The 71223-nt window shown below is 51.2% G+C and overlaps 5 protein-coding genes across 5 annotated transcripts; all 5 read right to left on the bottom strand.

Annotated features, from left to right (window-relative positions):
* Positions 1-30390: 30390 nt before the first annotated feature.
* On the bottom strand, positions 30391-31272 carry LOC105181041 (uncharacterized). Its single transcript, XM_025306013.1, has 3 exons — positions 31078-31272; positions 30645-31036; positions 30391-30439 (listed from the first exon to the last, which is right to left on the bottom strand). Exons 1-3 carry the CDS (start codon positions 31270-31272, stop codon positions 30391-30393), a joined length of 636 nt encoding a protein of 211 aa, XP_025161798.1.
* A 3695-nt stretch (positions 31273-34967) lies between these two features.
* On the bottom strand, positions 34968-35954 carry LOC112590193 (golgin subfamily A member 6-like protein 1). The gene has a single exon (XM_025306012.1). The coding sequence runs from the start codon at positions 35952-35954 to the stop codon at positions 34968-34970; it is 987 nt and encodes a 328-aa protein (XP_025161797.1).
* Positions 35955-53339: 17385 nt separating this feature from the next.
* On the bottom strand, positions 53340-54486 carry LOC112590192 (histone-lysine N-methyltransferase SETMAR-like). The gene is made up of 2 exons (XM_025306011.1): positions 53487-54486; positions 53340-53367 (listed from the first exon to the last, which is right to left on the bottom strand). Exons 1-2 carry the CDS (start codon positions 54395-54397, stop codon positions 53340-53342), a joined length of 939 nt encoding a protein of 312 aa, XP_025161796.1. The 5' UTR covers positions 54398-54486.
* A 6387-nt stretch (positions 54487-60873) lies between these two features.
* Positions 60874-62091, bottom strand: LOC112590191 (uncharacterized). The gene has a single exon (XM_025306010.1). The coding sequence runs from the start codon at positions 62089-62091 to the stop codon at positions 60874-60876; it is 1218 nt and encodes a 405-aa protein (XP_025161795.1).
* A 606-nt stretch (positions 62092-62697) lies between these two features.
* LOC112590190 (ABC transporter F family member 4-like) lies at positions 62698-64701 on the bottom strand. The gene has a single exon (XM_025306009.1). The coding sequence runs from the start codon at positions 64699-64701 to the stop codon at positions 62698-62700; it is 2004 nt and encodes a 667-aa protein (XP_025161794.1).
* Positions 64702-71223: the final 6522 nt, after the last annotated feature.

Here is a 71223-nt window from a genome sequence, read left to right as displayed (position 1 = left end):
CGGCGTCGCCGAGGAGCAACGGAGCATCGAGAATTCGCCGCGACCGGGCCGACACTTGTCCCGAGGTCTCTGGCGATATCTGAGGCGGCACGGTGTGACCCGACGCTCGGCCGTGGAGAAGCTGTTGCTCGAGTGTGCGCATCGATACGTCGTGCTTACGCCGAATGATTCGTTCATGATGCGCCTCGCATCGCCGAGCGGTTTGCACAATCGACGTCTAGGGTCGATGTGGCAGAACGACGACAACGCGGGCGTGTTCGGTCGAGGCGGTCATCTGACCGACAATTGGAACCTGTATCTGGTGGACGATCGAATCGACGAGACCGCGTCATCGTCCAACAATGTTCAGCGGGAGGACGCGGAGGACTCGAGATCGCGTTGCGCCTATGCGATATACTTCGTGGTGGATGAAACTCTGCGAATCGGATTGCTCAGAGACGCGTTTCATCTGGCCTTCGATCGATGGATGGGGCGAGCAAGGATCGCGATTCCGCGAAACGGGCCCTTCGCGCAGAGCGATATCGCAGCGTTTGAGATTATGCGACGATCCGGTCCGAGAACGGCGCACGGAGCCATCGACGAAGTTCGCGCGGTATGGTGCAGCGAACAGAAGAATATGGCGTTGAACGAGACGCCGTGGTTACCGGATCTCGATATCGGCATGATCGACGAATTGCCGGAAGAGATATTAGCGGTACTGTCGTCGTCGTTTCGCTTGAACAGTCGCGTCAATTGGTACATGCGTTTCTATGACGTGCTGGACGAATCATTGCGGGCGGTGCTCGAACTGGCGATGCTCAATCGCGAAAATGGCGCGTTACGAGCGCTGTTGGGCGCGCCGTTTTCGTCCTGCGATTGGACGAGAGCGCTTTGGGACGAGAAGTTTGCGTCGCGCTGGTTCTCGGTCGATCGCGCGGACAGACCCGCGAACGCGAACGAGCCGCGTTCGCGGGTTGTACGCCGTTGCGATAAACGAATTGGGCCATTATTTCGGCTTTGCGAATCACGTGAGAAAATATCCGGGCATTGTAGAGGCGGCCAGCGACTACGACGACACTTTACCGTCGTTCACCGTTGTGCGCGCCGAATTTCGCAATTTTTTGCAAAACGCGATCGATCTGGCCGAGGTGACGCGAATAGTGCCCAATCTGACCGTGCGCATGTTACGATCGCTCGACACTGACGACGGCGAGTCCGTATCGTGCGGCGCCATCGGCAAACTGGTTCGCGAATTGAAGCACTGGCGCTTGTCACTGGATTAGTGCACGCTCTACACCGTTGTTGCGACGTTTTACCCAACCGATCGGGCGAGCTGAAAAAACAAAATTCTAGTGGATCGAGCAGAGAGCGCGAAAATTGTGTGCTTGTGTAATCGAATAAAAAAATAAACAACACGTTCCTTCAGTTTATCAATTTATTGATACACCCTGGCGAGCCAGTCAGTCGTCGAAACGATGCGGTATGGGTACATTGAACGATTCGCCGTACACCAGGGGCAACAGAGCGTCGGTGGCGTTTAGCGCAGTGTACTGCTGCGAGTCACCGCTCAGACAACTGTTGAATTCAAGCAACTGTTTGATCGCTCGATCGTCAATGTTCGGTGAGTCGATGCACCGCGATCGTCCGGTCCCACGAAGCAATACTCGGTCGAAGGGACGGGTGATGTTGTTCGCCGCCGCGACTCGACCGCGGCGGCGGATCGTGCCGGGTCGTCCGCGTCGTAGCGGCGCGCGAAACCGATCAATCGCGCCTCTGAGCACGACTGATCGTCGCGCGCCGTTCAATCGGCGGCATTGTCGTCATCCAAACGTCGTCATGATACGAGATTCGATGCGACGACGTACGCGAAACGCGACGACGATAACCTCGCGACGACGACGAGCAAAACGGACGGATGAGCGAATGAGTTGTGATGGCTGAGGATAATCTGTCAAATAAGAACAAAAATAAAAAAAAGAATGTGCGATTGTGCCGTTTTTCTCTTTCTCTCACCATTCTGTGCCTACCTGCGATAAGAGCTACTTGTTGCGTCTTGTTTTTCTCACGCACGCTGCGCATACCTGCGATGAGAGCTACTTGCTGCGTCTTGTTTTTCCCACAACGGTATCAAGACACACATCCGTACGATAATAATCATCCGTACATGTCAGAGGTGAAGATGGGAAGAATAAAGGATCGTGTTAATGATGAAGCATGATACGAGATTCGGTGCGACGACGAACACGTAGGCGAAACGCGATGAGACAATAACCTCGCGATGACGACGACGAGCAAAACGGGCAGTTAATGAATGATGTGTGGCTGAGGATAATGGTCAGTAGAGCAAAAAAAGAGAGGTTTCTGTCAAATTGGAACAAAAAATAAAAACTGTACGATTACATGCTTCCCTTTGCACATTTTTGCGCCTACCTGCAACAAGAGCTAATTGAGCACGCTTCTCTTTGCACATTTTTGCGCCTACCTGCGACAAGAAATATTTGCGCACGCTTTCTTTGCGCATTTTGCACCTACCTGCGACAAGAGATAGTTGCGCACGCTTTCTTTGCGCATTTTGCACCTACCTGCGACAAGAGATAGTTGCGCACGCTTTCTTTGCACATTTTTGCACCTACCTGCGACAAGAGATAGTTGCGCACGCTTTCTTTGCGCATTTTTGCACCTACCGGCGACAAGAGCTAGTTGCGCACGCTTTTTTTCTTTACGCATTTTTGCGCCTACCTGCGACAAGAGCTAATTGCGCACGCTTCTTTCTTTGCGCCTACCTGCGATAATAGCTAGTTGCACACGCTTCTCTTTGCACATGAACTAGTTGACATTTTATTATTATGTAAGTTCAGTGTCGGACAAGTCAAAAGATAATGGATCGTGGTGGATGTGAAAATATGAGTTTTTGATGATGATACGGTTTCGTACGACGATACGACGCGTACGCGAAAGCGCGACAGACGAATATTCGCGACGGCGACGAGCAAAAACGGACGGATGATTGTACGAATTGGATGATTGAAGGAGTGTAGAGGAAATTGTCGTTCAGTCGGTCGTGTATCAATGTCAACTAGTCACAATAAATTGCAATCCGCAAATTAGAGTCTTTACTTTTTTTCCTTATGGCCAATCTTAACATTTATACGATAACGTTACGATGCAATGATACGGCTTATCACGTATCACGACGACGTTTTTTTTGGTAAATAGAGTATATTAATTTATCTACGCTACGAACGATATGCACCAAGTCTTACAAATAGGTATCTGCGATCCAGAATATTTTTTTTGAGATCGGTTTTTACGTTTCGCGTTGATCGCCCGATACGAAAGTCCGATTCGCGACGCGCCGATGTGAAACTCGTTCATCGTCGGGCGAACGTTCACTGTCGTAGAACCATCGCAGCACGACAAACCACCGTCACCAGCGTGGCAAGTTAGCATTCACTACCGGACCGGGGCACGGACGAGCTGCGTTGCCCGGCGTGAGGGTCCCCACGATGCTTATGCCCGCTGATTGAACCCGGTATTGTTCTAATGCTCGGTGGCCGAGCAGCGCTTCAACGTGTCGCCGCGAAAATGACCTCATTCAATGTGTCGTTTCGCGTTGATCGCCCGAGACGCGATACCGTAGTGTCCTACGATAGAACGACCGAGCGCTCTTGACGGTGCGCGTTGTTTGCCCGAAACGCGACATCGCCGTGTTCTACGATAGAACGACCGAGCGCCCCTGACGGTACGCAAAGACTTCCCCGTTGTGTCCTACGATAGAACGACCGAGCGCTCCTGACGATGCGCGTTGTTCGCCCGAAACGCGACACCGCCGTGTTTTACGAGAGAACAACCGAGCGCCTCTGACGGTTTGACGTGAAACTCGTTCATCGTCGGGCGAACGTCCACTGTCGTAGAACCATCGCAGCACGACAAACCATCGTCACCAGCGTGGCGAGTTAACATTCACTACCGGACCGGGGCACGGACGAGCCAAGTTGCCCGGCGTGAGGGTCCCCACGATGCTTATGCCCGTTGATTGAACCCGTTATTGTTCTAATGCTCGGTGGCCGAGCAGCGCTTCAACGTGTCGGCGCGAAAATGACCTCATTCCGTGTGTCGTTTCGCGTTGATCGCCCGATACGAAAGCCTCAACTAGCAATGTTAAATTTTACGATGAATTTTTCTAACGTAAAACCGTCTTACCATAACGCGAATACTGCTCGATGACAACTCTGGATCGCAAGTGATTTGCTCGTCTCGCGACCGCCCTTATATACCCGTCCATCGCGCACTACTTGAGAAACCGGAGCATCGGTAATTGTTCCGCTTCGTTGAACACTGTCGCAATCGGATATCGCATTACTTTCGCTTCACCAAACCGACAATATCGCTCGCTCGCAGTCGAGCGTCTCCTTATCGCTCGCACGGAGGGTCAAGCGTCTCCTTATCGCTCGCTCAGAGTCGAGCGTCTCCTTGTCGCTCGTTCGAAGTCGAGCGTCTCCTTATCACTCGCTCGAAGTCGAGCGTATCCTTATCGCTCGCTCGAAGTCGAGCGTATCCTTATCGCTCACTCGAAGTCGAGCGTCTCCCTAGTGCTCGCTCAGAGTCGTGCGTCTCGGAAGGTTATGTGACGTAAGCATGAGTCGACACGACCCGAATAAACGAGCGACCGACGCAAAGTCAAGTGATACGGTATGGTTGAGCTACGCGAGAAGCGCTCAAGGCCGTAGATTTAGCAGATAGCTTGGTCGTATTTCTAAAGAGTACAGCAGTTACTATGACCAATGTGACACTGAACGAATATCCGTCCGCTCGATCGCCTTTGGGCGACATGATTGCGACAGCTCATGAATCGCGCAAACGATTCTACGAATCTAAGTGCGATGTTCATCGCGCGACAATGTTACTGCGATTGCACGGATTTTCCAATGGTGACCACTCGTTCAGATTGATAAACGAATCGGCCGGCGCGTTTCGCAATGTGGATGTCGTGCGGTTATTCGTTGACGTTTCCGACACGGATTATCGCGATGATTCGCGAGCAATAATCGAGTTGACGAACACATGGCTGAGCGACGCTCGAAACGGCTGTCGCCAGTACAGAGAATCGTTCGAATCGCTCGGCGAGCTAGAAACCGACTTGCTGATCTGCGAGTCGCGTACGATGAAATGGTCGTGACGACGAGCGAACGATACGGCGAATGGTTGGATTTTGAGCGATCGCTCGTATCGCGCCGACGACTCGATTTGACTCGTCAGAGCGACAGCCTGACAGAATCGGCCAACGAATTGGGCGCACTGTTGACTCGTTCGGACGATTCCGTATGCTTGGCGGTGCAGTACAAAACGGTCGAATTGGAACGTGCTCTGACGCTAGAAGAGGACAAGCGTTCGACGGAATATCGCGTCGCCCGAGACGAACTGATCGCTCGAAATAAAGGTTTGACGATCGAAATGGACAGAGTGCGCAAAATGAACGATGTGTCGCAAAAATTGACCGATATTATGACTAAAGTGCGCGATTTGATGGAACATGTGACCCTTAGGCTGGTCGCATCGTTGAAGCTATTGCGAGCTTCCGTCGAATCGTTGCAGCGCAAAGTCGTCAACTCGGTAAACGATAGAATCTTGCGCGATGAGGTGTCGGCGCAATGCGGCTCGAGTTACTCGGATCGGTGCAAGACGATAACCCGTTTGAAGCTCTCCGCGTATCCCACGGTGATTGATGGCTCGGCTCTGGCTCAGCTGCACAATCATTTCTGTCGAGAGTACTGTCTGCATATGATATCGCGAGCATTGACGATAGCAATACGCGCGATCCATATCGAAACGGCGTTATATTGAACGGCACAATAGCATTTTTGTACTTTTATGGTGATGCGAGCGGAATGATCGAATCGATCGACGAATGGTTCAGCGTGTTACGTCGCGCCGATAATGTCGCTCTTTCCGCGGATAAACTGTACGAGGCGCAATAGCCGACAATCGCGCACCGTGCGAATTTGACCAGTCGCGATCTTTCGCGAACCGTGTCAGCGGTGTGGAGCATCTTACGATTGGATGTGAGACTCGTGCCAGAGTCTGCCATGCGTGCGCTTCTGACAATGTTTGCGCATCGAAGAGACCAATCGAACAATGCAAATGGCGCGAATTGATCTCAATTTTTTTTAGCATCGTCGTGCAATCGCAACATGTATACGAAACATGGGTGATTTGATGGAAAAGTCAACTAGGTTCATTTTTTTTATTCGGTCTTTTTCTCATACAAATTTCAAATCATTCACGTTCGTGTCGACGGGTAGCATAAATTTTGGTCCGCTTCGATCAATGTAACGAATCGCTCGATTCGCCTCGTCACGTCGCGATCCGACCGGTGTTGTAATACCCTTGTCTCTGGACGGTTCTTTCGCAACGCACTCGTCGCAACATCGCGACGACGTCCATTCGACATCGTGGTACAACAAACTGCATGCGAGAAACGAAGAGACGAGCGCGATTATCACGGAGAACGCCATCGCCAACCAGACAAATGGCGCGGCGTTGGCGCCAAGAGCCACCGTGGCCGAAGCATTCACGATCTCGTCCAGAGTAAAAATACCAGCCATTGCTCTGTGTGTACAAATAAATCAACTGAGCTGCGTGTAATCCAACAGTACCAATCGATTTTCCGAATTTACGAAATAGCGCGACTCGCAACGTCGCTCGTAATCGCTTATCGACGACGATGACGAAGCGGCACCGTAATCGCGACATGATCGTTCCAGCAAGTACGTCGACGCTAATGTGTTTTCGCAACGTCGCAGCAATACATCGTAGTCGCACAAGGACAGTACCGATAGCTCGTCTCGCTTTATCTCGCGCGACAGACGAGACAGATCGACGAATGCCAATTCGGGCAAATGATGCACCGATCGCGCAAACAGAGATTCCGCGTTCTTGTCGTCGCCGCCGCCGAACAAGTAACCGTCGCGCCAGAGCAATCGAACGCTACCGGACACGCGATAACATATTATACGATCGCGCATTTTGTATCTGTCGTCGTAGCGAACGATGCGCAACCATTTGGCTCGTCCGTGCAGTTCGCGCGCCTTCGTCAGTACGCACGGTGGCGGCCGCTGCGGCGACAATGTCTCGCCGAATAGATCCTGATGCAAGCTGAGATTCTCGTAGCGAATATTGCGCACAGTCAATTCGCACGCCAGTATCAGCGCGAACGGACGTAAACACTCGATCGAGTTTGAACCTCAGGCCAAACTGGTCGACGCGATCGCTTGTCGACGAGTGGTATTGGTCAGCATCAACAGCACAATCAGTCGATTGTTTCGATCTACGCGCAAAAGACACTGTCGCGTCTCGCGTCTCGCGTCGGTGCTCATGACTATCGAGTCGATGACTCCGTTGCTCCATTCGGCGGTGGTTTCGGTGATGTTGGAACATTGTCGAGACGGCCGCCGATGAATCACCGTAGCCGAACTGTTGTCCTCGAGCGATACCGAGTATCTCAGCACGCTATTTCGCTCGTTGGCGCCCATGGTGCTCGAACGTACGACGAACTAATCGAACACAATCTCGTACGATTCGCCGTCGCTGCTCGCTCGCATTCGTTGCTGCTCGTCGTGCGCACTGACGAGTCGTCGCAACGCCGATTTGGACTCCTCGGTCATACGCACCATCGCGGCCTCGTCTCTCCTCAGATCGATCGTAGTGACCTCGGCCAGCCATTTGCCGCCGGGTCCGCTGACAAACAGCACGTCGTCGTCATCTTGGCGCCGTCGAGTCGCTATATCGACCAGCGAGCCGATCGATCTGTACCAATAACGCGCACACAGCATCTCGAACATCGCGACCCATGTGGCCGTCTCCGACACGGTCGAACGCACCGGACGATCCATTCTCGAGTGGGTTTCGATCTCTATCCGCGAAGCCGTACGAACTGTATGATTCTCAACGCCATTCTGAACCGTGAGTTGCGAGTATCGATTTTTTTATACTCGGTGTCTCGCCGGGAGGGCCAAACAAAGAGGTCCGTGTTTGTTTTAGCGTGCCGCGACGCGATTCGATTCAAGAAAATTTTATCAAATGTCTGATCGTTTGCGCTGAAAGAAATGCTGGCGTCTGTTTCCATCGATAACTTTTTTTCATTATCGAGCCAGAGAGATTGACGAGGCGCTTGTTACTCGCACACCCATCGATCAGTCTGCACGCAACAACATGGCGTGATTGCGAATGCTCAATCGATGCTTTTCCACGCGCAGTCGCGCAATCTCGGCATTAGGAACAGTGTATCGTTTCTCGTCGTTCATCGAATACCGCCACATTTCGGCATTCAATTCCTCGTCGGACAAATGAAGCCAACGATGCATAAACAGAGCGTCGACGAGCACGGTGTCGCTCGCATTGGACGACACCTCGCGTTTATGGCGCACTTTGGCGATAACCCGGCAACCGACCGGTACCTGTATTCTTATTTCATTGATGTCGTCGAGCCGACACGCCGGACGAGCAGAGGTTGCATCTCGTTGCATAAATATATGAACATCGGTGTATTGTTCGCAGCCGTCGTGCACCTTATGCATCAAGACAATATTCAAAAACGATTCGCCGGCGATCTTTCCGACCCCGTGCGAGTGTTGGAGAATCTCGAAACCGCTCGTTCTGGCGTCGTTGAGATCGTTCGACTCGTTGATAGGTGCTCGATACAGCGATAACGAGACCTCGGACGCGTCATCGCGCGCATTGTCGACCCAGACGAATCGTGTTCCGTCCAGCAACACCATCGACGTTACGTCGGCCTCGTACCAAAAGTGATCCACGTAGAAACGACCGCCCAGTCGTTGAATCGCTGCTTCGATCGATTCAAAGTCCTGCTCGGTCCGACCGTCAAAATACGCGTCGCTGTGGCGCGTTTCGCACGGCACGTTGTACACTTTGGACGACGGCTTGTACAGTCAGGATTTCAATTCGTACGCCACGCCGTTGGACGAAACCACTCTGGCCAGATGTTTCGGCAGATGTCGCAGAAACCACGGCGGCCCGATCGGCGGGGTCCACGCATCGCACGACGATTCGTTCAACGCGTATGAGCCGTAACGCGTGGAGGGGCTCGAATCGCGTATTGAGCACCGCTCGACGCTGCGCGGATACGTATCGATCGTGTGAAAGATACACTCGGATGGTATTCGACTGACCTCGCGTCGATGGATCAATCAACCGCGCGTATAGTGGCTGAGGAACTGTGATGATGGGACGTTGATCACCGCGCGATTTTTAGCCTCGTACGCCATTCGCACGATGTCTCGCCACTTTAGATCGATCAACGTCGGGTCGACGGAGCGACACACCGAGCGCAATTTCGCGTAGCGCTCGTTGCTCGCGACGCGATCGTTCATCACTCGCACATACAATAGAATCAGAGCGGCCAGATACGCGAGCCCCTCGTCCGTGGCGTCGATGAACAACGAGAGACACACCGCGAAGGTGCGAGCCAATTGCTCGGGATTTACCGCCGCGTCCGTCGCTATTTCGCGACGATGCAAGCGATTATTGTCCGTTTCGAAGTCTTTGTACAGTCGCCACATTCGCGACAGCACGGCGGCCTCTCGATCGCGAGCGGCGGCTAGTCACCGATCGCGAGTCGCCCTCGCCACGGGTTCTATCGCCTCCTCGATACGATCGAGCCCGTGGCGGTTATCGTTCTCGAGACGGTCGCGTCGTACTCGCCCGAGGTTGAGCGACTGTCCGATCCCTCGAACTCGACCGAGGTAGCGTTCAATTCGTCGATCACGAGTGTTCTATCGACGTTTCCGCCGTGTAAAATTTGCTCCTCGTCGGAAGAATTTCATCGGTCGCTTCGTCGAACACTGTTGTAATGCACCCTGTCTCGTAATTCGCGGCAGATCGCCACCAATATCGGACGAAATTGCCCGCCGTTTATGCGCGAGAATTGCGTATCGGCATTCGGATCGATGTTCACGAAGCGCGCTCGACTCGGCAACAAGTCTGCGTGTGTAAAAACAGTGCGACCGTAGTGCGGTTTGACCGATTGTTGTTTCCGCTCACTATCAGTCTGCGGCAACGCGATCGGCGGCACATGACTCGCTGGCGTTGGAGCGATCACCGCGCGTTGCTGCTGTTTCTTCGCGTTCGACAAATACAGTACGTACGCGCATCCGATCAAGCACAGAGCCAACACGAACAGCAGCGTTGTCGCACGCTCCTGCCCGTCCTCGCTCTGAGTTACGGACGTGCGCGTAAATGATCGTCGGTGAAACGTCGCGGTTGTTACGACAGCGCGCTTCAATCGCAAAAAAAACTCGATCTTAGAGTAGAGGAGCAAGAAAAAAAAACTAAACGTCATCGGATCCGATCGAAAAAACTACCGGCTTCGAGCGTAGGCAGGAGCAGATCTCGAACGCCGTATCGTTGCAATTCGCGCGCGATTTCGAGCGCCTCCTCGCGAGACACGCGATCGACCAGTCCGAGCAGCGTCTCGGCGGGGCAATCGTCGCTGAATCGCAGCCGATCATCGTCGACAACGTGCTGGCGAGGTCGCGACTGCCAAGCGCGTTTTACGCGATCGCCCGCGGCCAACTGTCTCATCGATATGGTCGTATCTGCACGCAAAAGTGCCAATTCGTGCGACGACTCGTTCGTCGCGCTCCTCGATGGATCGGCAACGAAGGAACGAAAGTGCACGAATCGCTCGTCGCTCATCGCTGACGAACACCACGATTTCAGCACGGTGAAATCAGTGAATCATGGTGCGCACTGTTTCGGCGCGTGGCGCATCATCGAAAGCAAAAGTTCGCAATAGCAACGAACCGCCCGGACGCAGCGTCGAACAAGTCACGAACCATCCGGCCTCGAGCAACGAATCGTCACGCGTTTCGTCCGCGCCCGCGGCCGCTCATTGTCGAGCAGCCCCAGATTGACACGACGACGCATTCGTTTGATCGCGGCGATGAGCGTCGGGCAATCGCGCGAATCGCACGGTCGTTTCTTCGAACAAGTGCACGCGTCGGCCAACCGGCGAAGGTCGCAACGGTGCATACGCGGTGCGCATTCGCCAACCGCTCGATCCACTCGAATGGTCGTTTCGGGAGTGCTACTGTCCATCAAACATATTCCGCGAGCCGACCAACGTTTGCGCAAAAATATGTAATCTAATAAACCGACACTGGTAGCGGCGCCTCCATCGCCGCACATGGTCAGAAACACGACACACTGGTCGCGCGGTAGAATGTTCAACGCAATGTACATCTCGGCGATTTTCACGCACCCCGATTCGCCACCGTGGTCACAGAGTGCACCAGCGCGAATCCGTCCTCGGCCTCGATCATTGCGCGCAGACGGCGCGCTCGCCGCTTGGTCGTCGTCGCGGCGACGCGTCCTCGAGCGACGCCGCTCAAGGCGGCGAGCTCTCGATGCGCGACGATCGCGCGAGCTATCGCCGAAATGCGCTCGGTCAACGACGAACCGACGCGGATATGCTCGCGAGTGCGGTGGGCACCGGTGCGATGCAATTCAGAAAAGCACAACTGTTGCCGTCCGATCGTCGCAGAATTCGCCATTGTCTCACATTGTGCCGCAATCTTGCGAGCGCGCGTTGTTATCAACACGGCGAATCTATTGGCGCGAACATGCGATATCGCGCAATCGATCGCCACGTTCGATCGCACGGAGAGCATCATTGATGGCGATCGATTCGTCGCGTACATCGAGCGCGATTATGCGCATCGCGACGCCTCGGCGAAACCGCCGCGCGACGAGACGTCGGCGTCGGCGGTGCGACGAGACGGCGCCAAATCGCGCTGCGGTTCGAAGAATTCGCACGTCTGAGCCGTTCGCGGCCGACACCGCGCCAGCGCAATCGTCGTCTATGCGAGAATCCGCAGCGACGGAAATCGGCGTGTCGGATCGTATATTGCTGATGATTTCGGAGCGCAGATGCACCGACAGACGGGCGGTGTATCGCGACATGACGGAATGGACCAAGGCTGAGATGTCGCGCGAACAACAACTGGATCATCGCGGCAAACGACGCGCTGCTGCAACCGACGCCACGACGAGCAAGCGGCCGCGCACCGTCGATTCAAGCGCGCCATCGTCCTCGTCCTCGTCGTCGTTCACAACTTCTTCATCGTCGCCGGAGCTTGAGCGATTCGCTACACTCGGCGATGCGTTCTGCGACGAACAGCGAATCGCGTGAACGAACGGCCGACAGTTACCGTTGCTCTCAATGGTCGGTAGACGAACCACAGTGGCCTTAACGCTGGGTTGTTCGCGAGTCGCCGATAACGGCGAAGCGACGGTCGATAAAAGTAGCAACGAGCAAGACTACGTGTTCTCGCCGAACGATTTGGCGAAAGTTCGTGAGTTGCAAACCAGACGGCGCACGAGCCTACTTAACGTCGACACTGTGGATCGTCAAGTGAAGGAATACCGGAAGGTGATGCGTCTGTCGTGCGTATTCCTGCGTTTGATACTGACGCGCGCGACCGTACCGGCGCATCGACGCATCATCGACCGACTGATCCGAATGATACACAGATGCAATGTGCCTTTGAGCGATCGTCACAATAAAATGCTAAACATCTACGTGGAGCATGTGAGTCTGTATCGAAAGATATGTCCGAGCTTTATGGACTTTTTGTTGAACTCGAACGTTATGAGCGGTGTCGCGAATCGTCGCAGAGGCGAACCACGCGTCACTCTGACGTTGTTGCATCTGATCAACGCCACACCGTCCATCACGCTGTCGCAGTTTTACTTTTACGTGTTTGACAAAAACTATTGCTTCGGCGAGGTGTGCGAATTCTTTCTGGTCGCTTGTAACAACATTGCCGATTCGCAGTTTACGCGGAGTACTCGATTTCTGCTGTATCGTTACCAGCGTCTCGGTGACGGCCGCTCCGCGTCGATTCTCGATAAAATGTGCATTTCGGAGATGGTGCTGTTTCCGTTGCTGCTGCGCCGCGAGCCGTTGAAAACGCCGCTCGAACGAATATCCGTGCGGCATGGTCGTCTGCTGCAAAACGGCGCGTGTGTGGCGGCCGACGTGCTTTACGACAGTCTGTATTCGCGCACGGAAGTGCTCGATATCGTGTTTGAGTATTTGTACGTGCGCGCGTTGACGACTCGCGACTCAGTCGACCATGAGGGCGACAATAACGACAGTTTGTCGAGCGCGCCTGAGGCTCACGATCTCTACGTCGAACTGCTGCGTGCGCGAGACGTGCTCGAGCTGGCAAACCTTTTGCACTGGCGTTACGACGGAACGCGATACCTCGATCCGGGCAACGACACGCTCACGTGTCCACGCAATTCGGATACGTTCGCCAAGTATCTCGCCGCTAGGTACATTTCGCTGGAGAAGGATCGAGCGCATCGCGACGCCTCGGCGAAACCGCCGCGCGACGAGACGTCGGCGTCGGCGGTGCGACGAGACGGCGCCAAATCGCGCTGCGGTTCGAAGAATTCGCACGTCGAGGTCCCGGCTTTTCACATCGGATTGATCGAAGCGATGGAGCTCGTTGGTAAAACGTATCGCGGCAGCGCGCTGGGCGGCGCGGCCAATTCATTGGTCGGTAACGGCGGCGAAAACGCGTCCCAAGAGAGCAGCCAGACGACGATCGTGTGCGGTTAGACGCTCGACAAATTTATGCGTTACATAGACAAGCGCACGTCGCATCACATTGTGCTGAATCTCTATCTGAACAGATTCGAGCTGAGCACGCCCGCAATGTCGCGCACCCTCACGATCAATTACGAGGACTGCAATCCGCCGCAGCGTTATCGTTTCAACAAAACGACCGATCGCCAGTTGAATCGATTCGCGCATCACGCGATAGAACACGCGGGCAAATATTTCGCCATGGTGTGTTCGCGCGACACGATAAATCATTATCTGTACTCGAACGTGGTGCCGGAACGCACAACCGGGCGCACCGACGACGCGCTCGCCGCGACGGCGACGACCGTCGAGCAACAAGGTGACAACCGCGAGAACGAGTTCACTACTACGGTCGATGAGCAGCAAGACGACGCGGACGATTGCATATCCGCAACGTCGTCCGTGTTGCTGCAATTCGATCGGCCGTTCGTCTGCGAGACGGCCGATCTGCTGAATCTGTTGCCGCGATCGCTGAGCGAGCATGACGCCCGATACATTTTGCTGGAGTCATCGCCGTTCGCGTGCGCATTCGCGATCATCGCGATGAATCTGGCCCACTCTTTCGGTCGTCACTTGCTGTCGAGTCGCGACGGAGTGCGACAATTGATGCGCGTCCTCGTGGAATCACCGCCGCAACATGGCAACTCCAGCGTGCACATGACATACATGTTGTACGCGCCTCTCGGTTGCAGATCGTTGTTACTGACGACGCGTTCGGCCGATTCGTCGATCGAGTTCAACGAATCGGCTGAGCGCGTGGTCGAACGACTGGCCAGAGATACATTCGTCGAGAGTCAGTCGCTATTGCGCAAACGAATGCGAGAAGCGATCGCGCGAATGGGACGGCGGTCGCGTCGAGAACGATGTCTCCGCCTCGTCGTCGTTCGCCGACACGTCGAGCGGTAAACGCGATAATGCGAAAGCGAACGACGAGGCGTCACGACCTCTCACCGATCAGGAGGTGCTGATGCGCGAGCTCGAAAAATACTAGCGCAAGCTCACACTTAGCTTCGACGACGATGACGAAAACGCGAACGTGATCGCGGACGTGCCGCGATCGGGCTGCGACGACATCGCGGTGAAACGCTCGATTCGCGATCTAGTACCCTCCTCGGTGATGTTTCACACCATATCTTCGTCGTTCAACGTAGCAATCGGCGCGAAACGCGCGACGCGACGAAATCGCGGATGCGACAGCGACGATCGAGACTCGCGCGAGCGATCGTCGCGGTCGGCGACTACGACCGTCAGTCTGGACGCGATGCGCAATTTTTGCGTGTCCTGGCGTCTACACGAATTCGCGCTAGCTCACGCCAACGATGAGGCGCTCGTGCGTTGGGTATCGTTCGCATCCTCGTCCGTCGCAACCAAGGACGACGGTGCGACTCTGGTAAACATTGCGGCGGCGTATTTGTTTCTGGTGACGCGCGAGCGAGAACGGCGCATTGCGTTCATTCGCATGTCGCATCATCGTGAATCGAGCGATCGCGATGATCGATTCGTTTACGCGCACGGTCTGACCGATCTGCCGGCGTCGTTGCGGGCCGCGCGCTCATTGAGCGATAGCATGAACGCGTTCGGTCAATTGTCCGATCCGCGATGCTCGCTGTTTGACGAATGTCACGACTCGCTGTCTCGTCTGTATCCCGAGTGCCACATCCACTCGTACGACACAAACTCCCTGTCGAAGGGACTGACCGCGTATGCAACGTCGAGGCCTGAAGCCAACGATGTTTCGAACGATCTAGCGTACAGCATCTGCACTGCCGTGGTCACATTGTTCATATTCGCGCGTGGCGACACCGGCGTCATCATGTTTCTGTTGCGTTACATTACGGCCATTCGATTCCCCGGACAGTTTCTCAAAACCGTGCTGCTGCTGCAAGGCACGAGCGACAGCGGTAAGAGCGAATTCGTGTCGGAGGTGTTGCGACCGGTGTTTTCGAGCGTGCTCAGCGGCACACTTAGCAACGCCACGCTGAGACATGGCATCAAGAACGAGGTGAATACCGATCTGATAAGCATGATGAGATCGCACATCTGCCAAGTCGACGAGCCGGAGCGCATGAACGCGAAACTCTTCAAAAATCTCATCTCCAGCACCATGATGAAGAGTCGATATTTTCATCAGCAACAGACGCAATACCTGCGAAATTTAGCCAAGATAATGCTCACGGTGAACGACGCGATATCATTGCGCAGCAACGCCGGAGTGATTACCCGATTGAAATTTTGTCTGCGCATGCTGCACCGCTTCAAACTGCTGCACGGCCGACATATCAACACTTCGGTGGATTTCGTCAAGACTCACGCCACTCCGAGCGTCTCCTATCAATTCGCCACGCGATGCTTCGCGCGAGGGGTCAACTATCAGGTGTTTCACACCGGTCTGTTTCTCACGATGGAACACTACGGCACGGACATGTGCACCTACAACGACGCCACGTACGCGTTGTACGACGCGATCACGCCAGGCCGAGGTGGAGCGACTGATAGAACGCGCCGAATTGAACTTGAACGCGGCGACGAAAGCATATCTGAACACCGGGGCGCAAGGATTGGCGCTCTTTCGATGAATGCTGGCCTTTCATTTGAGCGATCGAGTGATGAAAATGTACAATCGCGCAAATTCGCGCGTCGAAGACGACGACGAATCGTCGTCGTCGCAATCGTCCGAATGCGAGCCGGATACGGACGATGAGCGTGAGGACGCGACAGCGGAATCGTCGCCCCCGACGACTGTGCCGCAACTCGACAGTCACATACCGAGTGTAATTTCCGCATTTGCAGACTCGATCGCAGCAGCGGACGATAATTCCGCGCACGGCGACAAGATCGCTCTGCGGCGCGAATGCGCAAACGGTCGGTGCGAATCTTCTGCGACACTACCGGCGACAAACTCGACGATCCGATAATCATAGACGAACTGCCAGAGACGATGATACGCGATGCTCGAAACTTGCAAGTCATGATCGGCCCGTTCGAATTGTTGCTGCAACGTTATCGTATTCGCGAGGACTCTACCGTGACTATGCGCGACACCGATCTATATCGATTTCTGCGCGAATTTGTCGAGGAAACCGGTTATCTCATGTCTCGAGCAAACTTTCGCGAAATAGTGGTCAAGATCAAGGAGCGCATCAAGACGGATTATCCGAATGCTTTCGACGACAAACGGCGCGTGTTTCATCTGACATTCGCTCAGCGCTAACGACGGCGAATTCACACCGTCGCATCATCATCGAGCCACGACTTAACAACGGCGAAGAATCGGCGATATTTTTTCGCGCGTCGATCGAGAAACCGCAGCGCGACTGGATAGTGGCATTCGCAAATAGGGGGGAAACGTTCGGGAAAGTAGGAGTGAGTACGATCCGTCCGTTCGGGTATAAAAACACCGTGCTCGGAACGATGGAACAATCCGGCGATAACGCGATAACGATGGATTTTTCGACGACGATCGATTCGTTGGTGGCCGCGAGCGAGCATCAGCAATCGCGAAACATGCCGTCGTTGTTTCCGAACGAGTCGATTTATCATCAGCCGAATGATCAAGTCATCGACGACGAGTTGACCGCTCAACTCATTCGCGAGGGCTACGACGTAAAAAACGCGGTGGAGACACTAAACATGTTGCGCGATCGTAGCATGCGCGATGCGTCGGCACAATGGTCGATTTTTCCGCGTCGTTGTCAACGGTGGGCGGCGGCAGCGGTGCAACATCCGCGAATACACCAGCTACTATCGCGCAGCATTATCGATCTACCGACGGGTCCAACAACGGCGCCCAGGCTCCAGCATCGTCTTTGTCGCCGACGACCACGAGGAAACAACGAACGACCGTATCGCAGGCAGACGGTCGAGGAGGGGTCAAACTCGCTGTTCCGGAGGACACGATCAAAAACGATTCCAGCGGTCAGAATAATGAGACGCTGCTCGTTTACGACCGACAGCGAACGGTATCATCGAGGGCTCATCCAGCAAACACGCCGAAACGACTGTCTCGCGATTCGTTTCACGATTTCGTCAGGTTCACAAACGCATACAATGTGCTGCCGATCGACGCGCAAACTCATTCGGCCGATCTGCTCAGACAATCGTTGACGCCCGACGAGGCGAATCTGTGCTCCGGTCGTACACTCGTGCGACGCAATATGCACGATCAATTTCACGATTCAATATGCACATCATACGCCAGGGTGCCGACGTCAATCCGGATCGCGCGAAACGAACGACTACTCGCGGTGTTGAGCTCATTTGGCACGTATTGTAATATCGCTGACATCACGGACAAATTGATGATTCGGTTCATCGATTATTGGTACGAATACGTCAACGAGTTTGAGTGCTCGCTCCGGCAAATGAACACGTCCGATTTCGCCAATATCGCGCAAAATCACAGAGTGGACGAATCGCTCGGTCGTATGTGTAGCATGTGCGCCGCTCAGTTTTTGCGATTCAATTGCATCGGTAAATTGTATCCGAAATTGTTCCCTGCGTCCACGCAGCACGAAGAGGAGCACGAAACGCGCGATAATGACGCGATAATGTAAAGAGGCGAAGGATTCATCAACCGCGCAATGACCGAGGAGTTAAACGACCCGCCCCGAGGAGAAACAAAGGTCCTACTGTAACGCCGAATCAATCGACAATGGCGACCACCGTCGATCTTTACGACGCGAATGTAAAACGGCGCCAACCTCCGCACACTGGCGTTGGGGTCGGTCGCAAGAGAATAACCAACGCTGTCGGTGTCTCTCGCGCATCGTCGTCACCGCAGCGTACGTCGGCCGCCGAACCGTCGCGCCCGGCCAAAAAATCGCCACCGACGAGAAGCAATCGCGATCCTTGTTTATCGTCGCGCGAACGCTCGAGCGAACGTTTTGTGACCGATGACGATGATGCGGATTACTATTCGGACGAACCGGCCGATTATTCGGAGGACAACGATGACTACGAGGAAGACGATGCGTATCGCGACGACAACGAGCAACATCGAGATCAACAAAAAAAAATAATATTTGACGATGACGCGTGCGATGTGCGATTGATCGCAATTGTAACGAATGTACTTTATTTTATGCTAGTGAGCGTCGACCGTACTACCGAGATCAAACACACTATCGAGACAGATCCGAGAGCCGGAACGATCGGTTATGCGTTACCGCGCTTAGGCGACACGACTCGTTACGCGCGATGCAGTATGTTTCAATTGGATTTGGACTCGCCCAATCTTGTGTATTACAATCGAACATTTGAGGCGGTATTGCGCAACGATGGTCGTTTTATCAGATTGCAAATAACTGATCAAACGCACAAGCAAGAATGCGTCGAATCGAACGTTTGGTCTAGTTGCGAGCATACCGCGCGAGCGTTGTCTTTTCTCGAAAACATTGTAAAATTGGCGTATTCGCACACACTCGATGCTGCTTGTGACGGATGATGAACGTATAGCAATAATAAACATGTGTATCGTTATCAGAATATCCCAGTTTTTTTTCGCATCTCCCAGTCGGCACATTACGTAACATGTTTACGCTCGCTCGAATGTTTACTACTTTTTCTTAGTGGGTTAAAAATGTCATCGCCCGTCACTCGAATGACTGATAATGATCGTAGTAGCCCGAGTTTTTTCAACTTGTAATCAGCTCGCGCAAATTACGTAATGTGTTTACGCTTGCTGGAGTGTTTACTATTTTTCTCAATGGGTAAAAAAGTTATCGCTCGTCACTCGAACGAATGATCAAGAGAACGTACCACTCGAGCTTATCGCGTTTCGTCAATCGAAAGTTATCTAACGCTCAAAAAAATTGTTTTTCTCGTACGCGCTATTTACTATTTGTTAAAGTATTTGATATCGAAGTTTATCTTTGCGCAATTACTCTATTTTTCGCGATAACGCACTAGAAGTGTCCGAAATGTTTATCGGTACTGATAGATCAAGACCACTCTGGACCTCCTCATGATAACGAAATGGTATACAGGGTGCACGATTTATCTGAAGACATTGAAATATCTCGAGAACTATGCATTGGATAAAAAAAAGTGGTTAATGAAAGTTGTAAGTCTCGAAGGGGGACATCCAATGATACCAAACTCGACCTCCTACCCCACCCTCTGGGGGTGGAGGTTGGGGGCAACTTTGAAATCTTAAATGGAAACCCCCATTTTTTATTGCAGATGCGAATTCTACGCCACAAAATATGTAAATTTTGTCCGGAACTTTTTTTTTATTCTTTTATTATTATGATGAATTTTATTATTATGATAGATGGCGCTGTAATCGCAAAAAATTATAGTTTCCGCAATTCTCCAGAAATGATCATTGGATTGAGAAATAAAAAATACCTGTTCAATATTTTTAAAGAACATAATAAAAGTTATCCCCCCCCCATCCTCTCGGGGTAGGGTGGGTGGTAACGTTCAAATCTCAAATGGGAACTCGAATCGAAGAGGGAACTGCTCGACGCGCCACTGTGGGTGTATGGCGAACTACGGCTTATTATAAAAGGCAGTGCAATGCGGTCAGAGCTCACTATAAAATAAATAACTACAAAAAAACTATAAAACTATAAAAAATAAAATAACTTTCATTATGTTCTTTAAAAATATTGAACAAGTATTTTTTATTTCTCAGTCCAATGATCATTTCTGGAGAATTGCGGAAAATATAATTTTTTGCGATTACAGCACCATCTATCACGAATAAAAAAAACAGTTTCGGACAAAATTTACGTATTTTGTGGCGTAGAATCCGTATCTGCAATAAAAAATGGGGGTTTCCATTTAAGATTTCAAAGTTGCTCCCAGGGGGTGGGGTGGGAGGTCGAGTTTGGTATCAGTAGATGTCCCCCTTCGAGACTAACAACTTTCATTAACCACTTTTTTTTATCCAATGCATAGTTTCGAGATTTTTCAATGTCTTCAGATAAATCGTGCACCCTGTATATCGCGATAGCGAGCGAGAGCATCATTCACTCTCGCACCAACCTCGCACTCTGCACCATCACCCACGTACTCATTGACAAATGGCGCATTTTGTTTGCACGGTAAAACATACCTAACATTATACACAATAGCACAATATTTTACCAAATAACCATTTGTATATTTTACCAAATAACCATTTTGTATATTTTTCAGATGTACGAAATGTCAAGCTGCGAAATAACGTCTTCCACGGACGTTTCGCCACCAGTGACAATAAACGAACAACGTTGGAACTATTGGATATCTCAATATGAAATTGGTCAATTATTTGGCCATGTAGACAATTACATTGAAACGGCAGAGCGGGGCGAGGAGTCTGAGCCGGACGAAACAGCAGAGCGGAACGAGGAGTCTGAGCCGGACGAAACGGCAGAGCGGGATGAAATCGTCGATGTGGTGACTGTGAACGACGAGGATAACGAGATCATCGTCGATGTGGTGACTGTGAACGACGAGGATAACGAGATCATCGTCGATATGGTGACTGAACGATAATGTCAAGGATGTATTAACGGTCGACGATGATGACGATGATGACGATGTTATGGTTGTGCAATATATCAATAAGAATGTACGTAAGCGGACTGTAAGTGTAACTCTAGTTGCGAACAAAAATATAGAAATTAACACGCGAAACCACAAAAAGCCGAAATTGCAATTGTATGAAGGAACTGACGGATTTATTGTTCAAATAAAATACAATTGAATGTTATGTTGCAAAATTTATTTATCGAACCCACATTACAATTGATACGCTGTACAAATGGTCTATCGCGAAATTAGACCGTGCGAGACATCAGCATCGCCGCGGGCGATGGCATCGCTCGATCGAACAGAGACCCGTACGCTCGTTGGTATCCTACCCCAGCGACGCCCAGATCCGACTCTGTTCGCTCCACGCCGCACATACGGGGCTCGTCGAGCAATCCGCGAGCCTGCGACACGGTCATCCACGCTTCTATGCATGGGTCGCCGTCGTCGCGAATAACGCTCTGTAACGTGCGAGCGTCAAACGCGTCGGCGTTGCCGACGCGCTCATCGGGCACACACGTGCGCAATCGTTCGTCGTATCGCGCGGTATCGCCGCACTCGCAAGTGTTCTCCTCGAAATTCGGCGCGATGCTCTCGTCCGCGTGTGGAATCAGAGACGCGCAAGTGTTGCGCAACAGAAACAATCGATTGAACGGCGCGACGACGTAATCGTTGTCGCGCTCGTCGCGCATACCTGGTGGACACACGAATCGAAAGCCTGCGTTGTTCGGTAACAGTTCGTCGATCGAGTCAAACGCCAGAGTCGAGTCGACATGATCGATTCAGATTTTGCCAGTGGCACGATCCAACAGTCGACCGTTGCACACCACGATACGATTACCACCTTCGCCGGCAAAGGCTCGCGTTTGCGGTATACAACGCCAGCCGATCGAGCAGTACACGGCGATACTGGTGTTCTCGTTGCACATCGCGGCGTCCGTCGGCAAACAGTATCCACCTGTGCGCGCAACGCGTCCGTTGAGGATCGCGCCCAATCGATCGTAATATCGATACTCGACACCGTCGGTCGCCCCGCAGTAAGAACGACAGTCGACGTAATCGTCATCCGCGGAGATGAACACACCGTGCGTCAGACACTCGTTTCGTCGCAACACGAGATCTCGCTCGTTGTCGATTTCGCGCGCCGCCTTGTCGTTGATTTCTCGACGACGCGACAATCGCGGCGGACGATTGCCAACGAATCGCACTCGCGGCAACGAATCGATTCCAACGTCCATGGCGCGACGCAATCTCAAAGCGCGATCGCGTCGACCGTTTCGAGACGCATCGTCCGCGGCGGCTGACTCGCTGTCGTCGTCGTACCAAGCGACGAGATCGCGCGAGATTGCGTCGATTCGAGGACGATGAAACGCATCGAGGTACAGACCACGAATCGCGCAAAACATCAAAACTATGCACGCGACCGCTAGAACCAATCGAGCGATCGATACACCGCGCGACGAATCCGCGCCGCCAAACGGCGAGGCGTCGTAACGGCGGTCTCGTCGCTGTTCGTTCTACTTCGAGTCTTCGGCCGGCTCGTACATACGGGCCACCATGTAGTTCTGCAAGTTCAGGCTCTTTTTGGGGGGAGGTAGACCCCGACCACTATGAGGGCCCCCCACCTGGCCACTACATATCCCTTTCCCTTTGCCAACCGAGTGGCGGGAGGGGAGTGGTTGTCCTTCCTCCATGTTATAGCAACGGAGTCCAGATCGTCCCCAAACCATCGAGGATGGTTTCTGGGGACATGGTTGGGCTCCGATGCTATGCCTAATCCTGCACCGCGTTCCACCATTGTATGTGCAAAAAGAGGCATTGCTTGGCGTGTGCGGTGCAGGTTGGCTTGGAGGAGCCTGGTAGACATTATAGTTGTATCAACAATTTTTCTGCCGGCTCCTCTAGCTCGTCACTCCCTTCATTATCTTGTGGACGACTTCTTTTTTCTCCTCGCCTCTCCACGTCCATCTCCTCCACTCCCTGTGCGTTAACCGGGAGGGGGTCGATGGACGGAGGGGTAGAGGGAAGGGTGTCTTCCTCTTCTCCTTTCTTCTCCTTAATTGAGAGTGGCAGAGGTGCAGTGCTGGTAGGCCTCTTCCTCCTGCACCTCTATCCTTTTCTTTCTCCTCTGCATGGGGGGGCGACATGCTGGTCCCCCATTCTATGTTCAGCAGGTTTTCCGCCAGTTGAACATATTTGGCATCTGGCCAAGGATTCGCAGTCCCTGGCCAGATGCCCCTCTTTCACACATCTGTAGCAGTTCCTACTTCTATCAATTTCGCTATAGCATTTAGATTGGACATGGCCCCTCTCCATGCATCTATAACATTGGAGAGGCTTCGCATCCAAGAGCTCAACATTGATCTAGGTCCATCCCATTGGTAGTGTTCCTCTACTTGCTGCCTTCTGCGCAGCTGCCAGGGGACACTGAACCCAAAGTGACCTGTATCCAGTCGGAGATATCCTTATCTTCCCCGTTTTGATGTTTCTGGGTTCACATTCTCCGATTCTGGCCAGGGTCTCCGTTACCTCTTCCTCTGTCGTTGAGGGTTCAAGTCCTCTCAATCTGGGCGGTGGCCAGCAGCTGGGGCGCCCAAATAGGCTCCCCGTACAGGGCGATCGAGAGAACCGCACCGACATACAGGCGGCGATCTTGCCATTCTGGACATTTTTTTGTTTTTTTTTAACGAGAAGGAAATCCATCATGGATACCCTGACCCTCGGGGAAGGGTCAGGGTTATGCCGGACTCCTACCGGCTAAAACCTCCCCGGGTGGCGCTGCGAAGGGACTTGGATCGGGGTCCCGGAGCCTACGTAACTGCTGATCGGGGCCCCGAGTCCAGATGTCGACCATCGTCGATCCCCGAGGGGTGGGGTGGGAGGGAGGAAGCGAGTCAAGGCTCAAGCGAGCTAAGGCTCCTCTTTGACCGTGGCTCCAAGGGGAGGGGGGAAGTCAGCCAGAGGCTCGCTTCGACCGCCGTTCCCCTTTCCTCACCCCTCACGCCCCACCTCTTAGGCTGGGAAGGGGGAAGCCGGCAACGCCTGCGCTTCGACCACCGTTCCCAGCCAGGCGGGGCGCCGCCAGTACATGCTGTGCGGTCGATTTATCCATCTTCTCAGCCGGCCGCCCTACGTTTGGAGGGTTTGTTGGGGCATCGAGAATCCCCGCCCGATGCCCCATCCTCCCACCCGACGGTTACGGGGGGAAAAAGTCCCCTGGCCGCCGGGCGCTCTCTGCCCCTGTGAGAAGAGGGGGGAGGAAGGGGGTACTATCCCTCCTTCCTTCACACTGGGTTAATTAATGGGGAGGAGAGGTGCTGACTGACCATGGCAACGCCACAGTCGCATCCTCTCCCCCCTTATTCTCACCCTACTCCCGTTTGTGGGGGAGTAGGTGACTGACAAAGGAGGGGAGTTGGTCACTTCCCACCGCCCTTCCCATCCTTGTTCTTCCTGCCATCGTTGTCTATGTGATCGTCAGTGTCGTTGCCGTGGCTGCTGTTTTCCTTCCCCTGGCCGGTTGCTTCTTACCTTTGCAGCTGGCGTACGTCCGGGCGCCCTCGATCGAGCGTCCCGGCGTCTCGCCTGGGCCCTTCCTGGGGGGATCTCCCCCCTTGGAGGGGGAGCAGGCTGAAGGAGTGGGGGGATGGTGGTCGCACCATCCTCCGTAGTTCCTCCTCGGAGGAGGAGTCGATATCCCCCTCCCTGCTCCTGCTCCTCCCCGCTTTCCATAGGCAGTGGCGTTCCCTTCGCCTCCGCCTTCTTCCCCGCCCTTCCGCCTCCCTGCGGATCTCCTTCGCGGCCTCCTGCGAGAGTACCGCCTCGCAGAAGGAGGCAAACACCCCCCATTTCTCCTCACTCCCCACGATTGCCCGACTATCGTGGGGAGTGAGAGGTCGCGACCAAGTTCCCGTATCACGACTCCGCGCTCAGCGGTCCAGGCGGGGCAGTCCTGGAGCGTGTGCTGCGCGGAGTCGTGATCGTGGTCGCAGTGGTGACACTGCGTCGTGTGCTCCTTTCCTATTCGGCACAGGTACTCACCGAAGCATCCGTGCCCGGTGAGCACCTGTGCCATCCTAGAAGTCAGGGTCCCATGTGCCCTGCCCACCCAATCCGGCAGGCAGGGCTGGACGGCCTCGACGGTCCTCCTCCCATATCTGGCGTTTGCCAGTATCCTCTGCCATCTCTGGAGGACCTGTCGAGTCTGGTGCTTAATTTCGCGCACTACTCTGGCGAGCGCGATGTCTGCCCCCCTGCTCGATGAGTCCCGCTTCCTGATGTACATTCCTCTGTACATCAGGGCCAGGAGCTCAATGGGGGCATGCTCGCCAGAGCTGTCGCCGCCACGTGGGATACAGTCCGGTAGCATCGGGCCACCCCGGAAGTAATCCTCGATGACGGCCGTGAGGTAGGGTGGGAAGCCAAAGTAGCCACGCATGGCCTCCACCACCCTACTCCAGGGCAGGGTGTTGAATGCGTTGGCGATGTCAAGAGACACCGCCACCGCCACCCTGCCCTCCTGCACGATGGCCTCCGAGAGGGATCGCAGATGCTGAATCGCATCCACGGTTGAACGTCCCTCTCGGAAGCCGTATTGGCCGTCATTGAGGTCAGGACCTTCCCGGGATATATGCTCACGAGGCGGGCAGTTATAACGCGCTCAAAGAGCTTGCCCGCCTCGTCCAGGAGGCATATGGGCCGGTATGCGGAGGGGGTATCCTCCGGTTTGCCCTCTTTGCGGAGGAGGATCACATTGGCCCTCCCCAGACTGGGCGGAACCTGCCTTCTCTCTGGGCTCGCGTGAAAACTCTCGCGAGCCTATCATTCAGGTACCCCGAGGCTAGGGTAAGGACGCGGCCGGAGATTCAATCGGGTCCTGGTGCCTTACGGCTCTTGATCCGTTTGATGGCCCCGGCCACCTCCTCCTCAGTGACCCCCGGTACCATCCCTTGTTGTTCTGGGGTGGGAATAATATACGGGCCTATGGAGTCCTCCCCCTGACCGGGAAGAGGGTCCGCATGACCCGCTCTAGAAACCGGGGGTCAAGCGTCTCCGTCAATGGGGGCGTCCATGGCTTCAACTTGTTCATTACCCTCCTGTATGGACGCCCCCACGGGTCCGCATCTAGCGAGAGGAGGAGGGTGTCCCACCCTCTTCCTCAGGCCGCCCCAATCGCATCCCTCAGGGATGCTGCCGCGAGGCAGAATTCCTTGCGGGCGGCCAGAATAGCCTCGGGGTCCGAATCAGGGTCGTTTGTAACCCTCCTAAAGGCCCGCCTGAGGTGGACCGACACCATAGCCTGAGATCGGCTATGGTGTCGGTCTACCACCAGGCGGACCTTTTTGGTCAGGACCTGACTCTGGGCATGGCTTCGTCACACGCTTGTGCGATCATCCCCATTATTTCCATGACATCAGAGTCAAGGTCCTGCCCTTCCATTTGCCGTGGCCAGGTGGCCTCCAGGAAGAGTTCCAGGGCCTCCCTGTCCAGCTGATTTAGGGCTCATCTTGCTGGTCGCGGATCCTTCTGGGGACATTGGGGCCGCAGGCCTTCGGGAGTGACGGACAGTTTCATCTCAATGATGAAGTGGTCTGAGAGAGCTTCAAGCTCGTCCGCCACCCTCCAGCTCCGCACCAGCTTCAGGGCCGCGGGGGAAGCTCACGTAAGGTCTATGATCGATTCCCCCCGCGACCCCACGAACGTTGATTTTCGTCCCTCATTCAGCAGGTGCATCAAGGCCCATCGCCCAGTCCTCCACTTCCTACCTCCGCCTGTCACCCCGCCGGGATCCCCACAACTCCGACTTCGCATTGAAATCCCCGGCGACGATGACAGGTTCAGGGAGGTACCGCTTAACAGACCTCCTCACTTCTCGAAGCCTGGACTTGAAACTCGGCAAGTCCAGGCTCTTTGTTGGGGGGAGGTACACCCCGACTACAATTAGGGCCCCCCACCTGGCTACGACGAATCCTTCCCCGCTACCCAAATGGGTAGCAGGAGGAGAGTTTCCGTTCGCCTTCCATATTATCGCGACGGAGCCCCGGTTGTCCCCAAACCATCTAGGATGGTTTCTTAGGACTTTGTAAGGCTCCGCCGCGATTCTTAGTCCTGCACCGCGCTCGGTGATGGTGTGATCGAAAAGCGGCAACGCTTGCCGAGCGCGGTGCAGATTCGCTTGGAGTAGCCCTGTATCCATTATAGTTGGATCAGCAACTTCTCCGCAGGCTCCTCCTCATTCTCGCTCCCACTTCCTTCCGTGGGCCCGTGACGTTTTTCCCCCCTCCTTTCCATGTCCATCTCCTGTTCCTCCCCCTGTGCCACAGTTACAGGGAGAGCTGGTTCTTCCGGTTCCAGTAGCGGGGGGGTGTAGGTTCCTCTGCTACTTCTGCATCTTTTTTCCTTTAGGGGGAAAGGGGAGCGCGAGTGGCATCGGTGCGGATGCCCCTCATCCCTCCTCTTTCTTCTCCTTTTGTTGGGGGGGGCGACACGCTGGTTCCTCTATACGGTGGCCCGCCGATAGGCCCGCATCCGCGTAAACTATGCATCTAGTTGATGCTACGCAGTTGCGGGCCAAATGACCCGTTTCACCGCACCTGTAGCAGCTTTGTCACCTATCTTTTTCACTGCTACAGTTTTGCTGCACGTGTCCTCTTTCGAGGCACCTGAAACACTGTAAAGGCCTCGTGTCTAGTAATTCCGCCCTTACCTGCGTCCATCCCATGGACAGCATTCCCTTTTCGGCGACCTTTTTTGCCGCCATTAGGGGACATCTGATCCATAACGATCTGGATCCCGACGGCATGGTCCTTATGAGCCCCGTTTGGACCTCCGCCACACCGCATTTGCAAACTTGGGCCACCCGCTCCGCAACCTCCTCTTCCGAGGTGGAGATCTCCAGCCCTCGGAGTCGAATCTCCCCCATTTTTTGTGGACGTGTGACCTTTGCTTTGTCCACCAGCATTCCTTTCAGTTTATTGGCGAGAGTGTCTGCCTATTTATTTCTGTCCTCCCCCGGGATCTCCAAGATCAGGGTTCCTGTGACGCCCTGTCTCGTTCTGATCTTGGAGATCCCTAGACCATCAATGTCTATTCTCCTCTTCGCTTCTGTGGGGATCTCTTTATACTTCCCCTTTTCCGCTGAAATCGCTATTGCTGCAGTATTGGGGATTTTCCTACTCCTTTTCTTTTCCTTCTTGCATTCCTTTACCATTATCTTTGGAGGCTGTTGTCTCTTTTCCTCCTCCTTTCTTTCCTTCCTTCTTTCCTTTCTCCCTACCACCTTTGCCCATGTCTCCTTGGGTTCAAGGGTGGATCTTGGAGGCCTTTGTGACAAGGGTTGGTCTTCTTCTCTCTGGGGCCTTAGGCTGGTGTTGCGGCCCTTGCGTTACTGATATTGGCTGGTAGCCAGATACCTTTTTGCCTCCTTTCTTGTTTCCTTTTTTCTCTTTTCCTTCGGGTCCTTTCTTTTGGACCTTTTTAGTTCCTTCTTCCTCTTTACGATCCTGGTCTTTTCCCATTTCTTCTTTTTTCCGAGTTTCCCATACCTCCATGGCGTTAAAGACAATGGAGGTGATCTTCTCCTCCATTGTCTTTTCTTCTTTTTTCACTGATGGATCGTTCTTCTCAATTCGCACTTTCGTGCTTAGAGGTACGTCCTCCCTTATCTTTGGTCCTGTTCCTTTCCCAACAGTCCCTCCATTCTCTTCTATTCTGGTGACGGGGTGTACTTTACCAGGTTTTATCATTCCTGGTTGGATCTCAATTACCCCCGTCATCACTGTCTCTTCCCCATCCGTGTCAGCGGATGGAAGTAGGATTTTCCTCTCCTTGGCTCTTTTCCTCCTTTCCTCCTCCCTTACGCAGTCCATAGGCGAGAGGGTCGCTGCCATTGGTGACAGCGTCCTCTTTACACCACGGAGCGCGTTTCCCTCGCGTGACTGGGGCGAGGGGGACACCGCCATAGGTGGCGGTGCCTCTTCTATACTCAATCGCGTGTCCTTGCCGTGCTCCATGGGCGAGGGGGATACCATCGTTGACGGTGGTGCCCTCTTTATACCTTGGAGCATGTTTTTCATTTCTTCAATCTCTTTTCCCATTTGCTCCTGTGAGGCTCGGAGTTGTTTATTTTCTTACCTTAGCTCTTCTAGGAGGTCCATGTTTTCCCCGCTTTCTCCCGCGGCCATTCTGTTCGTCAAAGTAGTTGTTTCGGCCGCTATGGCTGCCGACGCATCCCGTAGGACTTTAATCCCCTTTAAGTTTTTGGGGCGGACTGAGATCCTAATACTTTCATGGCCGCTTCAAGAATCGAGGCAGCCACGTCCCTATAAGGGGCATCCTCAAGGTGCTCCATTAGCCTATGTACCTCCACTCTATACTTCCTATTCAATGAGCAATCACTAAATCCCTTTGAAGGGTTCTGTAGTCCCTTTATTAGGCTTTCCTCTTTTTTTCTGGCAAAGAAGACTCTCTTTCTTTGCCAAATAGGCTTTCTTTTTCCTATATTCGCCCGTAGTCTCGGGCCACCCTCTCGGTCGGGTTGCTTTTTCCTCGAACCGTTTTCCTCATCCGTTTCCTCGTTTGATTTCCTGGGGATGTCCTAATTTCGACTTCTTCCGAGGATAAGCAATCGGATGAGGATTCGTCCACATTTATGGGCGTCCTGGACCTGGATCGGGGTTTCGCAGTTTGCTTGGTAGTAGCACTACGAAGCCCTTCCCTTCTCGTCAGCCGGCTAGTGCTCGGTTGTTCCTCCAGGGCTCTGTCCCCCTCCTTCCCACTGGAGCTGTGGGTATAATCCAGATTACTTGTGTCCATTTTTCCAGCCAGGGTCGTCGTATCATGTTCCAGATCCGATATAGAAGTATTCGAGTCAGCCATTGTGGTTTGAAACCCACCACTCTGAAAGGTTCTGGTACCCGGGCATGCCCGCATTCCCGGAAGGGGAAGTCTCCGAGTTCCCCCAGAGGAGCACCATATGGCACGGGCCGACGGAATATTACATCGTCGGCACTGGCCTCCCGCCCCCTACACGCGCCCTGACCACCATTTCTGGTGGCCAGACCGCTTTCGGGGTTCCCACGCCTCCGACAATGTGGGCACCGTGCGGAGCGCCGCCACGTGCGGGGCCCCATGGAAGGAGGTAGTTCACCGGTGTCGCACCCCACCGGGAACGCCTCCCCCATGGCAGTCAGCGTGTTCGCGCCGCTCGAGGGTCCGCTTTAGGGTGATGCGATCTCACCATGGCTCAGCACTCCAGGCGGGGCAGTCCTGGAGTGTATGTTGCGCGGAGTTATGGTAATGTCCACAATGGTGGCAGGAAGTTATGCGCTCCTTACCTATTCGGCACAGGTACTCACCGAAGCAGCCATGCCCGGTGAGTACCTGTGCCATCCTGAATGTCAGGGTCACATGGGCCCTTCCTACCCACTCTTGTAGGAAGGGCCGGACTGCATCGATAGTCTTCCTCTCGTACCTGGCGTTGGCCAGGAGTCTTTGCCACCTCTGGAGGAGGACCTGCCGAGCCTGGTGCTTCATTCCACATATAGCCCTGGCGAGCGGTTCTCCGCCCCCCCCCGTACAAATGAGCCCACGCTTCTTGTTATACATGTATTTGTATGACAGGGCCATGAGCTCCAGGGGGGACATGCTCGCCAGGACCGTCGCCGCCACGCAGGATACAGTGCTGTAGCACCGCGCTACCCTGGCCGCCAGCACCCTCTGCACTCTGCGCATCTGCGCTTGCAGCGGACGACTGGCGGCCAGGGCCTCCGCCCAAACTGGCGCTCCATAGAGCGCCACGGAGTTCAACACTCCTGCGTGGAGGCGACGATCCTTCCCATCTGGTCCCCCGACGTTGAGCATAATCTGGCAGATATAACTCTTAATCGGGGGACCAGCCTATTGACGTGTTCCCTGAAGCACCAGGTGCCGTCCAATCTGAGGTCCAGATAATTCATCTGGGCCTCCAACAGGACCCTGACTGCACCCACCCGCACCTGGGCTTGGGGTGGCTTCCTTCCTTTATTGTGAAAGAAGATGGCTTCTGTTTTCCTTTCAGCCACCACCAAGCCCAGATTGCGGATGGCACGCACAACTGCCATCGCGATGTTAGCCGTGTGTACGGCTTCCTCCCAGTCATTCCCCCCGGCCAGGATCAGAGTATCGTCCGCGTAGCATACGATGCTACAGCCGGGGGGAGGGCTGTTCGGAGGACTGAGTCATATCCGAGGTTCCACAGTAGTGGGCCCAAGACTGAGCCCTGTGGAACCCCGCAACTCATTCCCCTCTCGCGCACCTTGCCGTCGGCGTCCGTCCAAGTGAGACGCCGACCCCGGAAGTAATCCTCGATGACAGCCACGAGGTAGGGTGGGAAGCGGAAGTAATTCCGCATTGCCTGCACCACCCTACCCCAGGGCAAGGTGTTAAATGCGTTGGAGATATCCAAAGATATCGCCACTGCCACCTTGCCCTCCGTCACGATGGCCTCCGAGAGGGATCTTGGATGCTTTATCGCATCCACAGTAGATCTCCCCTCCCAGAAGCCATATTGACCATCATCGAGGTTGGGAGCTTCCTGGGACATATGCCTCTGGAGGCGGGCAGCTATGATTCTTTCGAAGAGTTTGCCCGCCTCATCTAGGAGGCATATGGGCCGGTACGCGGAGGGGGAGTCCTCCGGTTTGCCCTCTTTTTGGAGGAAGACCACATTGGCCCTCCTCCAGACTGGGGGGAACTTTCTCTCCCTAAGGGCTCGCGTGAACAAGTCGGCAAACCTCCCGTTCATGTACCCTGAGGCCAGGGTAAGGACGCGGCCAGGGATCCCATCCGGTCCAGGAGCTTTTCGGCTCTTGACCTTTTGGACGCCCTCGGCCTCCTCCTCCTCTGTGACCCCGGTACCTCCCCCTGTTGTTCAGGGGATGGTAAAATGTAGGGGGCGATGGGATTACCCTCCCCAACCGGGAAAAGAGCTCCCATCACCCTCCCCAGGAACCGGGGGTTAAGTGTTCTGATACCCACCACTCTGCACGGCTCCGGTGCCCAGGCATGCCCGCATCCCCCCGGAAAGGGGGAGCCTCCGAGGTCCCCCAGAGGAGCACCATATGGCACGGGCCGACGGAATATTACATCGTCGGCACTGGCCTCCCGCCCCCTACACGCGCCCTGACCACCATTTCTGGTGGCTAGACCGCTTTCGGGGGTCCCGCACCTCCGACAATGCGGGCACCGTGCAGAGCGCCGCCACGCGGGGGGCCCCATGGAAGGAGGTAGTTCACCGGTGTCGCACCCCACCGGGAACGCCTCCCCCATGGCAGCCAGCGTGCTCGCGCCGCCCGAGGGTCCGCTTAGGGTGATGCGATCGCATTCCCTCAGGCACATAGGGGCTCCGACCCTGCCTCGGAATACGTCCGAGCGGCCCGGGACACCCCTCCACCCCCCGCGTACCATGAGGCAAGCCTCATGGTGTGCAGACCCGGGTGTGGGTTCCTCTGTCCGTCCGGCCGAAGCCGAACGGGTGAGGGAAATCGGGGAAATCCACCTTCAACGAAGGTGGAGTCCTCTTCCCTCATCACCCAAGGGTGCCCCGACCCCGACCTCGGAATAAATCCGAGCGGCCCGGGACACCCATCCACCCCCCAGGTACCATGGGAGTTATACCATGGTGTGCAGACCCGGGTGTCGGATCCTCCTTCCGCACGGCCGTGACTGTGTCGGATGAGAGAAGGAAGTCCTCTCTCTCTTCGGCTGCCGGAGATTCAGGGATGGTGATCTCCTCCCACCCGCTCTGTGACTGTACTGGTCAAGGACCAGGCTGGTCACACAGCCCGGTCGGGTGCTCTTGGTCCAGTCCCTCCGTACAGACCACTCCGGCATGGTAGAACCTGCCAGGGGCTGAAACCCCCGCCGGCACAGCTCTGTACATCATTGGGACCTTCAAGCCTCCCCACCACGTCAAGGTGGCACCCACGGGGAGAGAGCCATCCTGGATATTTTTTTTTTCTTAACGATGTGGAAATCCACCATGGATCCCCCCTCCTCCGGGGAGGAGAGGGGGGTATGCCGGACTCCTACCGGCTAAAACCACACCGAGTGGCACTACGAAGGGAACATGTTCGGGAGGTAGGGGCCGTTTCTTGAATATGCTTCTGCCCCCCGGATCCGGGCCTTCGCCCCGCGTCCCTGGGGAGTGGGGGGGCAGGCTACCCGGCGCTCGCAAGCCCGAGTAGTTGTTCCTCAACCACCGCTCTCCCGTATCCACTCCCCCGCGCCGTCCAACCGGGAAGGGGGAAACACACGGTGCCAGCCAGTTGGCTGAAACACCGCTGGCCACTAAAGGCCCGCTTCAACCGTTCCCGGCGGACGAGGCGTCGTCTTGTGATGTTTGGCGACCAGGTGTGCCACCACCACCTGGTTGCCCCAGCGTATGGAGGGCTGGTTGGGGTCCAGGTTCCCTGCCTTGGACCCCACCCTCCTCCCTGGCGTCTACTTGTGAGGGGGAATATTTATCCCCCCTCGCAGGCGCCAGGGCCTCTCACCCGAGGAGTTATGAGGGTCCTATAGGGGTACCCTCCTCCTCGGGTGGGCGGAAGAGGGAGGACCTTATGGGGGTGGTACTGGGCTGGTGGAGCGGGCGGCTGTTCGGCCCTTTTTCCCCTCATGCCCGATTTCTCAGACACGGAGGTTCACTGAGGAAGGGGTAAGTCTCCCTCCTCCATTTCCCCACCGACCCAATTATTTATTGTCTGATCCTGGCCTCCAGGTTCAGACAGCTCTCCTTCCCGTGTCATCCCCCCTCTCTCGCCCGGCGCGAGGACGGGGGGAGAATCATGGGGGGAACACCACCCCTACGTGTTCCCTCGTTGGGGGGGGCGATCGCACGACGCACAAGGCGCCTATTATCGCCCTCACTATTTTGGATCGCCAGTTTACAGAATGGCCCGGCCATCCTGTGACTGGCGTTCCATCCTTTCTCCTCACACATCACGCACCTGACCGGTGCTTGGCACCCCTGCGCGATGTGCCCATCCCGACCACACCTGTAACATAACCCTCTGCGGTCAACCGCAGAGGTACACTTATCCCAGGTGTGGCCGGTCTCCCAACATTTGTGGCACTGAAGCGGCCTGGCCGCCAGCAGTATAATGCCAGCGACAGACCACCCCAGTACCACCTTCCCCTTCCTGGCCGCTGTGATAGCAGCAGTCAGGGGAAGACGAGCCCATACCGCGCCATTTCCTCCTGGTTCCCACTTAAGGGGGCCAAGTTGTATCGCGCCTTCCTCGCAGTCTGCGCAGTTTGCCAAGGCAATCCTCATTTCTTCGGGGGAGGCTGACTCATCAAAGTCCACGAGTCTAACCTCCCCCTTCTGCGCTGGGCGAGTAATCCTCGCCTCTGGGATTATCTCCCTCATCTTCTCCGCTAGTCGGTCCGCCTTTGCGCCTCCAGGTCCAGGATCCCTGACTCGGACCCGTAACGCTCCATCCGCGCTCCTTCCCACGTTCACTCCAGGGATCCCCAGGTCCTTCAAATTTATCCCTCTCGCCTTCCTAAGGGCATCCGCATAGGATCCCCCTTGCCCTAATCTAACCGCCACTGCTGCCGTAGTCGGCAACCGTGGCCATCTCCCTCTTTCCGTCGACATGGGAGGCGTCGAACGAATCTCCTCCACCTCCCTATTTCTTCTCAGTTGCACTTCCTCTTCAGGTCTCACCCTCTGATTTACCCTCTTTCTTGTTAAGTTCCTTCCATCTTCCTTGTCTCCTCTTTCTTTTCTTTTCCTGCTTCCTATCACTGCCGTCTATTCCATATTTTGAACTTCTTCTTCCCTTTCCTTTCCTGCATCCTTTCCTCTCCTGGTAATGTTTTCCTCTTCCGTCTGTACTGATTCTTCCTTTCTCGATACCTCCACCTGTACCGCTTTCTCCTCCCCACATACTTCCACTTGTGTGGAGGTTGTGTTCTTTTCTACTTCCATTCTGTTATCGTTTTCCTTCTCTTCATTATTCATTATTTCTTGCAACTCTTGTAATTCTTTTATCTTTCCTTCCAAATGTTTTATCCTTTGTTTTTGTTCAATATTTTCCTTTTTCCCCTCTGTTATTACATCTCTCCATATTTCCAATGTCTCCTTTTTTTTCCCTATTTCTTGCACTTCCAGCACTTCCACTTTCTCCTCTTCATTTTCCCTGGTTCTCCTCTCCACCTCAAGGTTTTCTTCCATTTCTTTCATTTCCGTCTCCATTTCTTCTTTCATTTCCATCATTTTCTTCTCCATTTCTTCTATTTCCCCTCCCAACCTTTCCAGTTCTTTAATCTTCTCTTCATTTCCTTCTAGGACCTTCTGTCTCTCCTTAATCTTTTCTTCTGTTACCCTTTCTTTCTCTCTTGCCTGCTTCAATTCTTCCAGCGCTTCCTTGGACCTGGCTATGTTCCACGCGCACCTCCTATGCACCTCTCTGCCGCAATTCACCAGTCTCCTTACGTCCTTCGCGCTGGTGAGAAGGTCTAGAAGGAGAAATTTCTTCCCTTTCGGTATGCCTCGATTCCGCTCCAGCTCCTCTGCCTGTGCATCTATATATTCCTCCCAGGAATCCCATACTTCCTCCGAATAAGGGAGGTCCGCATGAAAGTTGAGACCTTTCACCTCTTTCCTCTTTGGAGTGATCCTCAATTCTTCCACCTCTTTACGAACTCGTTCTAAGAACAAGTACTTCTTGTTCCCTCCCTCAGAGGAGCTACATTTTCCCGACCCTACCTCTCTCTTTCTTTTCAGGAACTCAGCCATTTTGGATACATCCCATGCTCCCCCAGCGGCTCGACCGAGCGGGCATGCCCGCACCAGCAAGGATAAATCCCTACTGGTGTCCCCGAGTTCCCCCGGGGAGCCGGTCTATACTTCGGGCTCAGGGAAAAGACCATCCTGAGCACTGGGTTCCCGCCCCCTACTCCCGCCCTGACCCCCATTGCTGGGAGCCAGGCCGGTTTCGGGGGTCCCCGGCCTCCGACCACCGTGGCACCGCTGGGGGCGCAGCCACGCGGGAGGCCCCGTGGGAGGAGGTAAGTCACCTGTGTCGCAACCCACAGGGACCCCTCCCCTACGGCGGCCAGCGTGATGTCGCCGCCCAGGGAATGGGTTTTGGGTGTTGCGACCCCTATTCCCTGGGCTCACCCCGGGGGCCCCGGCCCCGACCTCGGAATCTGTCCGAGCGGCCCGGAGCCCCCCCCACCCCGGGTACCGTGGGGGTTTCAAACCCCACGGTGTGCAGACCCGGGTGTGGCCCGTCCCTTCGGGCTACCGGAGCACCGGTGCACAATGCCCTTAGGGACGGTCTCCCCAGGGTGGGGTCCTGTTCCTCTGACTGCCGGAACACCGGTGTGCAATGTCATAGGAGTGGGGTCCCCACCCTTAATACTCCATCCAAAAATCGGTCCAGCGGAGAGGAAGCCGCCCCCTTCAGCTGCTGGAACACTAGCGTGCAATGCTTCCAGGGACAACCGACTCCTCCCACTGGACTCATACGGCCTTCCCAGATTGCTCTGGGTCGGCTACTTTCCTGGGTTGGACGCTCTTAGTCTGGCCCCTCAGTACAGACCACTCCGGCATGGTAGAACCTGCCAGGGGTCGAAACCCCCGCCAGCACAGCTCTGTACATCATCGGGGCACGCAAGCCCCCCACCACGACAAGGTGGCGTCCATGGGGGAGAGGTGTGTGGGGGTCCTGAATGGGACCCCCTCGAAACCCCCCCTCGGTGAGAAACCGAGGGGGAAACTGCCGCACCCACCCCCCGGGGGTGGGTCTTCCCCCCAGGACTCCCTCCTCCTCCGTACCAGAACGGATTCGGGGGTCACACCCTGGGGGGAGGCTATCCCTCCTGGCGCGGTCAGGGGTGTTCCCGCAAGGGGTCGGCCTACCCCCGACCACTCCTACCTGGCCCATGGGTCCCGGTGCGGGGGCCTTTAGCATTGCGAGGCCACTACCGCACCGGCAGATCCCATGGGAATGGGTGGGGAGAGCTACCTTTGCTCATTACCTCCCCACTCCTCCCACCCCGCCTCCGCCAGGAGGGATACTGAGACCTCGACCTCCATTGTTTCTGCCTCAGTGACGCCCTTCGGCTTAACCGCCGAGGGAGGGTCCGGCGCCGTTGGAGCGGCCGTCGTTCCTCCCGCCGCTGGTCTTACCTGGTCAATCGACGGCGGAGGCTGAACACTATCAGCCTCCGTCGCCCCCACCCCTACCTCTTCGGCCTTACTTGGGCTTGGCAACGGTTTCCCGTCCCTATCCTTTGCGGCGACGCCGCCAGGAGGCTGCGGCCGAGCATCAGCCGCAGCCCCCCCACGTGCCGCCTTCTTTCTTTTTCTCTTCCTTCGGGGAGGGGCTCCTCCCCTTGGGGCAGCCCTGGGGACCGTCTTGCACGCTATCCCCCCCATTCAGTGGTCAGCCCTTTTTCTCTCATGGTGGCAAAGGGGGCACCGTACTGCCTCGGTGCACCCCTTTGCCACGTGACCGGCCCCTCCGCATCATAATGTGTCCACCCCATAATGCCATTCTGTTTCCCCTTCGAAATCATGGAACACATGTTTTATCTTTATTTAATATCTTTCATAGTTTTCGAGATTTTTTACCTGTTACGTTTGAAATTTAGCATCCTGTATACATATTTACAAAATCGGTCCTGAAATATAAGAAATAAAAATAAATTCATTAATGAACTTCTAATATTACAACAACTTTAATGGTTCCTAAAGTTACTTGTAGGAATTAACAGTTAACAGTTACCTGTTGTTGTCCCGTACAGTCGCTTATAATACCAATATATGTGTTAGTAATCAAAACCCTGCTTTATAGTGACGTTAGAAATAATACACGGAATACGGCCGAAATTTGATGGTGATATATTACATTAACGATGCAATATTTCTCATGTTCCAAAATTGTATTGTACGTGACATGATGCAATGCTCGGTACAGTCTTTTATATACGATAAATATTAGGCGGCCTGATTGCGAAATCTGACTTTGTAAAGACCTCGGGGATAGATCGAGGAATATGTTATAACAATTTAGTGCTGATATATGACAGCAAAGAGGTAAAATATTTTTTCTTGTAACATGGTATTTCGCGGGACTCGCTGCGATGTTTCGTACGACACACGCTTCATTAATATATGATAAATTTTTGACAGCCGGAATTTAAAATCTGACTCTGTAGGGACCCCGATAATAGTTCAAGGAATATTCCATATCAATTCGGCGGTTATATATATATTATGCCAACAAGGCGGAATATCTCTTCTTGTGAAATTGTATTCGCGTAATCCGCCTTAACGCTTGATGCATCTTTATTTATTTATAATAAAAGTTAGACAGCCTGATTGCAAAATCTGGCTTTGTGAGGATCTTGAGAATAGTTTTAGAGATATGCTATAACAATATGTTGATGACATATTACATCAGTGAAGGAATATATCTCATTTTGTACAATATGCTATTATACTTGATCCGCTCCGACGCTTCATACATCTTTATTTATCTATGATACATTTTTCATGGCCTGACTGCAAAATCTGTTTCTGGTTCTAGGTTTCTCGGGGACAGTTCAAAGAAGATGCTATAACAATTTGGCGGTGAAACATATCGTCAACGAAGTGAAATTTTGCATCTCCTACAATAATTTTTCGATTGATTCGCTCCAACGCCTGGTATGACAAGCATTTTATTTATTAGGTGCGCAACTAAGTTCCCGCTGTTTTTCAAGAGATGGCTCCAGTAGTAAGTGCTGGTCGATTGTGACATAACCAAAACGTCATGAACCAAGCTTAGACATATGGTAATCAAACTACTTTGACACATTAGTGATTTTGTTTTTGCGTCATATACTTTTGGTTGTGTGAAAATGTCTGATTTTGTGCCAAATAATCGTCATTTGCGGGAAGTGTTGCTTTTCTTCTTTCATTCGAAGAAAACGGCGGCTGAAGCGCATCGAGAACTTCAAAAAGTTTACGGAGATGCTGCTCTAAATGAAACAACGTGCCGTGATTGGTTCCGTCGCTTCAAAGACGGTGATTTCGATGTTGACGACCGTTCGCGTGAAGGAAGGCCAAAAACCTTCGAAGATGCTGAATTGGAGGCATTGCTCAATGAGGATCCGTGCCAAACGCAAAAAGAGCTTGCTTCAGCATTAGGAGTTACCCGCCAAGCCATTTCCAAGCGATTGTATGCGTTGGAAATGATTCAAAGACAAGGAACTTGGGTTCCTTATGATTTGAAGCCAAGAGACGTTGAGCGTCGTTTCTTCGCCTGTGAACAACTGCTCCAGCGGCAAAAAAGGAAGGGTTTTCTTCATCGCATCGTTACGGGTGATGAAAAATGGATTCATTACAGCAACCCAAAGAGAACAAAATCATGAGGACTGCCCGGTCATGCTTCTACGTCGTCAGCTCGGCCGAATATTCACGCTGCGAAGGTTTTGCTGTGTATTTGGTGGGACTAGGGCGGTGTTATTTATTATGAGCTGTTGAAACCGAACGAAACCATCACTGGGGAACGGTATCGAACTCAATTGATGCGATTGAGCCGAGCACTGCGCGAAAAACGGCCACAATACGAGCAGAGGCACGAAAAAGTGATTCTACAGCATAACAACGCTCGGCCTCACGTTGCCAAATCCATTAAAACCTACTTAGAAACGTTCAAATGGGAAGTTCTACCCCACTCGCCATATTCCCCAGATATTGCGCCGTCCGATTATTACTTGTTCCGTTCGATGGCACATGGTCTGGCTAATCAGCAGTTCCGCTCATATGAAGACATCTCAAATGGCTTGATTCGTGGCCTTAAAAGACGAACACTTCTACCGTGACGGTATTCGAGCTCTGCTAGAAAGATAGGAAAAAGTTGTCGCCAGCGATGGGCAATATTTTGAATGATTCATTTGTAACCATTTTTTCACAATAAAGTTGCATTTTCATCAAAAAACAGCGAGAACTTAGTTGCGCACCTAATATATATTATAAATTTTTGACGACCGGATTGCAAGATCTGGCTCTGTAGGGATAGTTCAAGGAAGATACCATAATAATTTGGCGGTTATATGTATTGTCAACGAGGCAATATATTTGTTCTTGTAAAATTGTATTCCGCTTGATTCGCTGCGATATTTGGTACAGCTGACGCTTTAATTATATATAATAAATTGTTGACGGCCTGTTTGTAAAATCTAACTCTGTAGATATCTCGGGAATAGTTGTAGGAAGATGCTAAAACAAGTTCATGGTCATATATTACGTCAACAAAGCAAAATATTGCTTCTTGTAAAATGGTATTCCACCTGACTCGCTGCAACTCCTGGTACGGCTGATGCTTTATTTATATACATTATAAATTTTGGACGGCCGGATTGCATAATCTAGCCGTGTAAAGTCCTCAGCGGTAGTTCAAGGAAGATACTATAACAGTTTAGCAATTACACATATCGTTAACGAGGCGAAATATCTCTTCTTGTGAAATTGTATTCGCGTGATCCGCCTTGACGCTTGGTGAATCTTTATTTATTTATGATAAAAGTTAGACAGTCTGATTGCGAAATTTGGCTTTGTAGAGACCTCGGAAATAGATCGAGAGATATGTTGTAACAATTTGGTGGTAATATATGAGTGCAACGAGGCAAAATATCTTTTCTTGTAACATGGTATTTCGTGAGACTCGTGATGTTTCGTACGACGCTCGCTTTATTAAAATATTATAAATTTTTGACGGCTGGATTGCAAAATCTGGCTCTGTAGGGACTTCGATAGTTCGATAGTCGAATAGTTCAAGGAATATTCCATATAAATTTGACGGTTACATATTGGGTGTGTGAATATGACTCGCTCTTTCCCAACAGATGTTGCTTTTAGTATTGTGAACGTGTACTAATAATTGGCAACACTTGTATTCGATAGTACTTCATGTCAACTTTCAAACGCACTACGTGAAATTTGGTTTAAGTGTAAGCAACAAGTGTTTAACCCTACTTGAAAATGTCGGTTTTCGTTCCAAACAAACATCATTTGCGGGAAGTATTACATTATGTTATTGCAAAGAGAAATGCAACGGAAACTTATCGTTTGCTTGTGGAGATGTACGGTAATCATGTTCCACCTAATACAACTTGTAAGGAATGGTTTCGACGATTTCAAAATAATGATTTTGGAACTGAGGACAGAGAACATGGGAAACCACCAAAAAATTTTGAAGATACTGATTTGGAAGCATTATTGACAGTAGATTGTTGCCAAACTCAATCCGAATTGGCTGTAGCATTAAATGTTGAACGGTCAACTGTTGCAAAACGTTTAAAAGCAATGGGAATGATTCAAAAAGTTGGTAACTGGGTTCCATATGATTTGAAAGAAAGGGACATCGAACGTCGAAAAACAATTTATGAAATGCTGCTTCAAAGACAGCAAAGAAAAAGATTTTTGCAGCGAATAGTCACGGGAGATGAAAACTGGATATATTATGAGAATCCTAAACGCCAAAAAGCTTGGGTGAAGCCAGGTGAACCCGGCCCATCACAGCCAAAGAGAAATATTCACTGTGCCAAGGTTATGCTCTGTATTTGGTGGGATCAGAGAGGTGTTGTATATTATGAGTTGCTCGAACTCTCTGAAACTATTAAGGGAGAAGTTTACCGACGATCACTAATGCGTTTGAAGCGAGCCATAGAAGTATTGGGTGAGTGCAAAAATTCGTGCGGAGTTTCAATAGATGGAGTTATAAGCGTCGTAAAGTGTTGTCATTAATACTTCCATCTACATATTATATAACGTTGGAAAGGTGACGTCTTCAGCTGTTATTAAAAAAAAAATCATTTGTTTTCATACAAACTGCTTCGAGAAATATCACTTTAAAAATGAGTATTGATAAGGTGCATTTACGGCATGTTATGCTTTACGAGTTTCGGAAGGGAATAAACGTTGCCGCAGCCGTAAAAAACATTCAGGATGTTTATCAGGATGAAGCACCAGCTAAACGAACTGTGGAAAAATGGTTTGCTAAATTTCGGCGCGGAGAATTTAACCTTGAAGACGAGTCACGCTCTGGTCGACCTTCTGACATTGATGACGATGTTTTGCGTACTTTAGTGCTCAATAATTCGCGAATTTTAACAGAAGAAGTTGCTACAGCACTAAACGTTGACCGATCAACCGCTTTTCGGCGTTTAAAAAAGATGGGATTCGATTTGAAGCTCGATATATGGGTGCCCCATTTGCTGACCGAGAAGAACAAAATCAAGCGAATTTCTGCAGCCGTTTCTTTATTCGGGCGGCTCAATAACGAGTCGTTTTTGGTTCGACTAGTGACGGGCGATGAGAAATGGGTCCTCTACAACAATGTTCAGCGCAAACGGACATGGAAATAATCAGGTGAGCATGGTGACGCAATGCCAAAGGCCAGTTTGCACCCGATGAAGGTGATGCTCTCTGTTTGGTGGGATTGCAAGGGCATAATCTATTTAGAGCTTCTTCCCGCTGGCGAAACGATTGATTCGGACAAGTGCTGTCGCCAGAATTAACCAATCTGAATCGAGAAATAAAAGAGAAACGTCCGATTTTGTCAAATCGCAAGGGAGTCGTCTTTCATCACGACAACGCCAGACCACACGTTTCGAAAAAGACGCTGCGCAAACTGAAGAGCCTGAAATGGGATGTCGTAACGCATCCACCGTATTCTCCTGATATCGCACCATCTGACTATCACTTGTTCCGGTCATTGCAAAATTATTTAAATGGAAAAAACTTTGACTCTTTGGAGGCCTTAAAAACGGCGTCTCTTCGTTCTTCGAATCTAAACCGCGCAGTTTTTATGATCGAGGCATCCGTATGCTGCCAGAACGTTGGGAGAAGATTATAGAAAACGATGGAGAATATATCATTGATTGAATAAAGATTTTTGTTTGCCTAATCACTGTGTGACTTTTACTCACAAACTCCGCACGAACTTTTGCACTCACCCAATAAAACGGCCAGAATGGGTGAATAGGCACAGCAAATTAATTCTTCAGCATGATAATGTCAAACCGCATACCGCAGAAGTCGTGAAAAGATATTTAGATGGACAGGACTGGGAAGTGCTACTCCACCCGCCATATTCGCCTGACATAGCTCCTTCAGATTACTACTTATTCCGGACGATGCAGTCAGATCTTACGGGAGAACGGTTCACTTCATACGAAAGTATCAAAATTTGGCTTGATAATTGGATCAGCTCAAAGGACCAGGACTTCTTCAGGCAAGGAATACATAAATTACCTGAAAGATGGGCGAAGATTGTAGCTGCAGATGGAGCATACTTTCAATAAACTTTTCTTTAATTTTCTAAACAAGCAGATGTGTTTTATTTTAACAAAAAAGGGCGGAGTCATATTCACACACCCAATATATCGCCAACGAGGCGGATCTCTTCTTGTAAAATGGTATTGTACGTGATCCACTCTGACGCTTCATACATCTTTATTTATTTATGATACATTTTTTACGGCCTGACTGCAAAATCTGGCTCTATAGGTTTTTCGGGGTTAGTTCAAAGAAAATGCTATAACAATTTGGCGGTTAAATGTCGTCAACGAAGTGAAATTTTGCATCTCCGACAATCATTTCTCGATTGATTCGCTCCAACGCCTGGTACGACGGATGGCTTTATTTATATATTATAAATTTTTGACGACCGGATTGCAAAATCTGGCTTTGTATCGATCTCGGAAATAGTACGAAGAAGATGCTGCAACAATTTGATAATAATACGTATCGTCAAAGAGACGAAATATTGCATCTCGTAAAATGATATTTCGAGTGACTCGCAGCGATGCTTGATACGGCGGATGCTTTATTAATGTATGATAAATTTTTGACGGCCGGATTGCAAAATTTGGCTCTGTAGGGGCTTCGATAACAGTTCAAGGAATATTCCATATCAATTTGATGATTACATATATCGTCAACGTGGCAAATATCTTATGTTTTAAAATGGAAACTGGAAGGTATTCATGCACATACACACGGCAATACTTATGCACTGCTCATATATATGCTAATACTAAAGAATTGCTCGCGTGAACGCAAAGCAGGAAGGTTAGTTCATATAGACTGCACTATAGTGCAACTGGGCTACACTTTCCGTGTTATCTACGCTTACAAATTTTGCCACGCATACATTATATTTGCTTATCAAACATACATGGACATCTTCCTTATATTAATATCTAGGGTCGTACAGAGCCCGATTTTGCATTTAGGTTCTTGAAAATTTGTAATAAATGAGAATATAGGTTCGTGCTGCACCGCGGGATGAACGTTCATTCAAATTATTTAATCGATTTTTATTTCGACTTTTTTTCCAAAAAAGCGCTCTGTACGACCCTGCGGACGTTTCTCCTGATTGCAAATATCATACATATAAGGTGATTCTCTTCGTATTTTGTTCATAAGTTGCAATATAATTTTGCCTAGTTCGCGGATCTCCGCGAGAAGTCTCTAGTGTGGCTCCTGCAGACCCTTAATCAAAATTCTTCTTTAGATTATGAGATTGTAACAGAACTTGAGCACTTAATACGAGAATGTAATATATTTGCTCAATCAAATGATGAATGAAGAATTAGAAAATCAACAACAATTAGAAATCGAATCTGGTGAACCGCTACTTGAATTACAATTAGTATTTACATTAAAACCAGGAATGGATAGACGTAGATATAATGCTCAACGAACAAATGAAGTTGCTGCGGTTTTTAAAACGACTTCTGAAGGAGAAATTCCTGATTCTTACATTATAATACGTAACAGAAATACTAAAATCTTACAATGGGTTAGCACTATGGATCCAAATGTAGAACCTTGTATATATCCATTATTTTATCCATATGGAACTAGAGATGGCATTATAATTTAATGAAATTAAATAGTACTAGAAGAATGACTAGAGGACAATATGTTAAATATCGTATGGCCATTCGTAATGAATTTAACGTTTTCTTACTAGGCCGTCGTTTGTTTCAACAATGGCTTGTAGATAATTATGTAAAAATTGAAAAGGATAGAATAGAATATTGCAAAGCTCATCAAAAAGAATTACGTGTCGAAATATATCAAGGTTTAATAGATTATATGCAAAATAAGGTAAATAGTATAAATGGACGTGTTGGAAAAATGGTTATACTTCCTTCTTCATTTATTGGATTACCACGTAATATGTTACAAAATTATCAAGATGCAATGGCAATTGTTAATAAATTTGGTAAACCAGACCTTTTCATTACAATGACTTGTAATCCAAAATGGCGTGAAATTGAGGAAAATCTTTTATCTGGTCAACAAGCTTACGACAGACCTGATATTTGTGTTCGAGTTTTTAATATTAAAAAGGATTATTTAATCGATTTCATCGTTAAGAAAAAAATTTTTGATGATGCAGCAGCATTTGTTTACGTTATTGAATTTCAAAAACGTGGTTTGCCTCATGTTCATATGTTGATTACTTTAAAGCAAAATTTTAAAATAACTCCACAAATTGTAGACAAATATATTTTTGCAGAAATTCGTGATCCATGTGAAAATCGTATTTTACATGATATAGTTATGAAACATATGATTCATGGACCTTGTGGTGATTGGTGTTTGGTTAATGGAAAATGTTCAAAACATTATCCAAAATTATTTGTTGAAGAAACTAGAATAGGTGAACCCAGTAAGCAAAATGCTAACAGAATGCGCGCAGATTGACGCCAATTTTTACCAGATCTCCAGATCAAAACCATAGCCATCTGTGCCCTCATTAGGCTCGTGTTTTGTCGACAGGACCTGTATGACAGGCCGTGCGAGCAGATTGTCGGCAGAAACCGCGCAGGTCTTGCTGTCAAACTACACGTAGGGTCTGCGCGTAGAGTTTGCTCAGTTTCTACCGCCAATCTGCCGTCAAATTACTGCAAGTCTTGCGCGGTTTTTGCTACAAATCTGCCGTCTAGTATCTGACAACAGGATCTGGCGCATATTTGACCGCAGATTGGCGGCATAATTTGATATAACAGATTCTGCGTTAAATTTGTTGCCTATTTGCCATCAAACTATGATAGCAGGCTTTGTTCGAAATCTGCTCGCGCAGGTTTGGCTATCTGGGAAGATGCTTATCTTTATTATCGTAGACGAGATATTGGTAAGATTTTTAAACGTTCTGGTGGATATATAGTTGATAATCGTCTTGTTTTCCCATATTGTCCTATATTATCGATTATATTTAATAGTCATATAAATGTTGAAGTTGTTTCAAGTATCAAATCAGTTAAATATCTTTATAAGTATATTTATGAAGGTCATGATGCTGCTACTATAACAATTGAATCAGTGACAGGAGATACAGTTTTAGATCATAACGAGATACGTGATTACATCGAAGCTCGTTATGTGGGACCTGTAGAAGCTAGCTGGCGTATACTTGAAAAGAAATTACAAGATAAAAGTCATAGTGTAATACGTTTGCCTGTTCATTTACCTAATGAACAAAATATAATAATTGAAAGTGAATCTGCTGAAGATGCTATTTCTTCTGCTTTAAAACAAGTTACCATGTTATTAGATTATTTTGCACTAAATTTACGTGATGAAGAAGCAAGAAATTATTTATATACAGAAATTCCATGTCATTATACACTTAAAAAAGAAAAAATTAAGGGTCGAAATGTTTCCCGTTAGGTTAAACGTAATAGTCACTTTAATTTTGTAGGACGGATGTATTCAGTTAGTCCAACTCAATTATGGCACTGCGTCGTGCGCTCCATCCGCGAAGTGGGCCTGACGGTGGCGGAGAATAAAACTGAAGCAATTTTTCTCCACCAGAAAGGCAAAAAGCCACCTCAGGTCCACCTAAGGATAGGAAGGGTCAGAGTTCCCGTAGAGGCCCAAATGAAATATTTGGGCCTAATATTGAACGGCACCTGGCGCTTCAAGGAGCACTTCAGCCGCCTGGCCCCCCGACTAAAGATTATATCGGCGAATCTGGGCAAGCTTATGCGCAATATCGGGGGGCCCGACATGAAGGCGCGTCGTCTCCACGCGGAGATAATAAATTCGGTCGCACTGTACGATGCGCCCATCTGGGCGGAGGCCCTAGCCGCCAGCCGTCCGCTCTGTGCGATTCTGCGCAGAGCACATAGGACGGTGGCGGTTAGGGTCATAAGGACGTACTGGACCGTGTCCCACGTGGCGGCGACAGCCCTGGCGGGCATGCCCCCTCTGGAGCTCCTTGCGTTCACATACAGAAGCGCATACAGAAAGAAAAAGGAGCTCCGGAGATATTTAGGGGCTGGGCAATCGCTCGCCGGGGCGCTGAAACGCTCGAAGCACCAGGATCGACAGCTCCTCTTCCAACAATGGAATGGGCGCTTGCGCGATACAAGGTATGGGACGAGGCCGTCCGACTCTGCCTGGCCGAATGGGCAGGCAGGAAAACGGGGACCCTGACATTTAAAACGACACAGGTGCTCACCGGGCATGGCTGCTTTGGTGAGTACCTATGTCGTATAGGAAAAGAGCGCACGACGCAGTGCCATCACTGCAATGCTGACCACGACTCCGCGCAACACACCCTCCAAGACTGCCTGGCATGGGTAGCGGAGCGCGGAGTCGTGGTCAGAGAGGTGGGTCCCGACCTCTCCCTCCCCAGTGTCGTAAACGCGATGCTGGGGAGCGAGAGGAAGTGGGACACCGTCACGCAATTTTGCGAGACGGTAATAAAACAGAAAGAGGAGGCGGAGGAATTCCGCCGTCAGGCAGAAGGAAAGGGGAGAGAACGAGGAGGTGACAACGTCGCTGGGCCAGACATCGCTCCCCAAGCAGGGAAGGGGATATAGACTCCTCGGAAGAAGAAGCGGTCCGAAGGATGGTGGGGGTTCCCCCCACTAACACCCCCTAGACCCCCTCCTCCTCCCTCTCTTCCACCACTCCCTCCCACAATCCCTATCTTCCCCCCTCCCCTTCCGACACTCAACCAATCGCCACCACCACCATCCCATGGAAGGACCCCCCCACCCGTGTAATGCTCTTTAGAGGGGCAAAACAGGGGAGATGGCGGACAAACACAGGGAGGGCGGTGGCAACGTGTGCGAAAACACCAGCACCCGCCATGCCAACGGCGATGGGTAGGCAAGGACCAGGATGCGGTCAACAACCACATCCTGGTCGCTCACCGATCCCGAAGACAGGGGTCGGATGAGGACGAGGGGCGGGGGGATGAATCGGCCAATTGACAGAGACACTTCCTCTCCCCCCCTCGCCTCTCGGGACTCACGCACCGGCAAGTGTGAGTAGGAAGGGAGGGGGATTAGCCCCCTCCCTGGCCTATAGAAATATAGGCGTGTAAATGCCCGGCGGCTAGGGGATTAGATTTTTCTCCCCGTAACCGCCGGGCGGGAGGGTGAGACACCGGGCGGGGAATCCAGGTGTCCCAACCAGTCCTCTCAAAGTAGGGTGGCTGACTGATACGGTGGGTCAGTCAGCCACACAACGGTATATTGGCGGCGCCCCGCCTGATTGAGAACGGGGGATGAAGCGCAGGCGTTGCCGGTTTCCCCCCTCCCAACTATATAGGTGGGGTGTGAGGAGTGGAGAGGGAGGAATGGTTGGTCGAGATGAACCTCGGCTCGCCTCCCCCTTTCTTCCTGGGGAGGGGCGGTTGAGGAGGGCACAAGCTCTCTTCCCCCTCTCCGCTCCACCCCTCGGGGACAGACGATACATCTATCTGGACTCGGGGCCCCGATAGCAGTTACGTAGGCACCGGGGCCTCGATCCAAGTCCCTTCGCAGCGCCACCCGGGAAGGTTTTAGCCGGTAAGAGTCCGGCATAACCCTGGCCCTTCCCCGAGGGTCAGGGTATCCATGATGGATTTCCTCCTCGTAAAAAAAAAAACAATTATGACGGAGCGCGGTGCGGCATTGGGCATTGTGCCGGAGCCCTACAGAGTCCCCAAAAACCACATTAGGTGGTTTGGGGACGAAGTGGGCTCCGTCGCAATTGTTTGGAAAGCGGGCGAAAACTCGTCCCCTGCTACTCAATTAGGCAGGAGGATAAGCTTTGTCGTGGCCAGGTGGAGGGTCCTTGTAGTGATCGGAGTATACCTCCCCCCAACAAAGGGCCTGGACCTGCTGAGTTTCAGGTCCAGGCTCCAAGATATAGGGAGAGCTGTTACACAGTACCTCCCTGGGCCTGACATCGTAGCCGGTGACTTCAATCCGAAGTCGGAACTGTGGGGTTTCTGGCGGGGTGACGGGCGGGGGGAGGTGGTAGAAGACTTGGCCGCAGGACTGGATCTGCACCTGCTTAATCAGGGGAAAAAGAGTGGATGCTCTGTCTGATCATCTCCTGATAGAGATGGAGCTGTCCGTCACCCCCGATGGCCTGGGGTCCCAGTGCAGGAAAGAATTCCGACCAGGGAGATAGGCTCTGAGCAAGCTGGACAGGGAGGCCCTTGATATCTCTCTGGAGGTTGTCACCTGGCCACGACAAATGGATGGGTAGGACCTTGAATCTGAGATTATGGAAGTCATGGAGACGCACAGGCGTGCAACGCGGCCATACCTAAAGTCAGGTCCTGCCCAAAAAGGTCCTCCTGGTGGTGGACCGACAACATAGCCGAGTTAAGGCGAGAGTCGGTCCACCTCAGGCGGCCCTTCCGGCAAGTCAGAAATGACCCGGATTCAGACCCCGAGGCCGTTCTGGCCGCCCGCAGGGAGTTTTGTCGTGCCGCAACTACCCTGAGGGATGCTATAGGGACGGCTAGAGGAAAAGGGTGGGACACCCTCCACTTCTCGTTGGATGCGGATCCATGGTGGCGCCCATATAAAATTGTGATGCAAAAGCTGAAACCTTGGGCGCCCCCACTGACGGAAACGCTAGATCCCCGGTTCCTCGAAAGGGTCATGGGCACCTTCTTCCCAATTTTATTCCAAATTAGGGAGGGGGACTCTATTGGCCCATATGTAACTTCTACCCCCGAACAACAGGAGGAGGTACCGGGGGTCACCGAGGAGATGGCCGAGGCTGCCAAGAAGATCAAGAGCCGGAAGGCGCCTGGTCCAGATGGCATCCCCGGCCGCGTTCTCACCCTGGCCTCGGGGTACATGAATAAAAGGTTCGCGAGGATTTTCTCGCGGGCCTTACTGGAAGGAAGGTTCCCTCCAGTCTGGGGGAGGGCCAATGTGGTCCTCCTCCGCAAATAGAGCAAACCGGAGGACTCCCTCTCCGCGTACTGGCCCATATGCCTCCTGGATGAGGCGGGCAAGCTCTTCGGGCGCGTTATAGCTGCCCGCCTCATGGAGCATATGTCCCGGAGAAGTCCGAACCTCGATGACAGCCAATATGGCTTCCGGGAGGGACGATCAACCGTGGACGCGATTCAGCGTTTGCGGTCCCTCTCGGAGGCAATCGTGCAGGAGGGGTGACGGTGGCGGTGTCATTAGACATCGCCAACGCTTTCAACACCCTGCCCTGCGGTAAGGTGGTGGAGGCTATACGTACGATTTGGCTTCCCACCTTACTTCACGGCTGTCATCGAGGACTACTTCCGGGGTCGGCGTCTCAGTTGGACCGACGCGGACGGCAAGGTACGTGAGAGGGGGATGAGTTGCGGGGTTCCACAACGGTCTGTTTTGGGCCCACTTTTGTGGAACTTTGGCTATAACTCAGTACTCTAAACTGCCCTCCCCCCGGCTGTAGCATGATTTGCTACGCGGATGATACGTTCATCCTAGCCGGGGGGAGGGACTTGAGGGAGGCCATAGGGATGGTCGACTTTGGGGTAGCGTGCGTTGTACGTTCCATTCGAGGTCTGGGTCTGGCGGTGGCGGAAGTAAAAACCGAATTGATGTTCTTTCATCAAAAGGAAAGGAAGGTACCTCAGGCCCGGATCCGCGTAGGCGCAGTCAGGGTCCCGTTCGAGGCCCAGATGAAATATCTGGGCCTCACTCTGGACGGCACCTAGTGCTTCAGAGAGCATTTCAACCGTCTGGTCCCCCGGCTGAGAATAATCTCAGCCAATCTGGGCAAACTAATGTCCAATGTCTGGGGACTAGACTGGAAGGCCAGTCGCCTCCACGCTGAGGTACTCAACTCGGTGGATCTTTATGGTGCGCCGATTTGGGCCGAATCCCTGGCTGCCAGCCGCCCGTTACAAGCGCTTTTGCGCAAAGCTCACAGGGCAGTGGCGGTCAGGGTAGTCCGTTGTTACCGGACAGTATCCCACGTGGCGGCGACGGTTCTGGCGGGCATGCGCCCCCTTGAGCTCCTGGCACTGATGTACCGCAACATGCACATCAGGAGGCGGGAGCTCATCAATGGGGGGGGGGAGACGGCTGATGAGGCGCTCGCCGGAGCACTAAAGCGTATGAAGCACGACACGTATGAGGCTCGACAGGTCCTCCTCCACAGATGGCAAAGAATCCTGGCCAATGCTAGATATGGGAGGAGGGCCGTCGAGGCCGTCCAGCCCTGCCTGCAAGATTGGGTGGGCAGGGGGTTTGGGACCTTGACTTTTAGGATGGCACAGGTACTCACCGGGCACGGGTGCTTCGGTGAGTACCTGTGCAGAATAGGCAAGGAACGTACAACGCGCTGCCACCTCTGCGAATACGACCACGACTCCGCGCAACATACTGTCCAGGATTACTCGGCCTGGACAGCAGAGCGCGGAGTCGTGGTCAGGGAACTGGGCAATGATCTCTCGCTTCCCATAACCGTGAGGATAATAGTGGGAAGCAAGAGGAAGTGGGAAATTTTCGCCTCCTTCTGTGAGACGGTTGTCTCACAGAAGGAGGGTGCGGAGGAGCTCCACCGACAGGCGGAGGGGCGCGGTAGGAAAAGAAGGAGGTTGGAGCGCACCGTCGATGGAGAGCGGGGAGGAGTAGGAGCAGGGAGTGGGGATATCGACTCCTCGGAGGAGGAGGCTGCGAGGATGATGATCCAGCCACCTCCTCAACTTGCTCCTTCTCCTCCTCTTAGGGTGTTACCACTACCACCACCACGGAGCAGGGCTCGCTGTATGTACGATAGGTCGCCCGTAAAGGGGTGACCAGAAGAAGATGGGGAGCATGACAGAGAGACGGAGGGGGGCGGCAACGGCGCAAGCTACACCGCCGTCGCCGCTGGCTGCCCTACCCATGGCAGTAGGAGGATCGAGGAGAAGGGGGCGGCACACCCGCCCTCCCGTCGTCGTCCGCCGACCCCTAGAATGGGGGTCGGATGAGAGTAAGGAAGGGAGAGGGTGCAGTGGTAACGTTCGTCGTCACTGTATTATGCACCCCCCCATAAGCCCACTTTAGGTGGGCGAAAAGAGAGGGGTCGTTGACCCTTCCCTCCCTCCTGTATGGAGGTGGGAGCGCCCGGCGGCTATGGGACCATTTTCGCCCGTAACCGCCGGGCAGGGGGGGTGGGGCACTGGGCGGGAATTCCCAGAGTCCCAACTAGCCCCCCAAACGCAGGGCGGCCGGCTGTGGAGGTGGATCAGCCGGCCGCACAACAGTACATTGGCAGCGCCCCGTCTGGCCAGGAACGGAGGTTGAAGCGGGCTTTGGCTGGCTTCCCCCTTCCTGGCCATAGAGACGGGGCGTGAGGGGTAAGGGGGATGGTGGTTGAAGATGAGCTCCGGGTCGCTTCCCCCTTCCCCCTACCCCTCGGGGATCGACAACGGTCGACGTTTGGACTCGGGACCCCGATTAGCAGTCACGTGTGGCTCCGAGGCCCCAGTCCAAGTCTCTTCGCAGCGCCACCCGGGGAGGTTTTAGCCGGTAGGAGTCCGGCATAACCCCTCACTCTTCCCCGTGGATGGGGGGTATCCATGATGGATTTCCTCCTCGTCAAAAAAAAAAACTCAATTAGAACTATATCATTTACGATTATTGTTACTCACTATTAAGGGGGCTACGAGTTTTGAACATTTAAGAACTATTAATGGACAGAATTATCAAACCTTTACAGCTACATGTTTAGCTTTAGGTTTGATTGAAGATGACGAAGAATGGATACGAGCTATGTATGAAGTTATTAAGTAGATGATGTCATGACAACTTCGTACATTATTTGCACGCATTTTGATACATTGCCAACCAACATATCTAGAAAAACTATGGGAAAGATTTAAAGATTCTATGTCGGAAGATTACAAAGCAATATACTGACACATTACAAGGACAAAGAAAAGCATATACGAGGGTAGTTTGATAAGTCAGTGACTTTTTTAATAAAAGATATTTTTTCGGCAAATAAGCGTTTTATTTCTCAACGTAGTCTCCTTTTAGCTCGATACATTTAGTCCACCGTTTTTCCAATTTTTTTATTCCTTCCAAATAATAGGTTTTCTCAAGGCTCTCAAAATAGGCGTTTGTTTCAGTGATGACCTCTTCATTCGACCCAAATCTCTTACCGCCCAGCCATTTCTTCAGGTTTGGAAACAGGAAATAGTCGCAGGGGGCTAAATCTGGTGAATATGCTGCATGGAGTAGCAGTTTGTAGCCCAATTTATGGATTTTTGCCATGGTGACTACACACGTGTGCACCCGTGCATTGTCCTGATGGAACAGCACTTTTTTCTTCGCCAAATGCGGTCGTTTTTGCTTGAAATCAATATCGAATCTGTCCAAAAGCTCTGAATAATATTCGCTGGTGATCGTTTTACCCTTTTCAAGGTAATCGATGTGAATGATACCGCGTGCATCCCAAAAAACTGTGGCCATGACCTTGTTGGCCGACAGACCCACCTTGGCCTTCTTTGGTGCACGTTCACCCGAAGAAACCCACTGTCTTGATTGTTCCTTGGTCTCTGGTGTGGTGTGATGGATCCATGTTTCGTCTACGGTAACGAAACGGCGCAAAAACTCGTTCGGATTGCGGCTGAACATCGCCAAACACTCCTTTGAAATGGTCACACGGTTGCGCTTATGGTCGAGTGTGAGCAATCGCGGCACCCATCGCGCGGATAGCTTTTTCATGTCCAAATATTCATGTAAAATGTGATGTACCCGCTCAGTTGAGATGCCTACAGCCTCAGCCACTTCACGCACTTTCATTCTCCGATCATCCAATATCATTCCATGGATTTTATCGACGATTTCTGGCGTGACGACCTCTTTTGGACGACCTGAACGTTCGGCGTCACTTGTGCTGGTACGACCACAACGGAACTCAGTAAACCACTTCTTAACCATTGAAATTGATGGTGCAGAGTCCCCATAGTATTTATCAAGCTTTGCCTTGGTTTCGGTGATGGTTTTTTTACGCAAAAAATAATGCTTAATCAGCATACGAAATTCATTTTTTTCCATTTTCGTTAAAATTCACGAGGTTGTCTGTTTTCAATGGCTGTCAAACACTAACTAAATGGCGCAGCTTGCCCAAACTTGTACAGTAGTCTATTAATAGATGGCAGTTGACGGGAGCAATGCTGCATTTAAAGTTACTGCGCGGAAAATTCAAAAAGTCACTGACTTATCAAACTGCCCTCGTATTATAATTAACACTATGCTTCGTGCTGAAGGTAAAAGTTTTGCTGATTTTCCACAAATGGAACAATTGATGGAAAATATTGAAGAGGAAAGTTATATATCTCTTGATCAAATTACAGAAATTGGTACAAGACAATATAATCAATTAAATGTTAATCAAAAAGAAATAGTCGACATCGTAAACAGATTAGATAATAATGATAATAATAATAATTGTTTTTATATTGATGGTCCTGGTGGATCGGGAAAAACATTTGTATATGCAACTATTTATTACTTGGCCAAAAGTATAAATAAACGTGTATGTACTATGGCTTTTACAGGGATTGCAGCAACGTTACTCCCTGAAGGAAAAACAGTTCATAAAACATTTGGATTACCAGTTCCGTTATTTAACGATTCATCATCATCTATAAAAGCTCAATCAAAAGAGGCTAAATATTTAAAAGAAATAGATATTTTCATTTGGGATGAAGCACCTATGGCATCTCGATATGCTTTAGAGATTGTAGACCGAACGTTGCGAGATATTATGGATAATGATTTACCTTTTGGTGGAAAACTTATTGTATTAGGCGGTGATTTTAGACTTCTTCCAATCAAGATACGAGGTACTCGAAATGAAACTATAAATCTTTATATTAAATTTAGTTATACCTGGAAATATTTTTTAAATTTTTCTTTAATGCAAAATATGCGAGTTCTTCCGGAAGAAATTGAATTTATAAAGTTTCTATTAAACGTTGGTAACGGGGTATTAAATGATTCTAGAGATAATATGGAAGTTCCTATAAATACGATAAATGGAATGTTGTGTAGCACCAATTGGTTTAGATATTGCAACAGATATATATGGAGATATAATTCATAAAAAAGAATTTGATAAAGTAGCTAAAAGGGCAATACTTTCTGCAAGGAATATTGATGTAGACGAAATTAATAAACAAGTTGTTAAATTATTAGATGTAAGTGGTGAACGAATATATACAAGTAGTATAGATAGTGCTGTAAATAGTGAAGATAATGGTGACATTGTTGAATCTTTATTACCAGAATACTTAAATAGTCTTTCTCCAGCTTGTTTTCCTCTTCATGAATTATGTTTAAGACCAAATTGTGTTGTTATGTTGATTAGAAATCTTAGCATCAATGAAGGTCTTTTTAACGGCACTAGATTAATAGTTCTTGAGCTCGCAAATCATTTATTAAAATGTAAGATTTTATCAGGTGATAAAGAAGGAGATATTGTTTTCTTGAATCGTATAACACTATATTGTGAAAACATATCCTTTTACTTTTAAAGGAAGACGATTTCAAATAAAATTAGCTTTTGCTATGACAATTAATAAATCTCAAGGACAAACGTTTGATAGAATTGGAATAGATCTTCGTAAAGATGTATTTAACCATGGACAACTTTATGTTGCCTTTTCACGAGTTCGTTCTTGGCAAGCATTACGAATTTATCTTGGTGAACAGCGAGATAATAATTATGTTATATAATTCCTTATATACATAATTTTTATTATTGTTGGTATATTTATATTAAAAAATTATTGGTAAATACATCTGTTACGTCCTGGAGGAGGAGCGCAACTTGGCGCTTGCTTTCGCAAGCTCCGACGTACTTGCAAGTCAGCGGTACAGATCAAGGATCGGAGCGATCTCTTTATCTGACGTGGACGTACGCCGGTGGTCCTTGATTTAGGTCAAGGAACTGAATCCTTTTACCTGGGATAGGACCGTGAGCGACGGTTGAAGGAAGGGAGAATCTTTGTTGAGAATAATTAGTCGGAAATCGTAATTGGATTGCAATTACAAATAATTTGTTTTATTGATGATTAAGCGGAAGTTTATGAAGGACTAAAATTTGTACGATTTATTTATGTATACATATGTGTTGTGTAATTACATGGGTGTAATGATGTGGTGGGTTCTAGCGAGAATTCTTAATTAGTCCGAGGGATATTCGGATAAAGAAAGATCTTGTGTCGGGGTGGCTGGCGGTGAGGGAGAGGATCATCGCGAGGACGCCTCTGAGGGAGAAGGAGAATGAATGGGGATGAGCCCGCGAAGTAACGCCGCGTGGAAACCACGTGTGCCCCCTCGTAACGGTGAGGTCGACGGGGAAGGTGTGGGGGATGGACTTCTAAGGAACGGAGAGGTTGTCGGAGATCGGTTCTCAGTGGGATTCAAGGATGTAGGAGAGTAAGATATGGGAGGGGTTTCAGGAGGAGAATCTGGAAGGAACAATAAGTTCAAGATTTTTGGTTCGTCAGGGCGGACAATATAATCCGGACGATCTTGTAATGAAAAATTTATGAAAGCTACTTCTAAATCCTCGCGGTTTTCGTACTCTCCTGCAGTAGTCAGGTCCGTTTGGATTAGATAATTTTGAGCCACTGCAATTGTATTTTACAGTTAAGGAGGAATGACAAGGGGAATAGAAAAGGAGGTGAAACAAAATTAAAAGAAAAGAGATCACTCAGATGAAAGAAAATATAAATGACTTACTGCTGGACTCTTCTGATCTTAGTAGACAATGAAAGGTGTGGTTGCTGCGTCTCTGTGTGGATAGATGCGTCAAGTTCTGCGCCAAGGACAGGCAGCTGGTTTTGGCAGGATCGCTCTCAATGACCCAAGAAGGCACAAGATCGTTGCACCGAATAATTAACAAGTGAAGAATACTGGCTGGTCTATGCCACAAGTTGGCTTGATTGTTAAGAAAACCCTGGAGGGGGTGCTGGAGAGAAGCGTCTGTCCTGGGTGCTGGATCGGCGAGAAGTGAGTGAGGCTTTTGACTTTTCTCAAAAAGTCAGCTCGGTTGAGAGAGTGGGGTTTTTAGGGGAATGTTCCAGATGATTATTTTATAGGAGATAAGATGCATGTGGCAATAAGAGGATTTCGAAAGACTTTTGTAAATAAAAAAAATCGTGGCAGCTATCTTAAGAAGTAAATATCGATATTTATAAGAACGATGTCGTGATGCTGGTATCAGTGATTAAGTTCGTAGGAAATTAAATAGGGATTAGGTTAAGATTATTAGTATTTTCGGGGTATCAAAATTTCCAGAAATTGTTCGTGTGATAACTTGTGAGATAGGTCGTGTGGAAACATGCCTGAGCGCATTTAGACGTGTAATCAGTAAAAATAAATTCGATTTCTCTTATTTATATAAGAGTTTTGAGGTTCGCTGAGTCAGCATTTTTTTTTTTTTTTTTGACGAGGAGGAAATCCATCATGGATACCCTGACCCTCGGGGAAGGGCCAGGGTTATGCCGGACTCCTACCGGCTAAAACCTCCCCGGGTGGCGCTGCGAAGGGACTTGGGTCGGGGCCCCGGTGCCGCGTAACTGCTAATCGGGGCCCCGAGTCCAGGTTTGCACCTTCTGTCCCTGAGGGGCGGGGCGGGGGGAAGCCGAGGGGGCTCCCAGGGGGGGGGAAGCCGGCCCGAGGGCCCGCTTCGACCACCGTTCCCCTTTCCCACCCCTCACGCCTCGTCTCTTCGGCCGGGGAGGGGGAAGCCGGCCGAGGCCCGCTTCACCACCGTTCCCGACCAAACGAGGCGCCGCCAGTACACGTTGTGTGGCTGACTGACCCACCGTATCAGCCAGCCACCCTATGTTGGGAGGATTAGTTGAGGCACCGGGAGTCCCCGCCCGATGCCCCACCCTCCCGCCCGGCGGTTGCGGGGTGATAAACTCCCCTAGCCGCCGGGCTCTCCCCACCTCCGCGGAGGAATGGGGTGGGGGGTTCTAATGACCCCCCTCCCGCATGTCCGATTTACTTATCGGACCTGCGATTGAGGGGGGGGGAGAGGCATTTATTCCGATGGTTCGTTACCATCGATGCCCTCTCCCCCCCTTATTGTCATCCGACACCCTTTTTTGAGGGTGTTGGTGGTCTGCGGGCGTGGGGCCTGGGCCCGAGCCTCGACCCCCACCCGCTCCCTTCTCCCGTCGCTGCCATTGGTAGGGCAGCGAGGGGTGGCGGCGGCGGCGGTGCCACATCCACCCCAACTGCAGGGGCGGTCAGCGTTGCTACCGCCGCCATCAGTGGGGCAAGCCTACGCAACGCCACCACCGCCACCCCTCTCTCTCTAATGAGGGCTCCTAATTGCCCTCTCCATGTCGTTGTTCCTCTCACTCTCCTCCTTCCTCTCCTTATTGGAGGGGGAGCAGAGGGTGAGGGGGGGAGGAGGCGGTGGTGGCTGAGCCCCCAGCCTCCGAAGTTCCTCCTCCTCCGAGGAGTCTGCGTCCCCCTCTCTGCTCCTGCTCCTCCCTCCCCTCCATTGACGGTGGCGATCCCTCCGTCTCTTCCGCACCCCCCTCCCTTCTGCTCTCCTCCTTTCCTCTTCAGCCTCCTCCTTCTGCTTCATTACACCCTCGCAGAAGGAGGTGAAGGCCTCCCATTTCTCTTCGCTCCCCAGTATCGCCCGGACTATACTGGGGAGCGAAAGGTCGCAACCTAACTTTCTCTCCACGACTCCGCGCTCGTTGCTCCAGGCCGGGCACTCCTGGAGCGTGTGCTGCGCGGAGTCGTGGCCATGCCCGCAATGGTGGCAGGCGGCTGTGCGCTCCTTTCCTATGCGGCACAGATACTCACCGAAGCAGCCATGCCCGGTGAGCACCTGCGCCGCCCTGAAAGTCAGGGCCCCATGGACCCTTCCCACCCACTCGAGTAGGAAGGGTCGGACGGCCTCGACGGTCCTCCTCCCGTACCTGGCATTGGCCAGATACCTCTGCCATCTCTCGAGGAGGATCCGTCGAGTCTGGTGCTTCATCTCTCGAATTGCCCTGGCGAGCGGTACGTCCGCCCCCTCTGTTCTTAGGAGCCCGCGCTTCCTGTCGTACATACGTTTGTACGACAGGGCCACGAGCTCCATAGGGGGCATGCTCGCCAGGACTGTCGCCGCCACGCAGGAGACGGTCCGGTAGCATCTCGCTACCCTGACCGCCAGTCCCCTTTGCACTCTGCGCAACCGCGCTTGCATCGGGCGACTGGCGGCCAGCGACTCGGCCCATACCGGTGCTCCGTACATGGCCTCCGAATTCAATACTCCTGCGTGGAGGCAACGTGCCTTCATGTCTGGCCCCCCGACATTGGGCATTAACCTGCCCAGGTTGATGGAAACCATCCTGATTCGGGGGACCAGCCTGTTAAGGTGTTCTCTGAAGCACCAGGTGCCGTCCAGGGTGAGGCCCAGATACTTCATCTGGGCCTCTATGGGGACCCTGACTTGTCCAATCCTTATATGGGCCTGGGGTGGCTTCATGCCCCGTGCGTGGAGGAAAATCGCCTCCGTCTTCCTTTCCGCCACCACCAGGCCCAAGTTGCGGATGGAGCGCACAACCGCCGCCACCGCTAGATTTGCCGTATGAACAGCCTCCCCCCAGTCTCTCCCCCCGGCCAGGACGAGCGTGTCGTCTGCGTAGCACAGCATGCTACAGCCGGGGGGGAGGGCTGTCCGGAGGACTGAGTCGTATCCTATGTTCCAAAGAAGGGGCCCCAAAACTGATCCTTGCGGGACCCCACGACTCATCCCCCTCTCTCGCACCGCGCCATCGGCGTCCGTCCACATGAGACGCCGACCCCGGAAGTAGTCCTCCACGACGGCCGTGAGGTAGGGTGGGAAGCGGAAATAGCCCCTCATCGCTTGCACCACCCTACCCCAGGGCAGGGTGTTAAACGCATTCGCGATATGCAATGATATCGCGACTGCCACTCCGACACTATGGCTCCCGAGAGGGACTTAAGATGCAGTATCGCATCCACAGTCGATCTGCCCTCTCGGAAGCCATATTGGCCGTCACCTAAATCAGGACCCTCCCGGGACATATGCCTCTTGAGGCGGGCCGCTATTATGCGCTCAAAGAGCTTGCCCGCCTCATCCAGGAGGCATATGGGCCGGTACGCGGAGGGGGAATCCTCCGGCTTGCCCTCTTTTCGGAGGAGGACCACATTGGCCCTCCCCCAGACTGGGGGGAATCTTCGTTCCCTCATGGCCCTTGTAAAAAGGCGCGCGAGCCTGTCGCTCATATACCCTGAGGCCAGGGTGAGGACACGGCCGGGGATACCATCGGGTCCCGGAGCTTTTCTGCTCTTGACCCTCTTGGTAGCCTCGGCCACCTCCTCCTCGGTGACTCCCGGAACCTCCCCCTGATGTTCGGGGGAAGGGGTTACATACGGGGTGATGGGGTTGTCCCCCCAACCGGGAATAGGATCCCCATCACCCGTCCCAGGAGCCGGGAGTCAAGCGTCTCCGTCAGAGGGGGCGCCCATGGTCTCAGCTTTTGCATGACCATCCTGTATGGGCGCCCCCACGGATCCGCGTCTAGCGAGAGGAGAAGGTCGTCCCACCCCTTTCCTCTGGCCACCCCTATGGCGTTCCGGAGTTCTTTGGCGGCTGCGCAGAACTCCCGCCGGGCGGCCAGAGTGACCTCAGGGTCCGCGTCCCAACGCACTGCTCGGAACGCGCGCCTGAGGTGGACCGACCTCCGCCGCAACTCGGCAATTTGGTCGGTCCACCACCAGGCGCATCGTTTTGGGCAGGCCCTGACTCTGGGCATGGAGGCATCGCACGCGAGTGCGAGAACCTGCATAACCTCCATGACCTCAGAGTCAAGGTCCTGCCCGTCCTTCCACTGTGGCCAGGTGGAGCCCATGAGGGAGATCTCAAGGTCCTCCCTGTTTAACTGGGCTAGAGCCCATCTACCGGGCCGGGGTCCATCCGTATTGCGGGGCCGTAGGCCATCGGGGGTGACGGAGAGCTCCATCTCTATTATGAGATGGTCAGACAGTGATTCTAGCTCTTCCGCCACCCTCCAGGTCCGCACCCTTCGCAGGGCCGAGGGGGTTGCCCAAGACAGGTCGATAATAGACTCCCCCCTCGACCCCACGAACGTAGATTTTTTACCGTCATTCATAATGTGCAGACCTAGGCCCACGGCCCAATCCGCTGTTACCTCCCCCCTCCTGTCATCGCGCCGGGAGCCCCATAGCTCCGACTTGGCGTTGAAATCGCCGGCGACGATGACAGGACCCGGGAGATGTCTCTTGATGACATCTCCCATTTCTTGGAGCCTGGACTTGTAATCAACCAAGCCCAGGCTCTTTTCTGGGGGGAGGTATACCCCGACCACGGTGACGACTCCCCACCTGACCACAACAAACCCCCTCCCGCGATCTAAATATTTCGCAGGAGGTGAGTTATTACTCGCCTTCCATACGACAGCGACAGAGCCCCCCTCGTCCCCGAACCATCTTTGGTTCCTGGGGACATGGTGGGGCTCTGCCGCTATACCTAGGCCTGCACCGCGCTCCGTCATTGTGTGCTCAAATAGCGGTAGAGCTTGACGGGTGCGGTGCAGGTTCCCTTGCAATAGTTTATTGTCCATTGTCCGGTTCAGCAATGACCACCACCTTATCTCCCGGCTGCTCGCCGTCGGTATCCTCACTCTCTGCTGGTCTCACTCTCTTCTCTCCCCTTTTCTCCTCCACCTCCATCCTCCCATCTTCAATGGGGATCTGAGGGGGGGGTGGAAGAGGGAGCGAGGTTCTCCTCTTTCTTTGAGGGAGGGGAGGCTGGGACTCCGGCTCCAGTTCCCGATTTGCCCCCTCCTCCCTCTCCTTTCCTTCCTCCTTCTCTTTCCTTATTACCTCTGGGGATGCGGGAGGGTCCCGTGGCGGCGGTGCGGTCGCCATTCTCCCTCTCACCTCATCCCCAGAGACCTTCTTCTTTCCCTTGGGGGGACGGCAGGATGGTCCCCCCATTCTATGTCCCGATTTGACACCGGCCTCCTCACAGATTTGACACCTGGCTCTTGAACTACAGTCCCGAGCCAGGTGTCCGGGTTCTCCGCACCTGTAACAGTTGGCTCTTCTATCGCTGTTACTTGTGCAATTAATCTGCACGTGCCCTCTTTCCAAGCATTTAAAACATTGGAGGGCCCTTGCCTGTAGAAGTTCTACTTTGGCCTGCGTCCAACCTATTTTAATGTTGCCTAATTCGGCAACTTTCTTCGCCGCCGCGAGGGGGCATTGTACCCATAGGTTCTATATGTATTCCACGCCTCCCTCATTTTTCCGGTCTTGACCTCTCCTACTCTACATCCTCCCACTCTGGCCACTACCTCCGCTGCTTCATTCTCCGTGGTTGAAATCTCCATCCCTTTAATTCGCAGCTCTCCCATCTTTTGCGGCCTACTGACTTTTGCTCTGTCAGTCAAAACCTCCTTTAGTTTTTCCGCCAGTAAGTCCGCCTGTTTTCCCCTTTCCTCTCCCGGTATCTCGAGTATCAGGGCTCCGGTAGCCCCCACTCTGGTCTTGATTTTTTCGATCCCAATTCCGGTTAGATCGACTTTCCTTTTCGCCTCCGCTAAAAGGTCTTTGTATTGTCCCCGTTCAGCGGTTACTGTTACCGCCGCAGTATTGGGGACTCTTCTCTTCACCTTTTTCTCCTCCTTCCTTTCTGTTTTAACCACTTTTCTTATTTCCTGCCTTTTCTTTTCTTCTTTCTCTTTCTTCTTCTCTCTCCTACCTATTACTTTGGACCATTTTTCTCCCTGTGGTGTAGGTGCTCTTTCCTTTTCAATTTGCTCCTGATGCTCTCTCCTTTGTTCTCTTGTGGGTGGCAACTGAGGGTACTCCTGCATGTAATTCTTTCCTCCGTGTGGTACCGACTCTTTCTCCATTCCTTTTCCTTTACTTTCTTTGTTGCCCTTCCCGGCCCCTCGTTTGGGAGTTTCCTTCTCCTGCGTTGACCACTTATTTAGGGCTTTAAGCACCATTTTGGATACTTCTTCTTCTAGCCCTTTCTTCGTTGGCTCTTCCTTCTTCCTTTCTAGCCTTACTTTTTTGTTGAGTAGGATATCCTCCCTTATCTTGGGGCCTGCCTCTACTGCCTTTGCGACCCTGGCTTCCTTTATCGGGCGTCTCTTTTCCCTCGGGATCAGACCTTTCTGGACTTCTATTACCTCAACTGGTATCTCCTCCTCCTCCATCATGTCCACCATAGGTGGGGTGATCGCCCTTTCCTTCTCTACGCGGACCAGAGGCGAGGGAGCACCCGCCATGTGTTGTTGTGCTTTCTTTACACTCTGGTCCGCGTTTCCTGGCTGCTTCGAGGGCGGGGAGGATACCGCTACTTGCAGCGGTGCCTCCCTTATACCTCGAAGCATTTCCTTTACCTCCTCTAGTTCTTTCCTGACCTCGTTCAGCGACGTCTTCAGACCTACATTTTCCGTCCGCAGTTCTTCTATTAGGTCCAAATTGCCTCCGCATTTGTTCTGTGCCATTTGCATGGCCAGGACATTTGCTCCTGCTGTTATTGCTGCAGCAGCGTCCCTGAGGACCTTTACATGGGTTCCCTTTAGGCTTTTCGAATTCTGCGAAAAACCGAGGACTTTGGCAGACGCTTCCAGAATTGTCGCTGTTATGTCACGGAAGGGAGCCTCCTCCAGGTGTTCAGTTAGCCTTTTAATCTCCGCCTTGTATTTCCTGTTGGAGGTGCAATCTTGAAACTCCTCCATAGGATTCTCTAATCCTTTCAGAAGAGTTTCCTCTCTTTTTTGCTCCATTATGGCAAGTTTCCTTGTCATAAACTCCTTCTTGAGGCGGTATCCCCCTGTCGTTTCTGGCCTGCCCCTGCCTCTGGTGACCTTCTCTACTAGACGCTCCTCGTCCGTATTGCCATCCTCGTCTCTGGGGATTTCCCATTTCCCTTCCTTTTTTATGGTGACTTCATCACCGTCATCGGAATCCTCCTCCTTTGAGGTGGCGAATGGCGTTGAGTCGTCGACCTTGATGGGCGATCGAGATCTGTCGCTATTGTCGGTCTCATCCGCCTTCTTCGTCTCTAGGAGCCTTGTGCTCCTGAGTCCCTCCCTCCTAACCGTTACCTGGCTTTTGCCAGGTCGGCTTCTCGTGTCCTTTGATTTTGCCTGGGTCGTCTTAATTATTTCCGAATCCGATGTATCATAGATTGAGGAGGTTAAAAAATCAGTCATCTTGGTTTGAACCCCACAACTCTGCACGGCTCCGGTGCCCGGGCATGCCCGCATCCCCCCGGAAAGGGGGAGCCTCCGAGTTCCCCCGGAGGAGCACCATATGGCACGGGCCGACGGAATGTATCATCGTCGGCACTGGCCTCCCGCCCCCTACACGCGCCCTGACCACCATTTCTGGTGGCCAGACCGCTTTCGGGGGTCCCACACCTCCGACAATGTGGGCACCGTGCAGAGCGCCGCCACGCGGGGGGCCGCATGGAAGGAGATAGTTCACCGGTGTCGCACCCCACCGGGAACGTCTCCCCCATGGCAGCCAGCGTGCTCGCGCCGCCCGAGGGTCCGCTTTAGGGTGATGCGATCGCATTCCCTCGGGCACAGCACACAGGGGCTCCGGCCCCGCCTCGGAATACGTCCGAGCGGCCCGGAGCACCCCTCCACCCCCCGGGTACCGTGAGGGGTTCCAAACCCTCACGGTGTGTAGACCCGGGTGTGGGTACCTCTCTCCGCCTGGCCGTGGCCAGGACGGATGAGGGAGAGGATCGTTCCCTTTGGCTGCCGGAGCACCGGCGTGCAATGCCTCCGGAAATGAGTCCTCTGGTTGGCGCATGAGGGTGTCTCGACCCCGACCTCGGAATACGTCCGAGCGGCCCGAGACACCCCTCCGCCCCCCGGGTACCATGGGGCAAGCCCCGTGGTGTGCAGACCCGGGTGTGGGTTCCTCTGTCCGTTCGACCGGGGCCGAACGGGTGAGGGAAATCGGGGAGTCCACCTTCGAGACGAAGGTGGGGTCCTCTCCCCTCGTCACCCTAGGGTGCCCCGACCCCGACCTCGGAATAAGTCCGAGCGGCCCGGGACATCCCCTCCACCCCCCAGGTACCGTGGGAATATTCCCACGGTGTGCAGACCCGGGTGTGGGATCCTTCATTCGCCCAGCCGTGGCTGGGACGAGCGAGGGAGAGAGGTCCTCCCCTCTTCGGCTGCCGGAGCACCGGCGTGCAATGCCTCGGAGGGTGGGATCTCTCAGGACGCGGTAGGGTACCCCGACCCCGACCTCGGAAACGTCCGAGCGGCCCGGAGTACCCCTCCGCATCTCAGGCACCACGGGGGAGGAGGATCCCCATGGGGTGGAGCCCTGGATGCGGGTACGTCCCTCCGCCCCGGTCTAACCGTAACGGTCCAACCGAGGCGGGAGGAAAGGGTTCTCTCTCTTCGGCTGCCGGAACACCGGCGTGCAATGCCTCGGAGAGAGAGGTCCCCTTCCTGGAGCGAGTGTGGAGGAGGTCATCCCTGTCGGCTGCCGGAGCACCGGCGTGCAATGCCTTCAGGGGTGATGATCTCCTCCCACCCGCTCTGTGACCATGCTGGTCATGGACCAGGCTGGTCACTCAGCCCGGTCGGGTGCTCTTGGTCCAGTCCCTCCGTACAGACCACTCCGGCATGGTAGAACCTGCCAGGGGCCGAAACTCCCGCCGGTACAGCTCTGTACATCATCAGGACCTTCAAGCCTCCCCACCACGTCAAGGTGGCACCCACGGGGAGGCGCTGAGTCAGCATGACGTAACACATCCAAGTAAACACGAACTAAAAGTCACATTCCAACCAACACAATATTACATATAACGTATACGTTAGTTGAGAATCAAAAATTATTTCTTTTAACCAAGACATATTTCAATCATTTCTTATTTCTTATACTTCAATTTATGAATTTAATAAACTTCAATGACATTTTTTACTTTATAAAATCACGTTAGGATAAAAGATATATGATCGATATCTAAATTCGAAAGAGAAGAAAAAAAGAAAGAGAAAGGGAGAGGTGATAAAACATATAAAGAAAAAGAACGGGATTAAGGAAAGAAAAATATGTATTTGATATATTAAAATTTATACTACCTGTATTAGCATCGCTTTATATAGACTTAACTCTAGGTAGATATATAACCTTAGAAGGTTAAAAGTCATTTTTTGTCTCTAATTATTTAGTAAAGACATTAATCACTTCAAATGCAATTGTAACAGTAATAAAATTATATTTCTTAGGTAACAGTAATAAATATAATTGAAACTTTGGTGGTTAATTTGTGATATATGTGAAATACATGTGCATGTGATAAGCGACATTGAACTGTCAAGAAAAGTATCTTTAAAATTTAATGAAAACAATACCAACTCAGTACTTTCTATAATAATTCTTTACTTTTTAAATAACAATAATGTTAACAAGTATAGTTTTCCAGAATTAGTAGTGGTAGTAGTAAGTTTTTCAAGAAATAATGAGTAACCATTGCGTAGTCCTCTTAGGTTAGGAGGTTATAAGTTATTTTTAATGTTATTTTTTCATAAGTTAATCACAAAATTTTTAGTTATCAAAAGACACGATCGTGTCTCGCACCAAGTACACGCGAAAAAAACTCGCGCGCAGGAATCGCGAAGCGGTCAGGCGAAAGTTATATCATCTAAAAGTTATAATACTTACACAGTCGAGTTATATATTTTAATACCATCAAATAAAAAAAGAATAGAATAAAAACGTTATTGATAATAATATAAAAAAAATGAGAATAAAAACATTCAATAATTAAAATTAATATATTAATAATATAAGGAATAATGAACAGTTAACCATGATCAGATTTTAGCACATTTTATTTTTAATATTTCTACATCTTAATATTTTTTAACATATATATAGGTAACAAATAATTCCTAAAATTTTTTAAATATAACATTTTTTAAAACATGCTTTGAATATTGATAATTCTTCGAATATTATTAAGCAATTCTCTTGTTATTCTTGCTCTGTAAGAGAGAAATATTTTAAATTATTATTATTGTTGTTGTTATTATTTTAACAGAATTTACTTCTTGAGACAAATCATTGTTCTGATCTTCTCTTTTGAGGATTTTTATTCACCTTGATCACCTTGATAAGACAAATATTCGTCCTTCCAATTTTTGAATGTGGTCTAAATAGTTAACTTCTAAATATGGTGGATCAACTGGAAAAGTTAGATAATTGTTTTTTAAACTGATATACAGGGTATTCCGTTACAAAACCGACAAATGTTGCCAATGTGTTCGAATGATTATTTTAAGTAGAATAAGTTCATATTCATCAACACCATAACATGATTCGGTTTCATTCCCAAGATATAAACATTTTATTGTACAAAGCCTAATCAGTTCTGATTTACAACAGATGCTTTAAATTCTAAGTTATAGGAAATTGATTAATTACGATCCATTATTTTTTTCATATTCAACTGTGGTTAATCAATTTATTACGGCTTAAGGCTTAAAGCACTTATTATAGACTGAAACTAAAATATCAGGTGTAGTAAAAAGAAATCCATTATTTTTGCATGAAATTGAAGGCTTTAATTACCATAGTTAGAATGATCCGATTTAGGTCAAATATGCGCCGTTTTGTTCGATAACTTGTTGCCATTTTGAAGGTAATTTCATTATGCCTCTCTCATAGAAGCCCTCGTCCCTATTGGCAGAAAATTGAGACAGTCGATTTTCACAAGCCTCTCTTGAAGCGAATTTTTCACCAGCAAAATTGTTCGCCATGGACAGGAACAGATGGTAATCACTTGGTGCCAGGTCCGGACTATAAGGTGGATGCATAAGAACCTCCCAACCAAGCTCCAGGAGCTTCTGGCGAGTCACTATCGATGTGTGTGGCCTGGCGTTGTCCTGATGGAACACAATTCCTCCCCTATTGGCTAAAGCTGGCCGCTTCTGGGCGATTGCTTCCTTCAGACGGTTCAATTGTTGACAGTACAGTTTCGAGTTAAGAGTTTTGCCGTAGGGGAGCAGCTCATAGTAGATAATTCCCTGCCAATCCCACCAAACACACAGCAAAACCTTCCTGGCCGTCAATCCTGGCTTGGCCACCGTTTCCACCGGTTCACCGCGATTCGACCACGACCGTTTTCGCTTGACGTTGTCGTAAGTGATCCACTTTTCAGCACCAGTGACCAACCGCTTCAGAAATGGGTCGGTTTTGTTGCGATTCAGCAGCGATTCGCAGATGGAAATTCGGTCCATGAGGTTTTTTGCGTTAACTCGTGTGGCACCCATACATTGAGCTTCGTTTTGTATCCAGCCTTATTTAAATGGTTCCAAACGATTTTTTGTGCAATCTTTAGCTCTTGGGCAATCGAAACAGTGCTTACATGACGGTCGGACTCGACAATGTCCATGATTTTATCGATATTTTCGATTGGCCTTCCAGTGCGTGATGCATCTTTGACATCGAAATTACCGGAACGGAATCGACAAAACCAAAATTGCGCGTGATTGGCTGTTACAGTATCGGGACTATAAACACTATTCACATTTTCAGCCACCTGGCTTGCGTTTTCGCCTTTATCGAAGAAGAAACTGTAAAATATAGCGTATTTTCTCTTTGCTAGTGTCTATCTTTGACGCATGCTCAAACAAAACTGTCAGAAAAGTTTTTTTTAGTACGAAATCTCATCTTTCTAACGCCATCTAGTGGAACCCGATCGGACTTATACAACACGAGATATAGATAACTAAATCCATCTATTGGAAAAATAATGGATTTCTTTTTACTACACCTAATATGTATCAGACTATAGATTGAGATAGAGGTTGGATATGAACTTAAACATTCCAAATAAAGAAAAAAAAACTTTATTTTGCTCATATCTTGAGAACTGAACTGAATCGACCCATGGTATATATGAAGTTTTTAGCTTAAAATGATCATTCGAAAATGTTGGTAATGTTTGTTGGTTTCGTGATGTAATACCTTTTATTTTTGTATTTATAAAAATATTTTGATTATATTAAATGGGTTATTCATATTTATAAGAATGTAAGTATTTATACCTTTATTCCTTATATTACCAATTAATCGCACTTTATCAGCTTTGTTGATACTCATGATGGAACAATTTTCCTCAATAAAATTTATAATATGGATTTCCAATTTATATGTTTCATTGGTTATTGATCCATATCCAATTATCTTATTTGCCAAATTCTTATACCAAATTATTAAGTTTAACCGACCTTGAAGAAATAGGTGAATCTGTGATACCTCCGTAAACAGTGTTACAACCTCAAAACGCTATTAATGAAACATTGCAATTAATTGCACTTATAATGCATAATATATCGTGTAGAATTAATCGCAAAAATGCAAAGTTTACTACACATAATCCACATGTATAATTGGAAGAGTACGGGTTAGGATACGCTTTATCATAAAAAAAAAGATGATATCACAAGTGTGACGTGGCAGCCGCGAAGGCGCCCGTCACAAGAAGTAGAACCATATACTGCGAGGCAGGGGGGAGGAGGTCCAGGTTGTGCGAATTACGAAGGACCCTCCCCCGAAATGGCAATTAGTTATTACTATTAGTAGTAAGAGCGCGCAGGTGTGACGGTCCCGCGTCCCCGAGCTTTGTGCCTCCTGCGCCGACCATCAAGACTGGAGGAGCCAGGAGGAAGAAGACGTCACCCATCGCTAGGACAGCCACCACAGGTGAATGCTCCCCTTTATCTTTCTTATTATCGACTCCGGTATCGCCTCAAAAGATTCCCGCTGCCGTTTTCATTGTCCACAGGCCCGTAGGAATATCAAGCGAAAATATCGTCGCTCCCGTGCTCGACGCGTGACCGCGTGCGAGACAAAGTCGGCCTAGGCGCAAGCAAAGACAGCGGGAGCGCGAGAGAGAGAGAGAGAACGCGAGAGTGAGACCGAGCATCCGTCCCGCGGATCGAAAACAAAGATCCGCGGAAGGATTCCCGTATTGGGAGAGAAAACGAGGAACGGGGAGAGAAGAGCCTCTAAACAAAACAAAGGAGAGACAAGGAAGAAAGGAAGAAAGCTGTTTTTGAGGAAATAAAAGAGCGGATTACCGTTTTCGCGCTCTCTTATACCGCCAGCCTGCAACTGACTATTACGGATAGCACCTTATCGCTTATCGCATATCGCTGTGAAAAAGAGTTTCGTCTACCGTTAGCTAGATCGAAAGTTTTGTGCTCCACTCGCCTAAGGATTACCGTCGGTGGCTGTGTGGCGCCAGAGCGAGCGGAGAAAGGAGGTCGAAGGACCACGACGCCGGGAGGTTCCCGACTGTGTAAGACGGTCACCTGTTTTTCTCTTTCGGTATCCCGTGCGTACCGTGTCTCGGACTATTTGTGAGCGCAGAGCAAGTCTCGAACTCGCGAGAGAACGCAGCGAAGTGTATCGTATCGAGGGGTCGGACGGTACCGATTCCCGTAATAATAAAAGTAAGATAATCCAAGCGCGCAGTTCTACTCTTGTATTTTCCCGATAACTTCCCGAATTTCCAACCGAACCCTCCCCCGTCTACCGACTCAAAATCCAGTAGAGCTACCGGGTCCGTCGAACCCTCGCGTCGCGGCCGATGTTACTTATTTCGTTTTCGTGTTGGTGATCGGTGCAGCCCGCTGTACCTGGCGCCTAACAACTTTGGTGCGAGTACGAGCGGCCGGGGCGCGTGGGCCGACGGCAAT

Source organism: Harpegnathos saltator, unplaced genomic scaffold (assembly GCF_003227715.2).
Source record: "Harpegnathos saltator strain DR-91 unplaced genomic scaffold, Hsal_v8.6 scaffold747, whole genome shotgun sequence".
In the NCBI taxonomy this organism is placed as follows: Eukaryota; Metazoa; Arthropoda; class Insecta; order Hymenoptera; family Formicidae; genus Harpegnathos; species Harpegnathos saltator.
The sequence above is the reverse complement of the archived record's forward strand: the minus strand, read 5'-3'. Positions and strand labels throughout refer to the sequence as shown.

Bases quoted from the DNA above. Each gene is read 5' to 3' on its own strand.
- LOC105181041 (XM_025306013.1), bottom strand. From the start codon at position 31,272: ATGGCAGTTGTGCGTGCCATCCGCAATCTGGGCTTGGTGGTGGCTGAA. The intron at 31,037-31,077 runs GTCAATAGGCTG...TATATCTGCCAG, and splicing joins CCTGGTGCTTCAGGGAACAC to ATTATGCTCAACGTCGGGGG. The intron at 30,440-30,644 runs GTACGAGAGGAA...CATACACTCCAG, and splicing joins AGACTCCTGGCCAACGCCAG to GACTGCCCCGCCTGGAGTGC.
- LOC112590193 (XM_025306012.1), bottom strand. From the start codon at position 35,954: ATGGCTGAGTTCCTGAAAAGAAAGAGAGAGGTAGGGTCGGGAAAATGT.
- LOC112590192 (XM_025306011.1), bottom strand. From the start codon at position 54,397: ATGGTTAAGAAGTGGTTTACTGAGTTCCGTTGTGGTCGTACCAGCACA. The intron at 53,368-53,486 runs AGGAGACTACGT...GTAATGTGTCAG, and splicing joins ACTAAATGTATCGAGCTAAA to TATATTGCTTTGTAATCTTC.
- LOC112590191 (XM_025306010.1), bottom strand. From the start codon at position 62,091: ATGGACAATAAACTATTGCAAGGGAACCTGCACCGCACCCGTCAAGCT.
- LOC112590190 (XM_025306009.1), bottom strand. From the start codon at position 64,701: ATGACTGATTTTTTAACCTCCTCAATCTATGATACATCGGATTCGGAA.